Source organism: Solanum pennellii, chromosome 7 (genome assembly GCF_001406875.1).
Source record: "Solanum pennellii chromosome 7, SPENNV200".
In the NCBI taxonomy this organism is placed as follows: Eukaryota; Viridiplantae; Streptophyta; class Magnoliopsida; order Solanales; family Solanaceae; genus Solanum; species Solanum pennellii.
In genome coordinates, this window is record NC_028643.1 from 50,824,694 (window position 1) to 50,896,782 (window position 72,089).

The 72,089-nt window shown below is 35.5% G+C and overlaps 1 long non-coding RNA gene across 1 annotated transcript; it reads right to left on the bottom strand.

The window, feature by feature from the left end:
- Window positions 1–25,134: 25,134 nt before the first annotated feature.
- Window positions 25,135–43,853, bottom strand: LOC114078105. The gene is made up of 5 exons (XR_003579652.1): window positions 43,734–43,853; window positions 35,970–36,038; window positions 35,168–35,236; window positions 26,071–26,131; window positions 25,135–25,494 (listed from the first exon to the last, which is right to left on the bottom strand). It is a non-coding gene; the product is annotated as an uncharacterized LOC114078105 (long non-coding RNA).
- Window positions 43,854–72,089: the final 28,236 nt, after the last annotated feature.

The following is a 72,089-nucleotide window of genomic DNA, read 5'->3' on the forward strand; positions in this document are numbered from 1 at the left end:
CCCCAATTCACATCCCAAGCTATTCAATGGAGTCTTCAAATTTAGAGAGAGAAAGAAGAGAAAAGGAAAAGAGTTTTATTTAATGGATTATGTTTAGACTAATTAGGGTTTGGGTATTTATATGGGGGGGTTAAATTATTTAATTTGACCTTCTAATCCACCAACTAACCACCAAATCTTTTAATTAATTGAATAGAATCATTTTTAAAAACATGGAAGAAAATTCTTCACTCACAGACGAGACATTCACGGTCCGTCTGTGTGTCCACGGTCCGTTGCCCCCTCTGTCGTCATGAACAGTAGATGAGCGAAGGAAGTTTCCCTGAATTTTCTAAGTGTTGGACGACGATAGCCGTCGACTCCCCATCAACCCACCTATGCCCCATCGTCCCTACCGCCACTGCATGCTGATATTTTAGTATGGGCGACAGTGTCCTCGATGCCTTGTCAAGCCACCCCCGCCACATCAACCCATTCGTCGGGGCACATTGCTGGGCAATGCTACAGTAAAAAACGAAGGGTCCTCCTTAAGGGTCCATGGTTGGTCCTTGGGAGTCGTACACAGACGTTTTTACTATGAAACATCCTAAAAACTAGTCTATATACATCTAAAAAAGTTAAAGTAGTGTTTAATCTTTACGAAACCTAGATTAGGCTTTTCAACATGTCTTGAAATTTCAAAATCTTACAAATAACATGCTGAAACTAAATACTAAATATAGTACTAAATTGACAATGCAGAGAGTCTGAATGAACCGTGGGACCTTCTAATAACCGATAATAAAACCAAATTAGCTAAATATGGAATTCGATGTATATGCCCCATCAAGAGAACCCAATATACCCTGCCAAAGGTATAAAGGCATGCTGGCATGATCACAAAACTGATTGGCCACGGAGTGGACTTACAACCTACTTGGCTAGCAGTTTTTGGACTATTGGGTACGGTGAATCCTAGTCCAACACGGTATTATGCTAATCCCAATGAATTATGTAAAATTAACATATAATGACTGAGTTTCAGTAATACTGGATAGCTCAAAACTGCACATGCAAACTGAGAGTGCAACATTTAATCAGAGAATGATGCATTAAAAACTGAAGCATGTATAATTGTATAACTAAAATATCTAACCTAGCCTGTGTAATTCAAGAATCTAAGAAATATAAACCTACAATTCTGAAATTCATGAGATAGGCTGAATAATAACATGGAATCTAACTTAGAACATATATTTAATAAATTCATGAAATTATATCAAAGTTCTAGAAACCCTAGGTTTAATCATGATAAGAGAATCAAGAACAGAATGAAAAACTAGGGACACAATGGGTGAAAGGAACCCATTAGTGAAATCCCACATACTTAGTGATGAGATTCACGGAAAAACCATCAGATTTTTTTGATGGAACTACAAGTAATTTGCTTTGTTCTTGAAATAGGGTTCTTGAGCTTTTTCTCCTTTATTAATTCTAATTTTCTAACTTTTTATTTATGATTTTGACTTAGGTAAGTATTAGTTATGTTTCTAGGTTTAAAATTACTAATATTTTATGATTTAGGGTCAAAACGATGTAACTTAGGGCTTGCTATAAGACCAAATGATGGCAAGGACAGACGGTCCACCGTTTGATCGACCCTCCGTCGTTGGGTCTGTAGCTTGGTCTAGTTCAACAGGCCTTTACTAAAGCGGGCATAACGTTTTACTCACAAGTATGATTTTTAAAAAGGTCGGTGCCTATGTAATGCTAATTAAATTATCTATCTTTTGGTAGGTCACGGGACACCTAATTCATTTTTTGTTAAGACTTATGATAAATTTATGTTGACCTAACTGCATTTCCCCCTTAACTGTCTGCTAATTCCCACATACGATCGTGGGTCCAACTACAGACCGTTCTGGTCATCCGTGTCTCTTGTCAGAGAGTGGATAAAGGGGGTCTAGATTGACGGTCACGTACTACGGACCTTCGTCTGACATACGGACCGTAGGTTCGTCTGTCGATCAAGACATAGCTAATTTTCCCCCGCTAAGTTTTTGGGGAGTTTCTGATCCCATCGATGGTTGTTCGGGACAGTTACATTGGTCAGACTACGGTCTGTCGACGATCACGTCACTTGAAACTGTAGATTTTTTTTTTGAAAAACTAATTTTTTGTCTATTTTGGCTTGAGGTGTTACATTATCTCCCCCTTGGGAACATTTGTCCTCGAATGAAGTCTAAACTAGCTAAAATAGAGGGAGAGAGATACAAACCCAACTATGAAACACTGAGAACTGAGTTTCTGATTTAATAGAGTTCTAGAACATGCAAATACACTGAAAATGCAAGTACAAACTGAGGGAACATAATTCTAAGACTGAATTTGTGCATGAATGACTGAAAAATTGAAGAGGAACTATTACCTCAAGATGGAAAGTAATTGGAAAGAAAGAGGTGAGGATACTTGTCTTTCATGGCTATTTCTGCTTCCCAAGTAGTTCCCTCTACGGACTGACTCCTCCACAAAACCTTGACTTAAAGAGACTTCTTTGTTTGTCAACCTTCTAACATTTTGATCAAGAATCTCAACTGGTAAATCATAACAAGAAAGACTATCTTTCACCGCCACACTCTCTAATGGCACCATAGAGGCTGGATCACCCTCACACTTCTTCAAGAGTGGGATGTGGAAGACCGGATGCAATACTACTAATTCTGCTGGCAACTCTAACTCATATGTCACCTTGTCAACCAGTCTCATGATCTTGTAAGGGCCTACATATGTAGGATTGAGAATCCCTTTCTTGCCAATTCTTATCACCCTTTCTTATTTGAGACTTAAAAAAAAACTAATCAATAACTTGGAACTCTAGCTCCCTTCTTCCTTACATTTGCATAACATTTCTGACGAATCTGGCTGTCTTAAGTCTATCTTTAATGAGTTGCACTTTCTCCACAGCATAAAGGACTGAATGTTGTCCTATCAAAGATGCTTCACCTACTTCAAGCCAACCAGCAGGAGATCTACATCTACACCCATATAGAGCCTCATAAGGCAATCTGAATGCTAGAATGGTAGCTATTGTTGTAAGCGAACTCAATAAGAGGAAGGTGATCATCCCAACTACCTTTGAAATCAATCACACAAGCTCTCAACATATCCTCTAGGGTTTGAATGGTGTGCTCTGCCTGTCCATTACATTGCGGATGAAATGTTGTGCTAACGTTAACTTGAGTACCAAGACCCCAGTGAAATGACATCAAGAAATGAGAGATAAATTGAGGACCTCTATCTGAGATGATAGACAAATAAACCCCATGTAACCTCACAATCTCATTAATGTAAAGTTTGGCATAGTCTTTTGCCAAATCTGTAGTCTTGACCGCCAAAAAGCGAGAAAACTTAGTTATCCTATCAACTATCATCCAAATGGATTCACCATATTGATCACATCCCACTTCCAAGTTGGGATATAGATCTCTTGAGTCATACCCCCTGGGTTATGATGTTCTACCTTGACTTGTTGGAAATTAGGGCACTTACTCACAAAATCTGCTATATCCCTCTTCATGCTATTCCACCAATAGACTTCTCGCAGATTGCGGTACATCTTAGTGGCAACTGGATGAATAGAATATCTGGAGTTATGGGCTTCTGCAATGATATACTTTCTGAACTTACCCACATCTGGAGCACACAATTTACCCTGGTAGCGAAGTACACAATATCCCCTTTGGGAGAAAACCTCCACTCTCTTATTGGGGAATACACCCTTAAGTTTAAGCAAGATTGAATCACTATCTTGATTTTCCTTAGCCTCTACAACCAAAGAAGATTCTGCCCCATCGTTAACTGTTACACCACTATCTGATACGCTCATAAGGCGAACTCCCAAGCGAGCAAACCTATGAACATCTTTCACAAGGTCCTTGCTTTCTTTATGAACATGGGCTACACTACCCATAGATAATATACTAAGAGCATGTGCTACTACATTTGCCTTACCAGGATTGTAATGCACACTCATATTATCATCCATAAGGAACTCAAGACATCTCCTCTTGCAAAGATTTAACTTTTTTTGGGTGAACACATACTGAAGGATCCTATCGTTAGTGAACACATCTACATGAACACCATATATGTAGTGTCTTCATATCTTGAGTGCAAACACCAGTGTTGCAAGCTTGAGGTCATGAGTTGTATAGTTCTTCTCATGTACCTTAATTTTTCAAGAAGCATAAGCTATAACATTATATGTTGCATTAACACACAACCAAGGACAACTCTGGATGCATCGCAATCGATCACATAACAATCTGAACTCTCTAGTAGAGTCAAGACAGGAGTTGTAGTCCATCTAGTTTTCAATTCTGCGAAGCTTTTCACACAATCACATGACTATTGGGACTTTACCATCTTTTGAGTCAACCAAGTCAATGGTGAGGCTATGGATAAAAATCCTTCTACGACAAATTCTGTAATAACCCGCTAGACCTAAGAAATTTCTAATATCTTTAGTAGAGGTAGGTTTGGGACATGGTTCCACTTCTTCTATCTTCTGTGAATCTACTCGAATCCCTTTGATAGCTATAATGTGACCAAGGAAAAAACAGATTGCAACCAAAACTCACACTTGCTAAACCTAGCAAATAACTGGCGATCCTTGAGAGTCTGTAGAACAATTCTCAAAGCACTCGCGTGTTCTTCCTCATTCCTAGAGTAAATGAGGATATCTTTAATGAAGACGATAACAAACAAGTCCAAGTACGGTTTGAATACTCTGTTCATCAAATCCATGAAAGTTGCAGGAGCATTGGTTAGTCAAAATAACATAACTATAAATTAATAATAACCATATCGAGTTTTGAAGGCTGTTTTTGGAAAGTCACTATCTCTGACACTAAGTTATTGATAACCCAATCTGAGGTCTATCTTTGAGAAATGACTAGCACGATGAAGTTGGTCACAAAAGTCATCAATATTGGGGATCGGATACTTATTTTTTATTATGACCTTGTTCAACTGTCTATAGTAAAATTTACATTCTGAAAGAACCATGTTTCTTCTTTATGAACAACACTAGTTCACCCCGTGATGAAATACTAGGTTTGATGAAGCCTTTATCTATAATGTCTTTGAACTGAACTTTCAATCCCTTAAGCTCTGTTGGATCCATTATGTAAGGAAGAATAGAAATAGGTTGGGTATCTGGAAGAAGATCAATTCCAAAGTCGATTTCCCTTTCGGGAGGGACTCCAAGAAGATCTTTTGGAAGCACTTCCCGGAACTCACAAACTACTGGAACTGACTCAAGAGTTGTGGTTTCAGAGCTAGAATCCTTAACCCCAAATAGATGATACAGATAACCCATTGAGATCATCTTTCTGTCCTTAAGGTATGCAATGAATCTATCGATAGGCGCTAAGCTACTACCCTTCCACTCTATGATTGGTTTATCTAGAAACTTAAAACGAACAATCCTAGTTCTACAATAGACTGAGGCTTAAACGGAATGTAGTGAATCCATATCTAGAATGACATCGAAGTCTACCATTTCTTACTCTACTAGATTTGCTGAGGTGACTTTCTGAGAGACAGTTATAGGGCAATTTTTGTATACCTGTCTAGCTATAATAGGGTCACCGACTAGAGTAGAGACCGAGAAAGGTTTTGAGAGTGTTTCTTCACTAACAATGAATTGGAATGCTATGTAAGGAGTTACCAAAGACAGAGTAGCCCCTGGATATAACAATGCATAACCATTAAGATTAAAGACACGTAACGTACTAGTGACTACATCAAGAGAACCCTTCTGATCCTGGCGAGCATGAAGAGCATACAACCTATTTTGACGTTGACCGCCACCTGTACGAGATGAGTTACCCTGATGAGTCAGGAAACTTGTTGGTGCTGCTGATGCCGTAAACGAGATCTACCATTTACACCTCCATGACCCTGTCTAGAAAGACAATCTCTCAACCTATAGCCATACTGACCGCACCAAAAAACTCTTTACTTTCTTGAAAGACACTCACCCTGATGCTTTTTATCACACTTAGGGCTAGTGGGGTTAGTCTTGGTGCCTGAAACACTTCCCTAAGACTAAGAGCCTAGTGCACTACCCCTCTGGTCAAACCTATTCTTAGAGGATGGAACACTAGATGATCAAGGGACTGGGGATGAAAACATCTGCTGGCTCAGCGAACGATTTCCACCACCCGATTTCTGTTGAGAATAGTCATTGTTCCCAGTCCTAGCCTTCTTATTCTCCTTAGCATGTTCCCTAGGCTTATCACCATTAACCTGTTGAGCATGATTCACAAGCCTAGATATGTTCATATCTCCAAGTAACATAGCATTTCTGCACTCAGTTTACACCAAATCTGACACTCCATACAATAAATTATTCATGTCAGCCCTAGAGTCAACAACCGTGTGAAGAGAATACCTAGTGAGTTGGTAAAACTTCAGACCATACTCTTTGAATGTCATGTTACCCTCCTGCAAGTTAATGAATTCCTAAGCCTTTTCCTCTCTCAACTCTATTGGGAAAAATCTGTCGAGAAAAGTCTCACTAAAGCAATACAAAGTGATGGGAGCTGCATTTGCACCACTATTCTCCTTCCACTGAGTGTACCAGATATGAGCAATATCATTCAATTGGTATGATACAAACTCAACCCGATCATTCCCACTGATTTGCATTACCTCAAATATCATCTTGATCTCATCGAAGAAATTCTGGGGACCCTCGTTAGTCTGTGATCCTAAGTGTTGATGCCCAATTTTCACCCTCCCCGATAATGATTAATCCTCGAGTTTCTTCAATTTCAATCAATTCTAAAATAATTCGTCTCACAACTTTTGGAAAATATAGCTTGCATAATATAGTTTTGTTGCTCTTTTATGATTTTCTAACACATGTTTGCTAAACTATACGTTTAATTATGCATTTTTGTATATTTAAAATTGACTAAAAAAAGTAATTATAATAATAATAATGATAAATACTTTGATCTATATGAAACATTTTTTTAACTATTTTAGTTATATAGTAGCTTATATTTTGAACTATTTAATTTTTTATTTACTTAAGTAAATTATTTTATTTTGTCAAAGTTAAGAAGCTCAATGATTAAAAAATTTTTGGGAAATTCGTACTAGTTTTGTTTCGTCCAAATTTTGGGAAATTTTTGTTGATTGAATTCTATTTGGCTACCTTTGAAATTTATTTGGGTTTATTTCGCCCATCTTAAGACCATTCTTTTCCGAGCCCATTTTGTGTTTCCATTAAAATCTCAAGCAAAGTCTGACCATCATTACACAATTTAACCAAACATTCTAACTTTCCAGACCACCGATCATTTCTTTCAGCGCAATTCATCTCGACCCAGCCTATTTTTCTTGACCCGGTCCATCCCACCTTCCTTATTCGCAAAGCGCTACAAAGTATTTCCAGACCTTAAAAACGTCAACAGCAGCGCGTGATAGCAGCAAAGCGAACAACCCTGCACACTCTATCTTCTCCTTGGCGCATGAGAACATGTAGAAACACGTGTAATACGTGACCCCTACGCTCGCGTTTTCTTCCTCCTCTTTCTCGATGGTACTGTACAAATCGGGTTTTTCGGCGAAAAGCACTTGTTGCAGCAGAAAAAGCAGAAGACACCTTCGTCCATGTGGCAAAAGATCAAGCCATGCAAGGGTGCAACGACAATCGATTGATCCGAGCCATCCGCGATTTTCTTTCCGTTCATTGTGAAGTAATCATTTCGAGAATATTCTGTTTTGAGTATAAGTATAAATTAAGGAATTGAAATTTTTCCTGGGCCTGAAAGGAGAATTGGAGCCTTTTTATATTTTTCATACTTGAACCGTAATCCTCCCAATATATTATTTTTTTCTTTTTTTGGGAATCGACGATTTTATGGTGTGGGGATTTTTTTAGAGCTGAAAATTTTGCTGGTTTGGGACTTTCTTGATAAAAGTAGAGGGACTTCTGTAACGGTTTTGTTAAAGAAAGGGGAAAAAAATTAGTTAAAATAGAATCAGAAATTTTTCTCTAGTCAGAAATAGTTTGAACGTAAGAACTTGCGGGAACAATCCCTTTTATAGTCCCAAAAGTTTTAGACAATTTTTTACTAATACTAAGTTGTGAGAAAGCCCTTTATCGAGTCCGGTTTCACACTCTTGGTTAGGTACTTGAAATTGATCACGTGTTTAAGGTTGTGGAAGTTTGCTGACCTCCTGTGCGTCTTGTCCCGTTTGCTGCTCCGAAAAAGGTGAACTCTCTCTTCGCCTTAATTCATTTTAATGTCATTTATTTGTTTCTTTGCGTAACTCGTTTGAAAGAATTTCTGGCCTCGAATGGGTTTAACTTAACTAAAAATGTGTGAATATTTGTGTCTTTTCATATGGGTTTCCAAGTTTGAATGTGGTTAGAACGGGAGTTCTTCCAGTTTGTCTTATGAGCTTTACAAATTACTTTGTTGTGGAGCATGCTTATGGTTATCATATATGCCTAAACTAGATGAAATTTGTTTTCCTGTGGGGTGTTATACATGAATTATTCCGCGTGTTAGCATGTCGTAGCTTTGATGTATCAAGTTGGTTAAAATAATGGTTTGTTTAGTTTCAAGCTCCCTTTAGTACGATAGCTGATGTTTGCTTCATGTCTATTATAGGCACTTTTTTTAGAAAAAATCTTGTCCAACTTTAGTGTATATCATGTTTAATATGGTTTGGTACACGGGTCATCCCGACTTCATATTCAAATTTTCATTTCAAGCGGATATTATTTTAAGGATGCGTGTTAATTAAGCTTTATGTTTTCTTTTATCAAGTTTATTTAGCTAAGAGTTGCCATGTTCTTAACAAAATAAGAAGATATAATTTTAGTATGATATTTTGCTGGCCTATTACTTTTCCAAACCGTGGATTTGTCTTGGTATTCATTTTGACATAAAAGATCATAATCATCAAGTGGCAGAATCTTCACCTCATTTGATGTATTTGATTTATCTTTCTTACAATCATATTAATATCTTTCTATTGGGTTTCACTTATTCGTATAAAAAATTCACAATAAAGATAAAATTTGTTATGTGATATATATTGTAATTGCATGTGTTAAGGTGATGGATTCAATTCTTCTCAATGCAATCTTTATCTGCAAAATTTCATCATTAGAACCATCGACTTACTCATGTTAACTCTTCTTTTTTTCTTTCATGTGATGCTTGGCGAGTCATTTTGGACTCCTCTCTTTGCCCCTTTGCATTTTTGAGTATCGATTTTTCCCTCCAGCAATTAAGAGCGAAATGATATTGACACATAGGTCCTCGAATTGAAACAACTCGTGCAGAACGGAGAATTTGAATATTTTGGGCAGAAAACCCCATATTTTTTTTAGTTTGTATTTATTATGTTGGGCCTAAACCATTGTTGTATTTCCTTTTCTGTATTTTCTATTTTTAATAGTTTTAGAACAGGTTCAACTTGAGCGGGTCAAAAACCCAAAGAAAATGGGTTCAAACACTGGTCCAGGCGGACAGATACCCCGTATTTGGACCCAACTCCCTCTCTCCTTCTCTCTCCTTCTCTTATCTTTTGTTACTTATCTACTTTTATTTGTCACTAGTTTCAAGGTAAAAGAATCCAATTCCCCGTGAAATGCAGTAATGTTTTATCAACTTGAATTTGAATTAAGTTTAAATAAGTTAAAAAATAATTAATTCTACAAGTTAGATTTTTCACTTAGATAAAAAAAATACTAAGAACTCACTTTTAAAAAACTTCTAATAAAGTTTATATTAGAAATTAAGTTAAACGATTTTTAGGCATATTAAATTAGTTGTCATATAACCGCAAGTAAGCGGATGTAGTAGGTGCTTTCAAAACCTTCCTAAGACGTTCATAATAATCTCCGAACTTTTTAAAGTTTTCAAATACTTTTTTTTAAGTCTTTTGAAGACATATTTTTCTTGATTTTTTAAAAAAATTCAGTTGTGACTCGCGAAAAGTCGAAAACCCACAAAAAATAAATATTTTTAAAAACGAATAAATCAGAAATGGCGACTCTGCTGTGGAGTTTTAGGATTCTAACCTTAAAACTAATGTTGTTTGTCTATGTGATATATTTTTTTTGCTTGTTTTCTTTATCTTAATATTAAAAAGGTTGCATTTTCATGGAATACATCCGTCAACGGCATATAGTTTGCATTAGGAAAATGAAAGTTACGTGGCTTTCTAGGGCTTCTTTCTGAAATAGACAAACATTTCATTTCGAAGTATCAAACAAATAGTTGGAATGCAGTCATTCGACGTTGTTTGATAGCTTCACCCTGTTGTTTGTCCGACTCGAGTAGCCGTCATTTTGAAAAAAAATCTACTAAGCCTAAGATAGAGTGAAACCAAAACCAAAATTTAAGCATTAGAATAAAATGGATTAATACCCAAGGCGTATTAAGTCCATTAGTTGAAACCGCCGAAATTGTGTCTCCAATCTCCGACCACACGAGACATCATTTTGCTTGATATTTGAGTGATGTACGTGTTAATACTAATGTGGGGTGGGTAAAACTATTGTTTTTTAGGTATGAATCGATTCCCAAAGTTTGACATGATTGTAGAAGCACCACTTCAACTGAAAATGTGGTATGATGATCTCACAGGGAATATAGATGAACCCTCAAAAAATATATGGGTGCGTTAACCGAGTTAATCAACAAGAATGGTTGGCCTGAACTGATTGAAGTCCTCACAGGGTACTAGCATAATGATAGAATGCTTTTCTGATTCAGAACCGTGAAGATTACCCCGACTATTGAGGAGATTTGAGATTGCATCGACACAGTGGGTACTTCGATAGAAAGAAAAGAACAAAAACAACATGATATTTTCATCCTTAATAAACTCTCCGTAGAAAATATCGCAGACTGAATCGGGTCCAACATATTATTCGGAGAAATCTATGTTAGATTTGGGCATGCAAGCTTCTACGCCACTTATGACCGTGAGTTAAAGGTTTCCTATAGAGAGTGAACGAAATTCTTCCTCTAGCATTTGCTGTGGCATTGTAAGGAACGATGGTCTTCCCACATTGCCCGATTTTGAGCATCAATACTCAAGTTATAACACTCACACACACTCTATATAAAGGGTACAAGAACCAAGGTCAAGTAAAGAACTATCCTATTTTCCTTGTCATATTGTCTGACATGTACCAAGCCCTGGGAAAATGTAAAGAGGGGCATCGATACTTCCAGTGTTGCAACCTAGTCCTTCAATGGTGGATTCTGTGTCACTTGGCAAAGGGAGTTGGGACTCAAGAGTTGCATACTCTCGATAAAAAGAATAACCTTAGAGATTTTAATGACATGTTTTACTTAGCGAATCTGGATAGTCGCAGAACTATTGGGAGATGGGATACTATCTTTTCCAAATTGAGTGAAGACAAATATCAAATGGATCCTCGACTGCTTCATCTAAAAAGAAGTCATCGTAGAGAGTCAAAAAAAACTTCTGCTTCCTCTACCAGGTTTTCCGAAATCCGCCCTTATGCACCCTTTAGACTCTTGTGACAGTTTGGGAGGATGCAAACTACAGCCCTAGAGGCGTACTATGGCACCTATGTATACGATATTGGGGATGACAGAGTACAAGAAGCTTCAGAAATGCTAAGGGAATTGAAAGGATCCAAGCAGAGGGATAAATACACCATTGCCCCAGACAGATTCAACACCGGATATGATGACGGTTACAAAGTTTGGGTGAGAGATAACATACAAAGGATCTCCTCACCAATCCCGCACAATTTTTGCAGCATTAAAGACCAAGAGGCCAAAGCGGTGGTCGAGCTAAGAGAAGTAATAAGGGAAGCCCAAGAATTGTACGTCAAGATTGTTGAGAACCAAGATGCTATGAGAAGGAAACTCGAGATGTGGAAAGAGTAAGACGTGGATATGACAAACTTTATACCTGGTCAAGGAGAAAATTCAGAAGATTCTATATGAAAGTTAGGAAGACAAAGTACGGCTGGGTGAAGATCTTGCTGATACTACAATATATGTTTCACCAATACAAGAATCAGGAAGGCAGCGAAGAAGTAGGACCATTAGGGATAGCATAGTGGATTTCACCACTGTGCGGGTTTTTATTTGTATTTTTGTAATTCTCAGCCTCTGCGTAGGCCTTTATTTATTGAATTTTGTACATTTAAATGGCCCCTGCATGGGTTTGTCTTTTTATTTTGGTCATTTATTTCCCTGTGAACAGTAAGTATTATTTTGTGAAATTTGTTTGAGGGGGTTGACTATCTGTCAAACTCACGTGTACATCATTCAAATGTGCTTTGCCTACCCTTGGCACAAAAGGGTCCCCTTTATGTTTAGCACGCAATATATGTGTGTTTTAACTGTTTATGTATTATATTGTTGTGAATGAGGATATCGTAAACCCACTCCTGCCAGAAATTTCAAGAAATATACCATATTACAAAAATGTCAGACCAAAATTTTCCGAGTCTTGAGTTTCTCACCCTAAAATAAAACACATCTCATACTCCAAGTCCTAAATGTCCACTGTAATGTATCAGCAAAGGCAATATCATTGCCATGGACAAAGGGAAGCGTATCAAGGCTAAGCCAAGTGAAGAAAAGAGGATCGACACAAAAAGAAAGCGTGGAAAGCGCTTGTAGGACTTAATGTTTCCTCCTGGATGCCCTGAGGAAGAAATAAATGAATAGAGTTATGAGGAGGCACTTGCCCGCAAACCTTCTTTTGAAGGACATCTGGCAAATGGAGACAAGAAAATTTCTCTCAAAGCATATCCGCAGGAATGCCGAAAAAGGATAGAGCTCATTTCATCCGCCCTTGTCTTTGAGCATTATCGATTTAGATGTATGCCTGGGCCCGTCGAAAGATAATCTTCCCAAGTGGGATAAGGGGACCTCAACAAGACTTGTGAGTGTTATCTCAACCAGAAAGGGCATACGCTAGAGGACTACATAGAGTTTAAGAACGCAGTCCGTCATTTGTTCAGTATGGACAGTATTCCGAACACTTGGGGTGACAGCGTCCTCCTTGCATGTGATGAACCACGGCAAGACATACCTGTCACAGAGAAGACCATATTCTATTATTGCTCATTCACTCCTTTGAGGAAAATGATAATGGAAATCTACTCAGAATTAGTTCAAAATAGAGTCTTCACCCATTTCTATAGGGGCATGGACATGGTCGTATTCTCTTTAGTACAAAGTTCAGAATCGTTGTCTCTATCACAATGCTACAGACCACAACATTGAAAAGTGTCTTAACTTAGGCCATGACCTCGAATCCCTCGTCAACATTGGAAAGATTCAAGTCGAGTTTGATCCCCTTTTATGAGATTGTTAAAGAAGAAGAATGACTAAGATGTAGTCATCATTTTATCTTTAAAGCTCTGTTGTTTCCTTTTGATTACCTTGTAATCGCAATGAATGAACGAATAAAAAAATATTTCCTTTCGTACTTGAACTATGTTGGGCCTGATTTCTCCTTGTGAGATACGTAGCCAGCATGTGAAGGCTCGGCCCCTATCTTGAAAAAAATTCATTCTACCCCCTTGATATTATAAGAAGATACAAAGATCAGATCATTGGACGTCAAAGGATAGCAGCAAGAAGACCTTAGCTCAACGTCATTTACCTATTCTGAGATAGTGTCAAATTAAAAGAGCAAGCAAACTCCTGCTTGTTAAAATTTTGTTTCCATCCTTAATCGTGTGTTGAAGATATCCTGAAGCGAAGCAACTTAAGTGTTTATCTGCTCTCTATGCCATATTATGCATTTTGTATTCTTAATTTAAATTGACAAATCTGCTTTTTAGTTTGTTTCCATCTCACATACTTTGAAACTGATCCGTGTCAATAAGCTTGCAAGATCATCCCTCTTTCAGCAGATCGAAAAGTCCAGTACATTCCTTCTTTAAACGAGATTCAGACACAGGAAAAACTGTTATGGGAGACAGTAACAAAGAAGTAAGTCATACTGACATTGTGGTGGCTCAACCCACCATAGCGGACAAGAGCGAATTGATTTTGCACATGATGCAACAGATTGCACAGATGAGAGTGGAGATGCAAAGGAGAAAGGATCTGCCTCTACCAGATTTTGCTGCTAACCCTGCCGATGTGAGACCACCAATCTACTTCCCTTCTTCAAATATGGATCCATCTCAGAATTAGCCATCTACACCTCCTTAGAATCCGTCCATTATAGATCTGAATACCCAAAAAACCCAATATGCTTCCGCATCCTACCAATCTCCACCTCCTCCTCAAAACAACCACCCCCAAATGCAACCTCATACTCAAAATACCCAACATCAAACCACTCCACCATGACAAAATGAGAGCCAAAATCCTAATTAAAATAATTTCCATGCTTAAACACCCCACCCCACTCAAACCAAAGTACCAATCCTGAGACTTATCCACAGAATTACCAAAACGCACAAAATGCCCAGAGTCCCTCCGTAGCCTCACCCTTATCGAAAAGAACCACTTTTCTGATTCACGTTGCTGCAGAGCACGACATGCACAGTTCTAAGCTGGACCATTATAATGAACAGAAAAGATAATGGAGAGCAAAAGAAGAGGCAAATGTTGATATAAAAGAAGAGATCAAGAAAGCCATGAAAGAGTTCCAAAGCATCCCCGATGCCGCTGGTCATAAATATGAGTATTTATGCATCCGTCCAAATCTGGACCTTCAAGAAGGGTTCAAGATCCCAAAGTTTGATACTTTGGGAGGAAAGGTAAACCCTATGGCTCATCTGAGAGCCTACTGCAACCAGCTTGTTGGAGATGGTAGGGATGAAGCTCTATTAATGCGGCTATTTAGCCGAAGTCTCTGCGTGGAGGATCTGGAATGGTTAACCTCTAACGAAACCAAGCAATGGCCCAGATAGAATGCCCTGGCCAAATATTTTATTGATCGGTTGACGTACCACGTGGAAATCGTTCCCGAATGATACACTTTGGAAAAGATGAAGCAGAAATTCACTGAGAGCTACAGAGAGTTCGCCTACAGGTGGAAGAAGGAACCAGCTTGGGTATGGTCGCTTATGTCTGAGAAAGAAATAGTGAAAGTGTTTGTGTGGGTGCAAGAGCCAAATATAATGATAGAATCCTATTGCTTGTTGCAGAAAAATTTGCTGAGATAGTCAAGATTGGTAAGACTATCGAAGATGTTTTGAAAACAGGGAATATAACCCGCTTAGTCGTGTCACACGGATCATCGGGATTATTAAAGAAGAAAAGAGAAGATATTGCTGGTGTCACTTATGAGGGGAAGAAGACCCCTAGAAGACCCTCGTCCTCCAGAGGTCATCCTCGAACATCCTATAACTCTTGCCAAGCTTGCTACAGGCAGGCTAGTCATCCAAATAATCCTCCTCCAATCTACAACTACCTCCACTTACCAAATTTCCCCCCATCCAAATTACCATAATCCACCTCTCGTATATAAAAATCCTTCTCTACATTACAAAATTCCACCCCCTCACTACTAAAATGTTCCTTCTAACTGTGCTAATGTGCAGTCGAGCTACAGAGCACCCCTTTGTTTTTATCAAGTCCAAGCTCCACTATACAATAATCCCCTCTGAATTACCAAGATTCATCGCCAAACTACAAAACAAAATCTATATCCAAGAAATCAAGCTCCCCGTCCCACTAACAGAAGTTATCAACAAATGCCTTCTTCATAAGGAAGTTATGACCCACCTTGACCAGGATTCGAGAAGAAGCCTCCCAGGAACTTTATTGCGCTCGCCAAAAGCCGAACAAAGTTGTACGAGCGACTAGCTGCGAGCGGATATATCCACCCAGTGGGCCACAAACCAGTGGATACGTGTTCTAAATTCTACAAATCTTATCAAAGGTGTGCATAACATTCAAACATCATTGGGAATGGTAACAAGGACTGTATCAACCTCATGCCCAAGATTCAAGATTTGAACGACCAAGAGGTTGTCTCTTTTCAAGCAGCCGCGCTTAATGCAAACACAAAACCTTTGCCGAATCACGGAGGTGTTAATATCAACATAATAGAGAAGGACGATGATTGGTGTGTGACTAAGGTGATAACTCCAGTTATTCACAACAGGTTAGAAACGGTTGTGGCCTTATTGAGCATCAAAGAGAAAACATAGTTCGTGAACCTGACACCCCCAAAGGTTGTTTCCTTGGTGTCGTCAGATACTCTTATCAGGCAAAAATTTGTGATTGAAACTACTTCCGCAAGATATGTCCCTTTCTAGGATGTTTTATACTATTGAAGAGTTGTCTCGTAGAAGACAGAAGAAGGATCAGAGTAAAAGGCCGATAAGCGAAGGCAGAGCGGAGGAATTCTAGAGAAAGATGCACCCAAAGGATTATTCTATTGTAAAGCATTTGGAGAATACTCTAGCCTAGATTTCCGTGTTGTCCATGATGAAGAGCTCTCAATTGCATAGATAGGCCTTGGTGAATGCTCTTGATGATACCTATGTGACCATAGGCACATGCAGTGACAATATGGCCTCCATGATTAACAAATGCATCCAAGGGAATCAGATTAACTTTTGCTATGACGAGTTACCTTTTGAGGGGAGGTCAAACAACAAGGCGTTGCACATCACTATCGTATGCCGCGAGAAGGGCGCGTCCTGTTTTACGATGGATCCGGTCTGAACATTTGTCCATTATCGACATTGATGCAGTTACGGTTTGATTTTGGGAAGTTTGAACAAAACAAAGTCAATGTAAGAGCCTTGGATGGGGTTCAGAGAGATACATTCGGAACGGTGAATCTAATCATATAAATGGGTCAGGAAGAGTTCAACTCACAGTTTCAAGTCTTAGACATTGACACCATTTATAACCTTCTTTTGAGAAGGCCTTTCATCCATATGTCTAGAGAAGTTACTTCTACTCTGCATCAGATGTTGAAACTGGTTTAGAAGGATGAAGAGTTGGTTATTCATGGCGAAGGGAGTTACTCCGGCAGATAGGCGTCAATTATTGATGAGGTATCGCGAGAAACAGATTTCTACACAGTGGAACTGGTAAATGCCACGGTAAGAACATGGCCTCACTGAATCCTATGCCTGTCGTGTACAAGATGATAGTCACCGTGATTCTGCAGAATGGTTTTGAACAAGGGTTCAGATTGGGAAGAAATTCCCAAGGAAATATTGAGCATATTATGGTCCCCATCTAAAGAGATAGATATGGTTTGGGATACATCCCCACATAAGATGATATGAAGACAAAAAAGAAGAATGGTCAAGCATTGGCTAAGCTAATCCCTCATGTGTATCAATCGTTCCTGGTCCAGTAGTATGCTGAGCATGACAACCTTAGGGAAGGAATCTGCGGCCTTTTTGAAGATATCGACGTTTTTATTGAGGAAGAGGTCAAACTAGTTGGTATCCGTGATGCTGAGCCTGGGGAGATGATGCAGCATTGGACCTCCACCCCGAGTCTGATTCCCCGAACTCCTTGATGAAAGGGCATCATTTATGCATATTTAAATCGGTGGCGGTCCAGATGAGGCCTAAGACTCATCACCATTTTGCATTTTCTTAATTTGTTGAATTTTAAAGTTTGCCCGTGATGTTTGAAAAAGGCAACATGGACCTTTTCCACAGACAAAGTTTGCATTATTTCCTAATTTGAATGAAAGCCTCTTCTATTGAAATTTTTTTATTTACTCATCTGCTATACTTTGTTTTTGTAACTTTGTTTGTTTATAGTTTCAGTAATATAAGTATTAAACCTGCCAATGTCATGTCATGTCACGAGCTGAATGAACAAAATAAGGCAGGTTATGACGAGGTTGATAAATACGAAGAGGAAAATCAGGCATCAGAATATGTTGCTGAAGAGTTTTTGCAGTTTTAAAATAAGCATAAGCCGAATTTAGAGGAAAATGAAACTGTATATCTGGGAGATCAAGAGTGTGTCAAAGAGGTCAAGATCAGCATTCACATGGATAAAGCTCAAACTCCGGTCCTGATTCATTTACTTACCAAGTATATTGATGTGTTCGTTTGTGAAGTCAGCGACATGCTAAGGTTAAGTACCAATAGTGTTTCTCACAAATTACCGATTAATCAATTGTAGAGTCTGGTGAAGCAAAAGGCTCGGAAGTTCATGCCTGAATCGAGTTTAAAGATCAAAAAAGAAATTAACAAGCATATCGAGTCGCTATTGGTGAAAGTGACACAATACCCGACTTTGTAAGCCAATGTTGTTCCGGTCGCCAAAAAAAAAATTGAGTTGACTACACGGATCTCAACAAAGCCAGACCAAAGGATAATTTTCATTTGCCAAACATCCATATTATGACTGATAACTTTGCTAAGCATTAAATGCAGTCATTTGTGGATTGTTATGTAGGTTATCATTAAGTTCTAATGGACGAAGAAGATGCAGAAAAGACTGTTCTTAGTACACCTTGCGGTGTATATCATTACTGGGTGATGCAATTTAGCCTCAAGAATGCCGGTGTTTCCTATATGAGGGCTATGACGGCCATATTTAATGATATGATTTATAAGGAGATCGAGGTGTATGTGGATGACATCATAATCAAGTCCCGCGAGAGTTCGGACCACTTGACGCACTTGAAGAAATTTTTCGACCATTTATGGCGTTACAACTTGAAAATGAATTCTGCTAAATGTTCTTTTGGAGTGCCATCCGGGATGTTGTGGGTATTTATAGTTACAAAAAGAGGTATTGAGCTCTATCCTTCAAAGATTAAGTCAATTCAAGTGTTACCTCCTCCAAAGACTAAGAAGGAGATGATGAGTATCTTAGGGAGGTTGAACTACATCCGTCGCTTCATAGTTCAATCAATTGAGGTGTGTCAGAGTATCTTCAAGTTGTTAAAGAAAGACACTTCGACAAAGTAGACTGAAGAGTGTGAAACTACTTTTTATGCTATCAAGAACTATTTGTCAAATACACCGGTATTGGTTCCACCACGAGAAGGGAGTCCTTTGATGTTGTATTTGTCCGTCTCAGATAGTGCATTCGGATGCGTACTTGGTCAACACGATGAGACAGGAAAGAAGGAAAGAGTTATCTATTACATAAGCAAGAAATTTACTCCATACGAGTTCGTTACACTTTTTTTGGGAGAACGTGTTGGGTTAACCCAAAGGTTATACCTTACGTGCAATATGAACAGATGTTGTGCAAAAGATTTCGTAAGATCAAATTCAGACATACTCCATAATATAAAATGAGTTGGCCGATGCTCTTGCCACCATTACTTTAATTATTAAACATCGAGATATTGATTATATTGATCCTCTAGATATAGAGCCGAAAGAAGATCTAGTCCATTGTAGACACGTCAAAGCAGAACAAGACGGTTTTCCATGGTATTTTGATATAAATAAGTATTTGGACGTTCGATTTATCTTGAAGAGTCTACATCAAACCAGAAGAAGTCGATACGCCGCATGACTCTAAATCGTTTATGAGTTGAGAAGTGCTTTATAGGAGGACTCCAGATTTGTATCTTATCAGATGTGTCGATGCTGTCAAACTTATTGAACAGATACACACTGGAGTTTGTGCTACGCATATCAATGGGCTCACTTTGTCAAGAAAGATCCTTCGAGTTGGTTAATTCTTGATTACTATGGAGAATTATTGCTGCAAGTTTGTGCAGAAGTGTCATAAATATCAAGTGCACGGTGATTTGATCTGAGTACCGCCTCAGGAACTCAATGCTATGAGTTCACCTTGGCCATTTATGGCTTCCAGTATGGATGTCATCGGTATGATAGAGTCATCCACTTCTAATGGACACATTTTTGTTTGGGTTGCCATTGACTAGTCCACCATGTTGGTGGAAGCAGTTTCTTACAAGTTGGTAACCAAGAAAGTTATAGTTGATTTTGTTCGCAATAATCTGATATGCAGGTTCAGAGTACCATAATCTATCATCACTGATAGTGGTGCAAATCTCAACAGTCACTTGATGAGAGATATATTTGAGCAGCTTAAGATTACTCACTAAAACTCAACCGCTTATCGTGCACATATGAATGCATATGTAGAGGCCACCCATAAGGACATCATTAAGATTCTAAGGAAACTAATTTACAATCACTAAGGTTTGCACGAGATGTTTCCATATGCTTTGTTGGGTTATCGAATGATTGTTAAAACATCGATTCGGGCTACTCCGTATTTGATAGTATACGGAACAGAGGCAGTAATACCTGTTGAAGTTGAGATACTGTCCTTGAGAATCATCCAAGAAGCAGAATTGAGTAATGCTGAGTAGGTCAGCAAGCGGATTGATCAGTTCACTTTGATTGCCAAGAAGAGTATGATTGTAATTTTTCATGGTCAACTATATCGACAGAGAATGAATCGAGCGTTCCACAAGAGAGTCAGAGCTAGAACATTCAAAATTGGTCAGTTGGTCCTTAAACACATTTTTCCTCATCAGGATGAGTATATAGGAAAATACGCACCAAATTGGCAAGGAATCTACATGGTTCGCTAGGTACTATATGGAGGCTCTTTGGTCCTGTCGAGAAGGATGGCACTGCATAGCCGAAACCGATCAACTCAGATTCTGTCAAGAGATACTACGTGTGAAGCTTCGGTTTGCATTTCTGTTATGTACTTGTAATCATTCTGTTTGCTTGTATTTGTTTTGATTTAAATTTTATCCATCTTCTAATGAACTACGTCTGACCTGAATTCTAAAAAATGAGATATTTAGGCGGCCTATGTTGGCTTCGGTCACTCCTTTTATTCCATTTAATATTTATTTGTATTTGAACTACGTTTGACGTGAATTCTCAAGAATGAGATACGTAGGCAGCCTAAGTTGGCCTCGATCATTTTTTTAAAAATTTCTTATCTTTGTTAATCTGTGGGGGGAACTACGTTTGAACTGATTCCTACCTCAACAGGATACGTAGGATTCACAAGGTTTTCGTCATATTTCCTGTAGGATTTCTATTTCTCTTTACAAGAGAAACTGGGAAAGAATTTTTGAGAGGGACTCAAAATTTCTCGAGAAGAAGATTTCTCCTCAACAAGACGAGACCGAAAAAATTTCGAGATTTGCAACTAGGATAGAAATTTTGAGAGGATCTCAAAAATTCCGCGATTTATTTAGCGACAGTTAAAAGAGAAGCCAATAGAGTTAACTGGGACAGAAATTTTGAGGACGGCCTCAAAATTTCAACACGGGTTTGTCGACAGTTAGGAATAACTTGGAATTCTTCCCAGCGAATAAACCCCCGAGCACCAAACTCAAAGACATTCGCTCAGCCTGACGTGACATGACACTTGAAAGTGACCTTTTTTCAAAATATTACTTCTCCAAAATTTATTTCTTTATGATTTTGCTTTTATGTTTCATTTGTTTTGGCATAAAATATTTTTTCTTATCTATCTAAAGTTGGGAGATAAGGAAGATCAACCGGAGATAGCAGAACAAGGAGCAAACAACTGAAGAATCGACACAGATCAGTCTGTTTTAAAACTAATGATTTTTTGTGGATGCATATTTCTAGAATTGCTCAGAAATTATCAAATTTCTCCGTTTGACGAATATGGAATGTCAAATGGGGAGAAAGCTCTCCCAAAACTAACGGTGTTCATGTAGACGTAGGAATTATTTTATGTTGCTTTTACCAGAGACATGGGAATATGAATGGTTTATTTCACTCAATTTCCAAAAACATGAAGCCTATAAAGCACGTCCAGCTAGATTCAATGATGAATCAAGTGAAAACCACAAGGAGGAGTTTACGATTTCTGTAAAGGACGTCATCTACATCATATTATAAGATATGATATTGTTACTACCCGGAGGCGTCATTTATTTTATTGTCGATAAAGACAGTACGCTACCCCGGAGGGGTCATTTATTTTATGGTCAATCAAGACAATACACTACCTGGGGGGGCATTTATTAGTATTGATGACTGAGATGAAACACTACCTAAAGGATCAGTTTATTTTATTGTAAATTGAGACAATATCATTATCCACAAGGCACCCAAAAGATAATTATGTTGCTCGATTGAAGCACTATCTTCATTTTGTACCATGGATGACATCATGGGGAAGATATTTATGCCCCACAGAAGATCATGCATCGTGAGTCAATCTGCACACATCGCAGATTCATGCGTCGCGGAGGATCATGCATCGCGAGTCAATATTCATGCATCACGAAATAACATGCATCGCGAGTTAATAATCATGCATCACGTAAGACCATGCATCGCGAGTTAATAATCATGCACCGCGAGAAGATATTCATGCCTCGCGGAAAGTTATGATTCGCGAAAAGATATTCATGTCTCGTAGAAAGTTATGCATCGTGAGAAAACATTTGTGTCTCGCACAAATTTATGCAACTCGGGAAGATAGTTATGCCCCGTGGAGATCTTGCATCGTAAGTCAGTATTCACTCCCCACATAAGACCATGCATCTCTAGTCAATATTCATACATCGCATAAGATCATGCATCGCGAGTCAATATTCATGCATCACGAAATATCATATATCGCGAGTCAATATTCATGCATCGCAAAAGATCATGCATCGCGAGTTAATACTCATGCATCGCCGAAGATCATGCATCGCGACTCAATATGTATTAATGACGAGAAGATATTCATGCCTCGCAAAAATTATGCATCACGAGAAGATATTCATGCCTCACAGAAATTTATGCATCGTGGGAGGTATACACACCCAGCAAGAAATCATGCATCACGAGAAGATATTTATGCCCGCAAAAAATAATGCACTGGAGAAATATTAACACTACATCAATTTTATTTATTTTAACATCAAATGAAGAGTATACTGAAGATTACATCGCAAACATAAGACATAAGCTTTATTTTCTATTTGTCAAATCGATCGAGTCGACATAAAATAAATAGTTCATTGAAGGCGATATTGAAACCATAATACATAATCTACATTTAATTTATGTTAAACCGATCGAGTTGATATCAAATTATGAAGCAGAACAACTAAGTGTCAGCATGGTAAAAGACACTATCTCCCATTTGAATTGCATTTTTATGCTAATGACCTGTATCTCAGCCTTTTTCGAGAGCAATGAAAAGGTTGAATTCTCCAAAAAAACAAAACAAAATAACAAGTACGGACGACATCAAAAAAGGATGCAGTACAACGTGGAACTTTTTATTAGCAGCTAACTGGAAATAATCCAAAGAGGATTGTAAAACTCATATCACGCGAGAAGAGGAGCGACTTCCACCACAATCAAACGAAACCCCTATCATAAGGCATGTGGGTTTTTCTTAGGCGCTTGTCAGTGTCAGTTTCGGATCCGAATTTTCGTTCTACGAGAAGCAAGTTTCTAATCAGAGTGTCAATACACCAAGAGCTTTGGAAATTATGTCCATGTAAATTCTTAATTATGGGTGACAAGTGCACCACATTCATGACTAAAAGGTTGCAAGCCTCTTTTTCTTACTCGACTTAATTTGTCACTCATCTAGCCCAAAGTCATCTGGCATAAGAGATCTCCCTTTCAACCGACCGAGTTGAACTACAGTCAGCCTGATTCCTAAGATTTAAGGATATGTAGGCGAGCTCGATGTAGGACACTCAGTTGTATTCAATCATTCTCTCTTAAATCTTATTCTGTAGCGTCTTGGTACATTCATAATCCGGTATCGAGATGGCTTTTGATTTCTTTCAAAATCATGTGTTAAATCAAGCGTTTCGAACTACAAGTGGCCTGATTTTTTTATAAAGCCAGGGATATATAGGAAACCCATTTCTAGGGTTAGGCCATAAATCCTAAAGTCCATACCAAAATCTTTGTCTGAAAGATGAATGGGGTCAGCCAAAATTGTCTTAGTCAATTTCATTTTTCTCAAATTTCTTGCATCAATCCAAGTAAAACGAGGGACAGTTGCTGACGCTCAATTTTGAACCTCTTCGGTATGGATGAATCCTCAAGTTTCTTCAATTTCAAGCAATTCTAAAATAATTAGTCTCGCAAAAATTTCGGAAAATATAGCTTGCAAACTATATTTTTGTTGCTCTTTTATGATTTTCTAAACGCAAGTTTAGCACAATTATGCATTTAATAATCGCATTTTCGGATATTCAAAATCGACTAAAAAAGTTATAATAATAATAATAATAATAATAATAATAATAATAATAATAATAATATTAATAATGATAAATACTTTGTTCTATAAAAAACATTTTGTTAACTATTTTAGTTATATAGTAGCTTATATTTCAAACAATTTACTTTTTTATTTACTTAAGTTAATTATTTTATTTTGTCAAAGTGAAGAAGATCGTTAATTAAGAAGATACTTTTATAATTGATTTATCTTTTTACAAGCATATTAACATATTTCTATTGGGTTTCACTTATTCGTAAAAAAAATTAAAATAAAGATAAAAGGAGCGTCTTGTTCCAGTAGTTGCTAAATTAATTCCTATCTTCGTATGTGTTATGTGATCTGTATTGTGATTGCATGTGTTAAGGTGATGGATTCAATTCTTCCCAATGCCATCTTTATCTGCAAAATTACTTCATGACAATCATCGACTTACTCATGTTAACTCTTCTTTTTTCCTTCATATGAGTCTTCACCGAGTCATTTTGGACTCCTCTCTTTTCCCCTTTGCATTTTTGAGTATCGATTTTGCCCTCCAGCGCTTATGATCGAAATGAAATTGACACATAGGTACAAGTTGAGTGGGTCAAAAACCCAAAGAAAATGGATCCAAATACCGGTCCTGGCGGATAGATAACCCGGATTTTGACCCAACTCCCTCTTTCCTTCTCTCTCTCTCCCTCTCTTAATTTGTGTTTACTTATCTGCCTTTATTTGTCGCTAGTCTTAATGTTAAATAATTCAATTTCCTGTGAAACGACGTAATGTTTTATCAACTTGAATTTGAATTAAGTTTAAAAAATTTAAAAAATAATAAATTCTACAAGTTTGATATTTCACTTAGAAAAACACTAAGAACTCACTTCAAAACAATTTCGAATAAACTTTATATCAAAAATTAATTTAAACGATTTTTAGACAAATTAAATTAGTTGTCGGATAACCGCAAGTAAGCGGACATCTTTTGATAACATAGTTTTCTTTACTTTTTCTAAAATATTAAGTGGCGACTCTCGAAAATTCGAAAACCCGAAAAAAATAATTTTTTTCCGAAAATGAATAACACACTAATAACTCAGGCGGATTCATCCAAACAAAGTCACAGACCCTTGCTGCTGCTGATCCACCATTTTTATTCACAGGAGCATGAAACCCAATTGTTCTGATTGGTAATACTCTAAGCCAACATCTGTATGGCATTCCTGAACTCAGCATTGGAGACTTTTTGATCTTGGACAGGAGGAGCTGCATTTTCAATCCTTGCATTCGCATTCCTAGCGTTATCTCTACGAGGAGGCATGATCTGAAACGTACAACGTCAAGTTAGAATGGAATAAGATCATACCTTACGCACGATAAGAGTAATAAGAAAGTTATGTTTTTCTAAAACACTTTATAGCCTCCCTCTAATTAGATGTGGTGAACTTCACACCCATGAAAAGGACGCTACGTAGTGCGGCTTTTCATACAACCTAGGACTCTTTAACCTAGTGCTCTGATACAAAGTTTTGTCACACCCCGAGCTACCCCCCAGATGTGGACATGGAACCTAGTGCCACAAGTGATCCCAAAATAACCCTGCTGGCATAATCATGAGCATACTAAAGATGATAAACAAATTTCGAAAGCTAAATCATAAATTATACTGAAAAGATGGGGTATACCCATATTCTATAACTGAGATAAACGAAATATTGATGAGTTTAATACAAAGAAGTTATTAAATCAATACTAAGCTGAAACTAATTGTCTGAAATAAGCCTCTGACTGACTAGAAATACTGGGACAAGCCGCAACTAAATCTAGCAAAAACTGAAACTAAATGACTATAGACTAAAATGAAACTCATCATGGTTGTCATCAGAGAATGAGGACTCACCAATGAATCTGCAAATCTGGAGATCGATAATCAATATCTGCGTGATATGGATGCTGAGAACCTAAACCAACATCACGAGAAGTTATAACGCACGTATGTGTCAGTACCTGAAAGGTACTAAGCATATAGGATAGAGTAAAGCTGAAATAAGACATAACTTAACAAGCACAAAAGCAAGTATAATAATATGAACATGATATATATATTTCTGAGCTAACTGGATGCAATTACCAATTTATAACATGGTGAAACGTAGTACTTAATATAATGATAAATGGTCAATGAAGAGAGTCTGACTAAACTGTGGGAGTTACTAATAACCTATAATAAAACCACATGAGCTCAATGTGGAGTCCGATATGTACTCCTATCGAGAGGACCCAATATATGCTGCCAAAGGTATAAAGGCATGCTGACATGATCACCAAACTGATTGCCCACAGAGGGGACTTACAACCTACTTGGCTAGTAGTTATGGGAATATTGGGTTCATTTAACCCTAGTCCAACTCGGTATTATGTTACTTCCAATGAATTATGTAAATTAACTAATTATGACTGAGTTTCTGTAAATACTGGATAGCTCAAAACTGAACATGCAAACTGAGAATGCAACATTTCATCTGACGTAGATTCATTAAAAGCTGAAGCATGTATAATTATCTATCTAACCTAGAATGTGTTATTCAAGAACCAAAGAAATACAAAGCTAGGGTTCTAAAATTCATGCGATAAACAAAATAATCACATGGAAATCTGATTTGGATATTTAATAAATTCATGAAATTCTATCAGAGTTCTAGAAACCCTAGGTTTAATTATGACAAGAGAATGAAGAACTAACTTATTCTAGGGACTCATTGGGTAAAAGGAACCAATACTTATATTTCACATACCTTGTGCTGAAATTCAATGAGAAACACTTAGATTTCTTGGTTGGAACTGCTGGAAACATGTCTCGTTCTTTGACAAGGATTCTTGAGCTTTTTTTCCTTTCTTGCTTCTAATTTTCTAACTTTTTTTAGGGATTTTGGCTTGGGTAAGTTTTAAATATGTTTTTAGGTTTGAACGGACTAAAATATGATGATTTAGGGTCAAAACGACGTAACTTAGGGTTTAAACAAAGTTGGAAAAGACTAAAAGACCCCTTTATACGCTGCTGTTGGACCAAACGACGGCTAGGACAGACGGTCTGTCATTTTATCAATGCTTCGTTGTCAGGTCCATGGTTGGGCCTGTCGATAGGCCTTTACTAAAATGGCATAACTTTTTACTGAGAGGTCTGATTTTAGCATGGTCGGTGGCTATGGAAAGTTAGTTTAACGATCTATCTGTGTGTATGTCATGGGACACCTCATTAATTTTCTACTAAGAGTAATGATCAACTGAAGTTGACCCAACTTCATTTCCCCCTTAAATGTCTGCTAATTCCAACCTACGGTCAGACCTACGGATCGTGGGTCCACCTACGTACCGTGATGGTCATCCGTGTCTCTTGTAAGAGAGTGGGTGAAGGGGCTCTCGATCAACGGTGATTAACTATAGAGCGTCGTCTGATCTACGGACCGTCGATCCGTCCGTCGATATGATTTAGCTAATTTTCCCTGGTAGAGTTTTTGGGGATTTTCTGATCCCATCGACCGTTGTTCAGGATGGAACGTGGGTAAGGGTATGGTCCGTCGATCGTTACATCACTTGCACCTGTAGATATTTCTCAAAAACTGATTTTCGGTCTATTTTGGCTACGGGGTGTTACATAAGTATCATTCGAGGAAGAATGTTCCCAAGTGGGGGATATTGTAAGAACCAAAAATGAGTTAGGGTGACTAGAGCCTCACATATTTCTATAATCTTTTTAACATCTTATAAAGTGTTTTAAAGTATGCATGAGTGCTTTGAAGACATTTTGAAGTTAAATGTCAAGAAACGAACAATACGTTCGACGACTAGTCACCAAGAGGCCTTAGATGTTTTTATGTCCTTAAATGTATATAATTAGATTATGAAGTCCTTATATGATTAATAATGATTTTTATAAGCACTATCTTAATTTTCATGAATTTTAGAGGTCCAACGTTTAAGAAGGTCCAAGACGCTCGAAAGTTAACCTTCATACGTTCATATGCGACATGAGTGTGCCTAGAATGTTTGGACATGTTGCGAGTATTTGTTTTGGGTTTAACTTATGTGGAAGGTCCTTTAATTTTTATGGTTTATACTTGCAGTGGAAACCTATGTGTACGACACCCCAAGGGCCCCGCAAGGGGCCATGAAAGAGAATTTATAGGCTGTCAAGACACTGCCTAGGCAGTGTCAATTGACGCCCCGTGTATCAATGGACGCCCCATTGATGGGAGGCGTAACTAAACACTAGGAAATGTGAGATAAGCCATCAACGAAGGACTTGCAGTGGCAAATGATATAGCAGCAGGATGGCTAGTTGACCAGACCACCCCGTCCACTGCTCTCGTCGATGTTGCGTGCAACAATTGTCGTGCACACTGTTTAATTAAAGGGGTGATGGGAAATTCTACCCATGTGCTAAACTGACCCTAGTTTCTTGATTTCGTTATTTTGAGTCTATTCAGTGGGTTAAAAATGTGACAACCCCATTCCCAATCCATGAATTCAAGTTGGACTTCTCTCTCACAAAATATCCTCCCTAGAATCCTCTATTGGAGATAAAGCACAAGAACAACTTGGAGCTTTGATCCCCATGGGTTCTTATTAAATTTTCAATGGTTTTATTCTACAATGAGGAATAGTAATCCTTCATGACTAGTTAATCTTCCATCTAGATTGTTCTTCAATGCTTACAAAGAGAAAATATGATCAAACTTTTCTTTATTCAATCTGGCCATGTGTTCTTTATCAAAACATTTTCAAAGGTGTCATCATGATTTGATGTTAATATTATGATTGCGACGTGAATTTCAATCGAATTGTTTGATGAACACCTGCTCTCTTCAAACTCTCGTTATAGCGATTTATGGGCTTTGTGATTTTGATCTTATGAAAATTTAATTGTGTTTAAATGATGTTAATATGCTTATATATACTGCCTAATATGTGTATTGATTGCGAGTTGTTGATGAGTGATCCATCAGGACGAAGGTTTGATGGTTTAAATAAGGCTAGTCTATATTGTAGCATCTTGTGATCTTTATTCTAGCTTGATTGTTACGTGATTCAATTATTTTAAATTAATGGTTAGATACTGCCTATGATATCATGCGATGATGAATTATGTATTGTTAGTCAAATATGGTTTGAGGATTGAAGAATTTATCTCTACTTCCTATTGATTGTTAAAGCATGATATTTACTTTAATTTCGTCTATATAATCCATGAATATAGGAATTGGTTTATGTAAAGATACTTGTAGATACTGCCTCATATTGATATTATTGATGAACTACGTGTATAAATCATGGATAATCAAAGAAAGGGAGTTTACGGAAGGATGATCTACATTGCTCTAATTCTATAGATTGGTGATGTAGTATACTTGATATAATATTGATCTTGTAATGGTTAATGCATGGTTTCGATTATGTTAGAGTACCTTTAGCTACTGCCCTCGATATGAATTGTTGATTAAATATAGGTATCGATCAATAAGGATCAAAGGTGGATGAATTGATAAGAATGGCTCTTCCTTTCTACTTTTATATAGAATTGTTAGTTGATGAGGCCTTGTATGACATTGTGTGGTATGGTCCACTTATTGTGACTATGTTTACTTTATTGTCCATATATATGTAATGTGTTCATGGCCTGGAAGGAAATTATATTACGAATGTGCGTTGGTGATGATCACCCAATAGGAAGCATCATGCCTAGTCTTATAATCTAGTAATTATTCATGTTGTATGATTATTGTACAAACATATAAATGACTATGTTGGGGTTTGATTTGTTAATGTGTTAATGAGCATAAAAGGTTAATGATCCCTACCTATATACCCCTATTTAAATTTGTGAATAGCTAAGGTTACGAGTCTTAAGTGTAATATTAGGTTAGCTTGTCTTCTATGCTTAATTGTGTTTTGTGGTCTATGCATGAATGTGCATAGTGGTCCTAAGAGGGTGGAAGCCTCAATAGGTTTTTGATATCCATTATTTGATCATGTTAACCAATATACACACACTCACATTTATGCATGCTTACAAGTAGTATAGGTTCATGGTGTCTAATTAATGATAATTCTCAGATGCATTTATGTCTACTACTATGCATGTAATATATATGTCTATGAAGCATGTTATGTATCATGTACTAGGATTACATGATAGGTGTACTAGTATGGACAAGGGTATAGGACCTTGTCTATGCAATGCACATGTGTGCTTTGATTGGATTGTTCCTAGGCTTAGCTTACTATTTTCTTGAATATGAATGCATGGTTATGTTATGAATGTGCATACTGTCTTAATGTGATTAGATGAAAGGATTTATCATAAATACAATTATGCATTAATGTATGAACATGTGTGTCTATAATGTGTTATGTGAAAGGTTTGCTCACATATAATTATACACACACACATATATGATGATATAATCAATGGAGGGGCGTTCAAAAGTGTGTCAAATGTACCCTAAACTAGATGGTGCTAGACATATGCTATGCCCGTGTGATAGGGTTTCTCACATGATTCAGGTTGATGAAATATCATCAATGACCTATGAGCTAAGCATTTGAGGAGTCATCTCCTAAAGCTTATTCTTTTATAAAGTAATGTTAATAAAGGTTTTTTAATAAAATGGAACTTAGCTAAGCACCGAGAGAACTTGAAGATTAGGGGTTTTCCTTCCCACTGTAGGAAGATCGGTTCATCATAGTCCTCATGAGGTGGTTAGCCTCACAGCCAAAGGGCATAGAGTTATATTTCCATGTATGCCCCAATGATCCATAAACTATCCTAGCCACATAGGATCTAGGAAGTGATATCACTTAGTATGCTAGCATGTGTACTTTTCTACCTTAGTAGGTGGATCACCTTCCATTGGAGGCTCTCCAACACTAAATTCCACGTAGAACCCATGATCTTTGTATCGATTTAGGCTATTGTTTTCATAAACTAAAATGGACAATGGAAGCAAATGACCAAGATCCTAACTAGTATAACCTAAGGGTAGTTGCTTAGTAGAGGTAGGGGTATGGGACTTCACCTATGCATTGCACAAGTGGCTCTTGAGTTAAGTCTCGCGAAGGTGTTCTAATGTATCGGACTATGTTTATGTTCCTTGTGCATTACATTGTAGTGATGAAATGCATGGTTTGATTCTATATGATGCGGTCTTATCCTAATGTGCATAAAGTTGGTCTTAATGACAATATTATGAAGGTCTTTCTTGGCGTGAATAAAGTTGTCTACGATTGACATGTTAATGTATGAAGTATAGGTTATGATTTTATGGTCTTATGATAGTTTTACTAAGTGTGTCAGGTTATGGGGATTCACACGCAAATTGCACTTAAATTAGGATTGTGAGCAAAGTCTTATGTTAAGTCTAATTTGTAGTATGTGCCTTGTTATATGAAATTGTCCTATTGTTATATGTGTTGAGTTGAAAGGTTGTATGTGCGGTTTCCTTGTGGCCTGATGGTGATGCTTGAGTGTGGATAGTATTATGGACATTATCTATACATTGCACCAAGTGTTACTACATGGTTACTTGGGAAAGTCAAGAAGTTAGAATATGAAGAAGTTCATTGTAAAGAGAAAAAAAGCTCACGATAATGTGAAAGTGCTTACTGTGAAATGTGTCAAAAGGGGAATTAAATGTTACGTATGATTTTATATGATATTAAGATCATGATATATGCCTAAATGAATTATGTAAGTTATATGATGGTTTACATATCAAGTTTTATGAAGTTTTCACAAAAAGAAATGATGCATGGATTCAAGTAAAACTGTACCTTTTAAATGCACGTTTTTGCATGGTTGTCATAATTAGTGCATTATTGTACTAACTCCATTCTTCTCTACTTTTTACACAAAATTTAGGTTATGGGTTCTTTAAAGAGGTCTCTAAGGTGAAGGGCTTGATTTGTCATTCCCAAGATCAATGAAAGGGATCCTTAATTTCAAGGATTTCCTATGTTAAGTTTCTATAAATTCTTGTAATAGTTTAGTTTATGAATTTATTGAAAAGAGTTATGTCCCTATTATATTCTATCTTGTTGAGTCTAAGATGACCAAAGAGACTTAGAGTCTAACAATGTACTATGACTTGTATTTTATACATATGCGAAGTGATGTTTCTAGCATAGGATATGCTATGAAATTTTTTAAATTTTCCACTAATTTTACAATGATAATGCGATTAATTATAACTATGAGCCTGTATAAGACCTCCGAGATGTCAAGTACGTCATGTTACTTCTAGGGAGTGATCCCCTGTTGTGACAATAACATAAATAATTAATCACATTGCCTTTTATTACCCCTTTATCATCATTAGAATTATCAATATGGACAAGTAAACCAATAAAAAATTCTCATTACACCCTAACACATACCATAAGAAGATACACGATTTTATGCATTTAACAAGGAATTAGAAATCCACTTGCCTCAAACAATCAAATAATTACTTTGAGAGTTGAATCTTCCCCTTTTATAAAGTCTCAAATTTCATCCAATCTATCAAATATATAGTCTTCATAAGAATACTAATCTAATGACATCCATATATTAATATTTAGTTTCGAATCGAAAATCTTGTAAAAAATTCATTCCAGGCAAGAAAATTTGATTATGAAGTGTTCTTTCATATTATATTTATCCATGATAAAGTAAACTCACATGCAAAATTTTAGCTAAAATGGATCGTTATTCCAAACTCAACTCAATATTTTGTTGTAAGAATCCTATACCTATATTTCCTTAATTAACATAAATTATACACGCTTGTAACCTAATAATCTGCTCATAACTACACCAAAAATTAATGGAAAGGATTAGAAGCATTGCCTAAACTCTTTCGGATGAAAATCTAAATTTTTCTCCTCCCTTTCCCCCTCTTTTACTCCTTTTCTTTTCTTTTTTCCATCTGCGTAATTTTCCTATTTTCCTTTAGTTCTTTTCAATTTTTTAATCAGCTGCAGTGACTTTCAAAATTTAGGGCATTTTGTTATATCTTTTATCAGAATTTTTATTTATTTATTTATTTTTCCTTTTCTTTTTTACCCATTATAATTAGCAACAAAATAATCCTTTAATAAATCTCAAGATCATGTCTTTCATTCTTATAAGTCATAAAATATTTATAAAAGCTATTAAAATGTTAATATAAAAATAATGGTAAAAAAATTCATCACACAACTAAGAGGATCGTTACAAGCCCATAGAAGCTTCAATGATATGATACCAATAAAACATTTCAGTCAAAAAAAACTATTTTCTTCCTTTTCCATGTTTTGAGGTGTTACAATATATCCCCTTGGGAACATTAATCCTCGAATAGGACTCAAGGTAACGTAAGAAAGGTAGGGAAGATAAATAATAACCTAAAAAGAACACAAATTCATCAACAACACATTACAAAGGAAAAACATCAACTTCAGGCTTAAACATATTAAAAACATCATTTCGTAAGGCATACATGCAAATCATTCTCAACTTCACATAATAATGAAGAAATCAAAGTGAATAAATATTTTAAACTTAAGTTTTCATGAGCATGCATGTCAAAAGATGAGACTAACTACAGCATGAGGATGGACCATGAGAAACTAAATACCTAAATCTAGATTTAGGGTTAGAGGGAAAGAGATTGGGAAAACGGGATATCATATCAGTCTCGGCCTGACAACCAGCACCCTAAACTCTTTTATTTCTCTGTAAGACTTTCACGGATGCAATTTTCTTATTTATAAACTTCTTAACTAGCCGGTCTAAAATCTCAACCGGAACTTATTCAAAAGAAAGACTTCCCTTTATAAACCATGACTCTCCATTGACATAATAGATGTTGGATCATCAAACTCATTTCATGAACAAATAAATTAGGAAAATCGGATGTTCCGATGCCTAGTAACTAGGAAAATAAATTTCCTAATCAACTTTACTAATAAGACTCAAAATCTGTTATGGGCCTACTAATGGGGACTAAGTTTCCCATTCTTTCTAAACCTCATTACACCCTCTATGGGTGAAATTTTAAAGTCGAACAAATTATTTACTTCAAACTCAAGTTATCTCCTTCTAACACCACCATATGACTTTTGTCGACTTTGAACTATTTTCAACCTTTCTCTAATAAGTCAAACCTTCTCCATTGCCTCATTTACCAACTCGGGATATATCAAGGAAATCTCACCAACTTAAACAAACCCATATGAGATCTACACCTCCTATAATAAAGAGCTTCAATGGAGACATATTAATGTTTGAATCATACCTATAATTGTAAAACTCAATCAAAGGCAAAAGATCATCCTAACTTGAGTTGAAGTCAATCACACAATCTATCCACATATCTTCAAAAATTTGAATATTATGCTCTGCTTGCCCATCATTTTTAGGATGAAAGACCATAATAAGATTAGCACGATCTCCAAGGCTCTTTTGGAAAGATTTCTAAAACAGAGAAGTCAATTGAGTCTCAAGATCAAAGAAAATTGATAACGGAATTCCACTAGATGTAACTGGCGTCGTCGTCCTCTTTGAGGACTAAGACTAGTCTCTTATCTAACATCATTAAATTCATATGTTAAAAATGCGGAAAATTTTAAAAACTTTTCATTACTTCTACATTGAGGTTCAGATATATCTCTACATATAGATAATAGTTAAAACGAGTATAAGATAGACCCTTCGTAAAACAAGATTACATAGTCTTCGAATTTTGTTGGACAACGATATCTAAATTATAACATATTGTTAAATGGGTGTGTCATCTCTTAACCATCTAACATGAGTATATAAAATTGGGCCTAGCTCATACATCAATAAAGTAAGGAGTCATATAGGTTGTATAATGTTTAGTAATCAAATGAATGAGGAAAGAACATAACAGTCTTACTCTAAAACAACTTCATAAGCCTTATAGTGTCTTTTCCCTAGAAAAGTGAGGACCTACCTATCATGGATGATTAAGAATTCCAAGTCTTCTTTACAGTCATCTAAAAAGCCCTTCAATGATCGGAACCTAAAATGTTGGGGAAAAAGGGATAAATGGGGTTAGTAAACCACTTGTACTAAGTATGACACCATATGCACATACATTATAAATTTATGTTAAGAAAAGGGACAATTCATAAGGGTATGCAATTTACTTTAAAAAGCTTTATGCACATTAAATAAGATCATACAAATAAATAACACATATTCAATAAATCCAAAGCATGCACATCACAAGACCAACAATAAATGTCTAGTCAACTAAACATGCATATCACATAATTGGACACATGATCAAGGCAACTCTATATTCAAGTTATAAAAGCAACAAGCATGGATAAAAGTACATTTCAATCATAAACAAAGTAAGACCATTAACTATGACACTCTGTAAGTCCACTTGTGCAATGACTATGCAAAGCCCCATAACCTTACTTAATCAAGTAACCTAAGCAATAACCATAAGAAACGCCCTAATTCACATAACGTTACGTTAAGAGTACATATTATCATACTTTAGCAATAGAGACCAAGTACATGTTCATAAGAGTAATAAACATCACAAAGTGTCATTAACATGTATGGTAAGCATATGCATATCCTTTACATCTGTAAGTATATACATACATAAGAACATCCTCCTAAGACTTCACTTAAGTCTATCTAGTGCAATGTATAGGTAGAGTGTCATACCCCTACCTGGACTAAGATTAACTCCTTAGGTCATCTTAGTTAGAGTTCAATCCTTTAGTTCATTTTACCTTTTGGGAACATCTTGACTCATACGGCAAAGAGCACATGAGCTATGTGGAATCCGGTTACATGAAACCCTACACCGAAAGAAGGCAAACTACTTGTCAAGATAGTAACAAAACATGAACATAGTACCTACATGGATCCACTAGCTAGTATTCCTATTGGGGCAATATAGTTTAATAAGTAGGAGATATAGTTGGGACCCTTCTTATCCTACATGCATCGAAGTGTTCAATCTCAAAAGTACATTAATGATCCTACCTTCCAAATGTGGGAAGGGATACTCCTCACACTAGTTCACTAGATGCTAAGCTAGAGTCCCTTTTGTAATGTCTTTAATACGTTTATTAATCATCATAGCTTAATTGAGGTCATAGGGTCTATCCCTAGTATAAAAATCATCATCATATCTCAACAAAAATTTTATGACTATTTTACTTTCATTACAATCCATATAAGTGAGTTTACCACATTAATATATTCACATCATGATAAGGAACATTGGTAAGTTATCACCATCCTTAAAACATTACATCTAAGCCAACACCTCACAAACAAGATTAAAGATATTTCAATTCAACATCATACAAACTCTATCAATCCTAATACAAGGCATACTTCAATATAACATCATCACTTAACCTCAAGTAACAATAATTGAAGTTAAGAATAGGGATCACAAGACTTACCAAATCTCCTTCATAATCCATCATCAAAGTCTTACCATCAACCCTTAATTATATCCAATAATGGTGTAATATCATCACAAAACAATAACTAACATGATAACAAGGCTAATTGAATCACTACATCACAATCCATCACTAGTTCATAGCTTAAGATAAGAGACATAGGTCAAAGTCATAATCTAGATCAATTAATCAAGAACTAGCATGATAAAACTATAATTCATCCTAGTCTATTAATAATTAATACAATATCATCATCTAGTAATAATTCAACCAGTATATAATTCAATTGAACGAACATTACATAATTCATATTAAGATTATAACCTAGGGTTAAGGAAATTAGGTCATCTTCTACAAACTAGATGAATACATCAAGAAGCAACATAATTGAGTTAAAATACATGTTAATATATTAATAATATCAAAAATAAATTATAAAAAAAAACAATTCACATGAACAATTATGAGATTTTAAAAGACCAACATGAAAACTGAACTTTTGAAATCAATTTGATGGAACCCTTTGAGGAAAATCGTCTCAAAGGTGAAAGAAGTCTCATACATAAATGTTTGATGAAGATTGATGGAGAAACTTGACACTTTTCAGCCCTTAAACCCACCTCCATCTTGTTCGTCGATGGAGTTCTTCGACTAGAGAGAGAAAGAAGAGAAAAACAAGAGAGTTTTGGGTTTGAGAATTATGAGTTCTTAGGGTAGTATAATTAGCTTAGAGTCTTTATATGTTGTTAATTAACTTAACTAGACCTCACATATCCCATATTTAACCTCCTAACTAATCCAACAAATTAAATGAGTTAATTTAATGTGCAGCAAAACAATGACTTCCACAAACAAGACCACGATCGACGGATCGTGTATCCATCGACAGGCATTGTTCAATTCTATGTTGCACATCAATCAATGAGTTGAGAGATTGTCCATTTGCAGGCTTCCAATATTTTGCCTAAGTGATCATCGAAGGAGGCATCGACGCGCCGTCAATTCACAAACGGCCCATTAGTCACATTCGTTGGTGACAATGTCTATTAGCAGCTTTTTGTCACTTTTGCAAGAGTCCTCCTGAGAGCTTTTAGTTCATACTTGAGTCGTGCCTAGATACTTCACCTACTAACTATACGTGTTAGACACCCTCCCACATATTTTTGTCATTTTTTGGCTCCTATAACTTAGTAAAATAGGTTAAGGCACGCTACAACCTCATTGAACTAGTTTCGAGACGTCATGAAAGTTCTTTGACGTTTTGACTTCTAAACATTCGAAATGACTTATATTCATTAACATTGACCTTAAAACAACGTTTAAACCGTTTGAAAATCATGTTAGGATCTAGAACACGTCCTAGATTTTTGAAGTGTTACATATCTAGAGGCATAATATATAACTTTTTCATTTTGCATTAACACACAATCCAAACTAACTCTAGACGCGTCATGATAAAGAAATAAACCTTGTGTACCTTTTGGTGAGGTCAATACCTAAAGTAGTCAACCTCCTTTTCAATTTATGAAGCTTTTTGTCAAAAGCTTCAGACAATTGAAACTTTATTATTTTCTATGTTAACTTGGTTAAAGGCAATGAAATTGATGTGATCCCCTCTAAGAACCTTCTATAGTAACCAACCAAACCCAAAAAACTCCAAAATTAGTGAGATATTTGGGTTTACGTTCAATTCTGCACTGCCTCTATTTTCTGAATTTCAAATTTTATTCCTTCTTAAGACACAATGTGACCTAAGAATTCCAAGACTCAAGTCAAAACTAACACTTAGAGAACTTGACATACAACTCTCTATCCTTTAGAGTTTAGAGGAACATTCTGAGATAAGTAGAATAATCTTCTTCATTCCTGGAATAGATTAGAATGTTATCAATAAATACGATAACAAACATATCTATATAAGGTTTGAATACTCTATTTGTTAGGTCAATGAATGATGCACATGCTTTGGTTAAACTAAAGGAAAAAATTAGGAACTCATAATGATAATAATAGGTCGCGAATAATGTCTTTGGAATATAATATTCCTTGTATCTCAACTAATAGTAGCCTTATCTAAGTTCTATCTTAGAGAAACAAGTATCACATTGAAGCTAAACGAAAATATCATCAATTCTCAGAAGATGATACTTTTTCTTGATGGTAACCTTGTTCAACTGGCGATAATCTATACACATTCTAAGAGAACCATCATTCTAAAATATAAGATCGGAGCACTCCAAGGTGAGACAGTTGGTCAGATAAATCCCTTTTCAAGGACATCTTTCAATTGTTCTTTATGCTCTTTCAACTCAACTGCATCATTCTATATGGCGAAATAGATATAGGACGAGTATTTGCAAGGACATTTATACCGAAGTCTATTTCTATCATAGGAGGAATTCCACAAAGAAAATCTTGAAAGGCATCTGGAAACTCTTTTACTACTCTATCTAAGTGAATAAGAGGTATCTCAACACTAGAGTCATTAAATCGGACAAAGTGATGTTTGTCACATCTCCAGCCTACACCATTGGCCGGAGTGACACTCCAAAACCATTGTTGTCCCAAAGCGAATAATTGGCCTAGCTTACTTACTTACTCAATCAAAGACTTAACTTAAAAAGATAAATTATATAACTCAATAATGTAACAAGAAAAATCATTCAACTACCCTATAAGGGAAATTGAAGTAGTTAAACAATATCTGAACTGAATAAGACTAAAGAACTATTATAATCCATCTATGAAGCCTCTATACACTAAGGATTATCGAAACAAGACCCACAATCATCCTAAAAATTGAAATACTGAAAAGCAATGTAAAAGGAGTCCTCTAAAAAGCAAGGAGGCTCACCAACTAACTCTTAGTGCTCAACTAGATTATGTTATACAATTGGCATTTTTTCATCTTATTATTATTTTTACTGTTTTTTACTCATTTCAATATAGTGCCTCCTATTTTCTAGCTAGACTTAGTAAATTTAGTTGCTCTACTTTCTGAAGTTAGTTTCCCTATTATGGCTGTTAGTGGCCCCCTTTTATGGTAGTTAGTGGCACATGTTCTTATTTTAGTTTCAATGTTTATGTTTTTTCTTTGTATCAATTCAGAATTTCTGCAGATTAATATATACAAGGTATTTCATAAGTTCACTCTATTTTTATTTTTTCAAATCGTATTCTTTAGTATTTTTGTTTTAATAGTGGCATCAGAGCCTCTAGTTGATCTTACAGGAAAAAAAAAGTTTTAACCTACAACACAAATGACATCCAACAACCTACCTTTAAATCCACTATTCACTTTCACTGGTGAAAATTACCAAATCTAGTCTGTGAAGATGTAAGTTTTTTTGGAAGCCTATGAACTTCTGGAAAACGTGATGGAAGATAAACAACTTGATGCTCTACCAGCAAATCCTACCTTGGCTCAGATCAAATCCAACAACGAAGAGAAGGCAAAGAAATCTAAAGCCATGTCGCTTATGAAGAATGTTGTGGCAGCTACTTTGTTTTACAAAATCATGGCTTGCAAAACTGCAAAAGAGGCTTGGGATAGGTTGAAAGAAGAATATCAAGGCAGCGATTAAACACGTCAAATGCATGTGTTGAACCTAAAAAGAGAGTTTGAGTCCTTTAATATGCAGGAGGATCCTTTAATATGCAGGAGGATGAAACTATAAGTAAGTATGCTGATCGAATATCCTTAATCGTTAATAATATTAGACTTCTTGGTTAAGAATTTACAGATAAACGAGTTGTGGAGAAAGTTCTTGTGATTCTTCCAGAGAGATTTGAATCTAAGTTTTCCTGCCTTGAAGAATCCAAGGACTTGAGCAAACTTTCAATAGGTGAAATAATGAGTGCTCTTCAAGCACAAGAGAAAAGGAAGACTATGAGACGGGAAAAGTTCGTTGAAGGAGCTTTCTCTGTACAAAAGATAAAAGGAAAGCAACAATTCCACCAATAGAATAAGGGAAATTATGATGGAGGAAACAGTAGTGGAGATGTGAAGCAGAAGTTCCATCCTTGCAAACATTGTAAAAGAAATACACTTCTGGAGAAGTATTGTTGGTGGAGAGTCGATGCTATATGTGGCAACTGTAAGCATACGGGTCACGTATCCAAGGTTTGCAAATCAAGAGCAAAGGCCTCTGGTGCTTTGCAAGCACAAGTAGCAAAAGCTGACTATGCACATGAAGAGAAACTATTTGTAGTTTCATACTTTTCAATCAATGAATACTTTGATTCATGGCTTCTTGCCAGTGGTTCCACACATCACTTGTGCAATAATGTTGAACTGTTCAAATTCCTAGATGATACTTACAAATCAAAAATAAAAGTGGGAAACAGTGAGGCAATAGAAGTCAAAGGCAGAGGTACAGTGTCTATCTCAACAATATCAGGTATCAAAACTATTTTTGATATTCTGTACTTACCTGATATGAGTCAAAATTTGTTAAGTGTTGGACGAATGCTTGAAAATAATTATTCTCTGCATTTTAAGAATCGTGAATGTGTTGTTTCTGACCCTTCTTGAGTAGAGTTATTTTATGTCAAGATGAGCAACAGAATGTTTTCAGTTGATTGGGAGAAAATAACTGAGCAGGCTTACACTATTACTTCACAAACATGTACAAACCTATGGAACAAAAGGTTTGGTCACTTAAATCTGAGAAGCATCGCCGAGATAAAAAAAAAGGACCTAGTGGAAAATATGCTTGAATTTCTTTCTAATGCTCAAGTTTGTGAAACTTGCCAACAAGGAAAGCAAACAAAATTTCCATTTCAAGCAAATAAATACGAAGACTAAACAGAAACTTCAGCTCATTTATATGGATGTTTGCGGCCCAATGAAAACAGATTAGCTGAGTGGTAACCGATACTTTCTCTTCTTTATTGATGACTACACCATAATGTGTTGGGTTTATTTCATAAGACTGAAGAGTGAAGTCTTTGATGTTTTGAAATAATTTAAAGCTTTATTAGAAAGTCAATGTAATCTTAGTATTAAGGCTTTAAGGTCTGACAATAGAGGAGAATACACTTCTTCTCAATTTGTGGAGTTTTTTAATAGCACAGGTATTGAACGCCAATTGACATTACCATACACTCCACAACAAAATGGCGTGTCTGAAAGGAAGAACAGGACAGTAATGGGGATGGCCAAATGTCTTTTGCTCGAAAGAAAGATCCCAAATCAGTTTTGGGCTAAGGCAGTCAATAACTCTGTATATTTGCTGAACAGATTGCATACTAAGGCCTTGCAGGACATGACTCCATATGAAGCTTGGTGTGGGAACAAACCATCAATACACCATCTCAGAATATTTGGGTGTATATGTTATTATCGAGTTTCAGAAACAAAAAGGAGTAAGTTGGATAACAAGGCTCCTAAAGGTATATTTATAGCCTATAGTTCATCAAAAGGTTACAGGTTTTTTTGTTTGAAATCAGAAAACTAATTCTCAGCCTAGAAGTGAAATTTGATGAAGCAGTTGGTTGGGATTGGAAAAATCAGAAGACCTCTTACTTCTGATCCATTTTCAATAGAGCAGCCTCAACTTTCAGAATATGAACTAGTGGATGATGTACCAATAAGGGGAACTCGATCCTTAAAAGATGTCTATCAACGGTGTAACTTGGTTAGCTCTGAACCAACAAGCTATTCTGAAGCACAAGACTCTCAGGCATGGAGGAGATCTATGCAAGAAAAACTAGACATGATCGATAAGAATAGAACCTGGCAGCTTGTAGACAGACCTGTAAATCGCAAGGTAATTAGTGTAAAATGAATTTTCAAGACAAAACTCAATACTGATGGAACAATTTGCAAACATAAGGCTAGATTGGTAGTGAAGGAATACGCACAACAATATGGTTTAGATTACCAGGAAACATTTGCTCTTGTAGCAAGGTATGACACAATCAAGCTTATTCTTGCATTTGCATCTCATAGTTCTTGGCAGATTCATAAACTTGATTACAAATCGGCTTTCGTGAATGGTTTGCTTGCTGAAGAGATCTATGTAGAGCAACCTGATGGTCTCTCAACTCTTGGAAAAGAGGATAAAGTTTATCTCTTAACAAAGGCCTTGTATGGCCTAAAACAAGCCCCAAGGGCATGGTATGAGAGGATGGACAATCATCTCATCCAACTTTGCTTTAGTAGAAGTCAAAGTGAAGCTACTTTGTATGTGAAAGTCAATGTTGCAGGTGAGTCCTTAGTTGTCTCAATTTATGTGGATGACATGCTTGTGACAGGAAGCAAAATTTAACTAATCCAAAGTTTCAAGGATGAAATGGAGAAAATCTTTGAAATGACTGATCTTGGAGTCGTGAAGTACTTTCTCGGCATGGAAGTGTTGCAGTCCAGTGATGGAATTTTCATATGACAGCAGAAATACATTTTGGATATTTTAAACAGGTTCAAAGTGCAAGACTGCAAACCTGTGAGTACTGCAATATCTACTGGTGTGAACCTTGGCAAGGATGAGGATTTCAAAAAAGTAGGTGATAGTATGTATAGAAGCTTAATTGGCAGTCTTCTATATCTAACCGCAAGTAGGCCCGACATTCTATTTGTTTTTAGTTTGCTCTCTAGGTTCATGCATTCGCCTAGAGATACACACCTCATAGCTGCTAAAAGAGTGTTAAGGTATATTAAAGGAACTAGAAAGTTTGGAATTTTTTTCCCAACATCTGCCGAAGTAACTAAGAACCTGATCGGGTACTTTGATAGTGATTAGGGTAGTGGAGTTGATGATTCCAGAAGCATATCTAGATATCTCATCTGTTTGGGGACAAGTTGTTTAAGTTGGAGCTCTAGAAAACAAGAAACTACAGCTCAATCAACAGCAGTAGTTGAGTACATAGTTGTTGCATCTGCTGTCAATCAAGTTATCTTGCTAAGGAAGACGATGAAGGACTTAGGCCATGAACAAACAGAAGCTACCAAGATCATGTGTGACAACAGTTGAGCAGTTTCAATCTAAAAAAATCCAGTGTTTCATGGTTGAACTAAATATATCAAGATCAAGTTTCATTTTATTAGAGAAGTCCAACAATCTAATGAAGTATTACTTGTTCATTGTTCATTTGAGAACCAGCTAGCTGACATTTTCACCAAGTCATTGCTAAAGGAAATGTTTGAAGATCTGAGGCAAAGAATTGGTGTTCGCCACAAAAATGCCAAAGAGGAGTGTTAGACAATTGGCATTTTTTTTAGCTTATTATTATTTTTACTTCTTTCAATTAAGTGCTTCCTATTTTCTAGCTAGACTTAGTAAATTTAGTTGCTCAATTTTCTCAAGTTAGTGGCCCCATTATGGCAGTTAGTGGCCCCCTTTTATGGTAGTTAGTGGCACATGTTCTTATTTTAGTTTTAATGTTTATGTTTTTTCTTTGTATAATTTCAGACTTTCTACAGATTAATATACACAAGGAATTTCATTTCACTCTATTTTTATTTTTTCAAATCAGTTTCTTTACTATTTTTGTTCTAACAGATTAAAGAGGCGTTTGATATTGATTATGGTTAACTATGTCGGCATCATAAAACAATGCAAGCAAAATGACATGACTACATTGAATGTACGAGTATGCGGCGGGAATAATAAACATAACATAACATTGAATGGAATTTTAAAGAAACACTTACCTTTACTTTACTCAACTCAGGAATAACAACTTTAATGCATAGTACACAATAATAATAAAGTGCAGTTATACAAAACACTTAAAACAATAGGAAACAATTAAATTTGTTAAAACTGCATAGAAAACTCAACTTTCTTATACTATAATAAATATAATTTATGTGGGAGTTTCTCTAACCGTCAACCACCACTATGAGCCTAAGTGGTGATTTAAAGTTTAGCCCACACTGTTAGAATCGTCTGATACTTTGTCTTCATATAGGATGTTTTGACTAACTGGATCCACTAGACTATGCTGAAAATCAATTGAATCATCTAAAATGTATGATTATTTTTCTACCCATTATGGCTACATGGATTATGAAGACATGAGTTATTATGAATTTACATTTTCATATCGGTGCTTAATACAACTCCCAGATTTACTTAGATAAAATGTCATTCTTTTGTTTCAAAGAATTACTTGAAACTTACCTTAAAAGCTCTCTTGGAAATCAGTCTTTCCTTTCTTTCTCAAATGTTAAAACATTGTAACTCTTGGGAATACTTGCTCCAATTTTTCCTTCTTGGTTTCTAACCCCAATTTGCCTAAATCAATTTTTTTTCTTCATCCCTTTTTATATTTAAATATCCCATGTAAACAAGAATGTAAGTCAAAAAAACCATTAAATCGACACGATTTCATCAAGAACTCCACAATTCCATCAAATCTAAAAAACTAGAGCAAACATCAAGAACTACATACTTTCAACATTCTATAAATTAATTTCCTAAAAACATATTTGGCGCTTGGGTAAACGATCGCAAAGCTATGAATGTCTCAGATATAATGTAGGATTGAATCTTGGTGAAACCACATTCAAACTCGCAAGAACTTGATCAATCTTGAACTTCTCTTGTCCTTCTCCTATATTTTCTTCTCTCAAACCCTTAGCGTATTTTTTTTAATTGCGTAAACTGAACTAACTCGGTTTAGACCCCACATGACTTGCTAAAAGATTGAACAATTTAATTGGGTAGGAAAAATACCAAACTACCCTTTAAAATTCGTAATAGACTTTCCTTATTCGAACAATCCAACTTCATAAGGGCATATATCAGTCATACAGACTCTAAACCGCGCAAATTTGGTTTTGTTGGAAAGATAATTACAAGATATTTCTAATTATATCTAGAAGCACTCGTAACTCATTTTGAGCTAGGAGTTAAGGTCATGTGAAATTCACCAAGAATTAATAATTCAACAAAATTTCAGATTTTTTATTCTTTCCTAAAATGACTATTTCTAATTCTAACTTATTTCTAATAATTTGTTCGAATAGAGATATGTTAAATCTTCTCACTTCCAAGTAGGTATACTAATATCTTGGGAAAAACCTCTCTTCTTTTGATGTTCAACATTCACTTTTTGATAACTATGACATTAGCCACAAAATTTCACATATGATACAAAAAAAAATTTATAAATTATTATGAACCATAATACCACCGTCAATTTAATCAACTAAATGAACAGCCAATCGGGCCAATATATGAACGACACAAACACACTTATTTTCACCTTTCTCGTCCTGAGCAACACTATCCATTAATAATAAACTAAGAGCATCCACAACCACATTCGCCCTACCAGGTGATAGATAATAATCATGTTGTAGTCTTTTAGTTTTCAATTCACCTTCTTCAACGAGGATTTTGATACACTTTCTTGAATGCATATTGCAAACTCTCTTGGTTGGTCAAGATATCATCATGAAGACCATATAAGTAACGGCTAAGATACTTATTTTCATGATTTTTAAGTTGTCGTGAAGAATAATCAATAACCTTCCAATTTTTTATAAGGAGGCACCTTAGTCCAATCTTTGAAGCATTATAATAAACAACAAACCCATCAAAACCTTAGAGTATAGTAAACATATGATTGGAGGTAATTGTATCTTACAACTCTTGAACACTCTTCTGACACGCATCCCATCAATGGAGTGAAATAGAAGAAAACCCTTCAAAAAACCTTATATAATAACTAATAATACCGAATAAACATAATATCAAATGGGGATAGAGGTTTAGATCGACTCTTAACTGTGTTTGTCTTCATGGGATCTACCACATTACATTACCGGAAGCAACATGACAAAGAAAAGACACATATCCTAACCAAAAGTCACATGTACTATACTTTAAAAAGAATTGTTTTTCCTTGAGGATTTTCAAAAAAAATCCCCAAATTATCAATGTGCTCATCATCAATCCTTGAATAAATAAAGATGTCATAGATATACAATCACAAACATATATAAAGGTACTTTCTATATAACATATATATCAAATCCATAAATATGTCTAGAGATTTAGTAAAAGAAAACAACTAAAACAAAAACATATAATGAACATATTGATTCAGGAAAGGCGTCATCACAATGTCATCTTCCTTCACCCTCAATTGCTGATAACCAAACCAAAGGTCGATTTTAGAGAAGTTAATTGCTCTTTTGAGTTCATAAAAATAAATAACCTATCGTTGGAAGAGTATACTTATTCTTAATGGTAACCTTATTCAATTTTACTTAGTCAATACACATGCGAAGCGAACCATTCTTTTTTATAGACATGAAAAACTAGAGCACCACATGAAAAGATACTCGGTCGAATTAATCTTGTATCCCACAAACCCTTTAATTGGTATTTCAATTCCTTAAATTCTATTGAATCCATGAGGTAAGAAGGCATAGAGATGAGTTGCATATCAAAGAGAAGGTGAATACCAAAGTCTATCACATTCGGAAGAAAGCGGGTAAATATCAGGAAATTCTTTTGGGAACTCATTTATAATTGTGACCTACTCAAGAAAAGGGGTTTTGGAATTTGCATCTATAACCCTAACAAAATTACATATGCAACCCTTATAATACGTCTTTCTATCTTTAAGAAAAGAAACAAACAAAAAATTCAGGCATTGAATTTCCCCATTTCCACTCTAGGAAGCGTTCATTTAGAAACTGAAACTTTACAAATCGGGTTCTACACAAATATATACATACCAAGAATAACATCTTAATCTAACATATCAATCTCTATGAGATCAACATGAGTAACTCGATGAGATAAGGAGATGGAGTGATTTGTATACAGTTTCTTAGACATAAAATATTCACCAACATGTGTATAGATAAAAAAGAGGGTCTAACAACACATGCAGAAGAACATCAAACCTAATAGAGACGTATGACATTTGAAAATTTAAGGTAGCACTGTGATTGAGAAAAAGATAAACATCAACATGAAATACTTTCAACATATTGGTAACAACATAGAGTAGCTACTGTAAACTACCCCATTTGAGCCTCCACCTCAAAAACCCTGTCAGTGCTTACTCTAAATAATTACAAAATAGTTAAAATCCAAATATCATTTGAACATAAGAAAGGTAAATATCAATACCAATCAACAATTTTGAGATCAAAACATAGAATAGGTCCTTAAAAAGAAATAAACATAGATGAGCAAACTTTTTACCAATGTGAATATATTTGTGTGAAATACCATAGACAATAATGATCATTATAATAAGAGAGAAGTACATTCATATTAGAATTTCTAGTTTCCTTTTAAAGCATCCGTAAATCATTTATAACTTCATAAAACATGCAAATCTTCATTGATTCATCACTCATAAGTCGAGTTTAGCGGAAATTTAAAACATTTTATTACTTCTACTTGAAGGTTTACATAGACCTCTACATACATATAATATATATATCGAGTATACATAGACCCTTCGTATAGGAAGGTTACTTAGCCTTCTACTTCTGTTGCATATATATATATAACATAGTCTTAAAGATTGCCTTATCTCATACAATCTAAACCATCATAGCAATTTGTGCATAGCCCTATATCAATGTAAAGAAGCTACATATAGGCTTATACAAATCGTACACAAATGAAAAAAAGAATGAATATACGAGTCTTAGAAAACAAGGCAACTCCATAAGCTAGATATTGGCATCTCCCTCGGAAAGTGAGGACCTACAACTTGGATAGTACAGAATATCCAAGTCTATTCAAGTCGTCTTGAATGAGCCTTCAAGGACCGGAACCTTAAACGTTGGGAAAAAAAGGAAGAAATGGGGTTAGTACGCCACTTGTACTAAGTATGAGATCATATGCACATATAAGATCAAACCATGTTAAAAAGGAACATTTCAATAAGTATGAATTTTTCATTTAAAATCTTCATGCATATACAAAAAGACCATACCAATCAATATTTCACATTTATTAAGTCATAGGCATGTTCATCACAATACTACAACATCAAGTCTAGTCAAGTAGACCATTCATATCATTTAAGTAGATACGCATCCAACAAACTCCATCATCAAATCATATTTAACAATAAGCATGAATAAGAGTACATTTCATTTTAACAAAGTAAATCAATTACCCATGAACCCCTATCAAGTCAACAAGTGCAATGACTAAGCAAAGCCCCATAACATTACTCAATAAAGTAACCAAACAAGAATCATGACTAACATCCTACTTCACAAAACATGGAATTTAGATGTACATTTCATCTTACTTTAACAATATAAACCAACAAATGCTCGTAAATGAACTAATCAACAAATAGTATCAAGAATGTGAAAGTTCATCATATACATAACATATATCATTATAAGCATAAACCTACATAAGAACATCCTCCTAAGACTCCCCTCAATGCTAACTAGTGCAATGCTTAGGTAGAGACTCATACCCCTATATAGACTAAGCTAGACCCCTTAGGTTATCCTAGTTAGAGTTCAATCTTTTAATTCCTTTTACCATTTTTTTGGGAATATGTTGCTCTAACCTACATAGACCACATGAGCTAGTGTGGAATCTTGTGTGATAAAATCCTATACCGAAGGAAGGTGGACTACTTGCAAAGGTAGTATAAAAGATAAAACACAGCAACTATGTGGATCCACTAGTTAGTATTCCTATGGGGGCAACATAGTTGAAGAACTAGGACATATAGTTGGGACCCTGTTTATGCTACATGCATTGTACTGTCCAATCTCAAGAGTACTTTAGTGCTCTTACTTTCCCTATGTGGGAAGGGTCACTTCTAACTGTAATTCACTCGGTGATAAGCTAGATTCCCTTTTTTAAATGTCTATAAGGTTTTAATTATCATAGCTTAGTTTAGGCATAGGGTCTAACCTTGTATAATTATCATCATCACAAGATCAATATGAATTACATGAGTATAAATCCTTTTATTAAAATTCATATAAGTGAGGGTAGCACATTAGCACTTCATATCATAATAAGGTACATTGATAGTCATCACCATCTTTATAAAACATACACCTTAAACAACCTCACAACATAAGGAAGACATTTATATTAAATATCATACAACCCTATAAACCCTTATACAAGGCTTTCTCCAATATAACATCATGACTTAATCATAATTGACCACAATTGGAAGTAATGGATAGAGATCATAAGACTTACCATGTCTTCTTCATAGCTCATCATCAAGTTCTTACCATAAACCCTCAATTCAATCTAGTTTAGGTCTGCAACATCATAATTCAATAATCAACAAGATAACAAGGCTAGAAGAATCACTAAATCACTATTCATTACTAGATCATAGCTTTAGATAAGACACTTAGGTTAATTTACTTCCTAACCTAGATCATCATCTCAACAACTAGCATGAAAGGATACAATTAACTATAATTTGTTCATGATTAATGTAACAACATCAATTAATAGCAATTGAACCAATAGCTATGTTTAATTGAACAAATTTCAACCCAATTAATGTTAATATCAAACCTAGGGTTAAGGGTTAAGGATCATCATCTACAAACTATACTAAATCATAAAGATTTACCGTAATTAAGTTAGAATACATGTTAATCTATTCATATTATCCAATAGAAAATATAAAAGAATCAATCCATAACCTAATTATTGATATTGAGAAGAGACCACATGAAAACCCAACTTTTTAAAATATTTAGAAGGAACACTTTGAGGAAAGAGGTCTCAAAGGTGAATTATATCCCATATCTCAACGTTTGATTAAGATTTGATGGTGAAATCGTCCGTTTAAAGCCCCCAAATCCTTCGCATAGCTAGTCTTCAACAGTGCCTTTCAATAGAGAGGAATTAAATTAGTTAATTGGTCTTCCTTTTACCCCTATTTAACCTCTAAACCCCTTAATTAATTAGTTTGTACTTAACTTAAAATTGCGGGAAAATAAACCCCGCAGATGGAACCCTGTCGGTGCCTGTGGCTCAATCGATGGACCAACCCCCCTTCCGTGCTGCACGCCCGTCGTTAAGTTTAGAGAGTGTACAAACGAGCCCCTCCTGATAAATAGACAATCTTTTGTTGAAGATTTGCATCGACGCCCGTTGATCAACACGCGCCCCGTTATTTAGGTTTAGTTAGTGCACACTGCCCATGTAGGGTTGCCTCCTACGTGCTAGGGTCCTCCTCAAAGGCCCTTGGTTGGTCCTTTAGGAGTTGTAGCCAGACGTTTCAAACACGAATAATCATAAAAACATGTTAGACACCCTTCCACAAAATTTCATGAATTTCCCACTCATAAGATCTAGTCAAATAGGCTTAGACACGTTAGTACCTCCTAGAATAGTTTTCGGACGTCATGGACGATTTGGTTCCTAAACTTTCTAAATGACCTATATTCGTTATAATTGGTCTTATATAGTGTTTAGGACTCATAGAACCTATGATAAGCTTTAATACTCGTCTTGAGTTTTTTAAGTGTTACATATGAACTCGTGTCCCTGTATCGATGCTCAATACTAATACAAAATATACTTGAACCGTTTGTTTCTAAAAAAGATTCTCTAGTTTGAGATTATTGCTAAAAATTAGCTTAAAAACTCTTTTGGAATCAATTTTCCCTTTTCTCGAAATCTCAGTTTCCTTTAATCTTAAATGTGAAAACATTTATTCTTGGAAATACTTAGTTCCCATATATCATTTTAAAGAAAATTATATTTACTCTTACTCTTTACTCAACTTTAAAGCTTTTCTTAAAATAAAGTTAGAACTTCTATGAGAGACTTTTGAAAAAACATTTAAGATTGCATCTTTACTTCACTCTTAACTACTCTTGACTTGAATAGTAACAAATCCTTTAATTGAATTATGGAACCAAGGATTATGATTTGTGTTCGGAATGATCTAATGTTGTTTATAAATGATTTTATAGAGCTGAACATTAAAAAAAAACAAACAATCAAAAATTGAGGGTCGGTCCAGGACATGGAGTAGCATTTAATTTTTGTTTTCGAAAATTCTTTTTAGGCAGAACAACTTGTGTCAGCTATGCGAAGAGAAGTAGAATTTTCAAAAACTAGAACTAGGAGTGCAACACGCAACCACATATGAAACTTCTTCATTTTCCAACCCTAATTCACCCCTAACCCGATTCTTTTTCTTAAATTACTTTTAGATTCAAATACACATAAAATGCACCTAACAACCTAACTTGAAAAGCCTTTATAATACGACGTAGTGATCTCAGAAACTTCGCCAACTCCGTCCAATTCAAGAACAATGTAGAATCAAGAACGCGCATCAAAATCATCAATGTTCAAACACTTTTAGGATAAATCCATAATGAAATAAATATGTTTGACATGTGGGAGAACGATCCCAACATTATTAAAGTCTCAAATACCTTGTAGGAATAAATCCTTGGCAAAAACCACAACTCTATTAGTTGATCTTGATGATTCTTGCCCTTTCTTCTTGTGTCTCCTCTTTTCTCCTTTCTCCAAGCACTACCCTAAATTCCAAATTTCTAAAATTGATAAGTTCTGATTTTGAGCCATATTAAATTAATAAAAATAGATTAAATTAATAGGTCAATGAAAAGACTAAAATACCCTTTAAAATCCGCATTGCACATTACTTTATTCCAACAACCCAACTTCTAAAGGGTATATCTCCCTCATACCAACTCGAAATTGAATAAAATTGGCATCGTTTGAAAGACCAAACCAAGAGATTTCAAACCATATATGGAAATACATCTAACACATCTTGAATAAGGAGTTATAGCCGTTTGAAGTTGACCAAATACTCATTTTTCCTAACTTAATTAATTTTCCAGATTTGTCGTTATTTCCAAAAATGATTATTTCTAGTTATAAGCTTCTTCCTAGATATTTCAAATTGCGATATGTTACATAGTGCACACTCAGCTCTACTCTTCTTCCATTGATCCTACCACACTCTACAAACACCCTTCATTAAGTATGCGGCTAGTTTCACTCACTCAACATCAACAACAAAGCATGCAAAACCTCAAAAAAAATTTACTACCCTTCCGCAAAGTTTCTCGAATCCTCAACGACGCTTGAATAGGTGATGTCTAGAGTATTCATCACTCGAACTCGCAGATAGTTGAAGTATCAGCCACCTTATGCCTATTTCCTCTATATTGACCAGCATTGTTTGTCACCAATTGACTCAACCTCTATATAGTCTCTTAGAACTCAAAATTAGTGACGTCTTAATGGTGCTACATTTCTGGTCCCTTAGGGACCCCTTGATACGAGGATGAACATTCCTCCTAGAAAGATGACCTCAAATATCTCTTTGTGGAGGCATTATCCGATAGATACGCGCAAACACAAATTAAAAAGAAATTTTATAGAATTAAGCTCCATCACTCGGAAAAAGTATGAAAGAAGTGACATAGTTCCTAATTTTTGCAGCCTGCTATTTATTGATGCGGTAAACTTCACATTAATAACTAGTAATCTACATACACGACTTATAGACCCCATGGAACTCTTGAATTCTCTGCACTTATACTATGTTTGTGATGTTTTGAGCCTAAACCTTGGACGTGGCCAGCACTCGAGAACCATTATTTGCCCCAAGTGAACCCTTGGACTGGCTCAATCTATGCGGAAGACCTAATCCACATAAGTTGAACTTTACAGTAAACTTTACTCAACTGTTTTACAAGGTAAATCAGAATTTAGAAATAAAACACCCAAATTGACCTCAAGGGCAAGTCAAGTCTATAACATGACAACTAAAAATAAAAAAGTCATGAACTACTATATATCTATCTATGAAGCCTCTACTCTCATAGATGGGAATTGGGACAAGACCAAGACATCATAATAACAAAACTAAAAGAAGAAAATATAAATGTGGGATCCTCGAGAAGCAATGAGGCTCACTAAAAAACTCTTGAACTGCAATATGGTCAATTACACATCAGTTGATGATCTTGGTTACCTGTATTTGCATCACAAGAAATGCAGACCATAAGGTATCAATACATGGCATGTACGAGCACGCAAGGTTAAATCTAAAACATGACATATTATTGAATTGGAGATGAAGAAAAAACTTACCTAATCTCAATTCAACTCAACCCCAAATCAACCGCATGTCATTTCAATGGAAAAGAAATAACAATAATGTGATATAAATATAATCTTTTAAAGAACTAGATAAGAACTACATGTACTCGAAAATAAAATATAATTCAGCTTGAAGGTAACAATACAAAATCTACGATGTTTGGAATATTTCTAAATATTACAATCACGATGAGCTTTGTGATGATACAACCTCTCGCCCACGTTGCCAGAGCTCTCTTATACCTTGACGGGATATAGAACTCGTCAATTAAGTCGATCAACTAATCTATGTTTAAAACACGATCATAAATCATTTAAAAAGTATGGACCTTCTACCAACATTGGCTACATGTTTTTACGGGGATGTGAGTGTTTTGAACTCTCCCCCATATCTGTCCTCAATACTACTCCCAAATTATAACTTAGATGATATGTTTTAAGAAAAACATTTTCTCATTCTCAACTTTGATATTTTTACTCAAAGGGTTTCTCTTAAAAGATATATATGCTAAACTCCTCACGAACTTTTTTGGAAATTGGTGTTTCCTCTCTTGTTAACTATAAAACCATTTCCTCTTTGGGATGCTTAGTCCCCATATATTAATTTTAAATTTCCGCTTAGATAATCCTCAAATTAAAGTACTCAAGTTTTAAAACAAGTTTAAAAGATTGTAAAATCATTTTAAAAAGATTTGAAATAAGTCTCAAGAATTTACTATTACCTCTTCCTTGAATTTGAATTATGAACACAAGGTTTGTGATTCATCTTATTAATGATCTCTTGATATTTATATGTATTTTTGAGTAGCTAGATATGATAGGAAGTAAAGGTACCTTTAAAAGGAGTAAGACAAAGAAAATAAAGGGAAAAGGGTGGGAGCAGGCGACCTTGGCGCATTGCTGGCGTGGGGCGCCAACCCTCAAATTCGAGAGACTGGTTTCTGTCTCATTGTTGTCGCATCCTACACCTTCTAGCACATCAGGGACGTGCCGCCCCAGAAATTTTGTCACACCTGTGGCGCGGCGCCCCAGATCATGCACATCTAGGGCGTGCCACCCCTACCTCTCCGCAGAACATCTTGAAAAAAATTCTTCTTGTTTTGTAACCCAAATTCATCTAGATTTAATTTCTTTTCTCATGTTTTCCTTAGATTCAATTATTCAATATAAGTACATGAGAATCTACTAAAAATAAGCCTCAAACTTATACGTTTATCTCAAAAACACATCAAACCCATTATCATTCAAGAATGAAAGTAGTACATCATGAATAGTTATTAAGAACTTAAATTCATCAATATTTATGGGCAAATTCTAATATGTAAATCATGTTTGGCGTGTGAGTGGACAAACCCAAAATTATAAAAACTTGCATACCTCGGTTTGTCAAAAGAAATCCTCGATTCGCAAGAAACCTTGATCATTTTGGCTTTTCTCCTCTTTCCCTCTTCTTGAACACATGTCATAACCCTAAGCGTAAATTAGTGTTTTAAAACTAAACCAGATAAGATTATACCACAAAATATTTATTAAATTAGTTTTAATACTATACTGTATGGAAAAGACCAAAATAACCCTCACTAATTCATGTAACTTTCCTGAACTTGACATACTTACTTCAAACGGGCATATCTCCCTTATACAAGCTCAATATTTGGCAGACTCGGTGGCATTGAAAAAAGGATTCAAATAACTATAATTCTTTATCTTATGGGACACCTAAATCATTATGTACCTAAATTTATGGTCCTTTTAAGTTGACGCAAAAATCACAACTTAAGCATAACTTGTAAAATTTCAGACTTAGCTTTTTCCAAATTAGTTCTTTCTTATTTTAGCTCTTTCAAATACTGTGGTATTATTGTTTCAATGATTTAATTTAATTAATTATGTGAATAATTTAAATCCAAAGAAGAAGCCAAATCGAGTAAGCGACAACGACGACAACACAAGTGGCTCCCATTCTCCGACCCTTTGATTAACTAGTATAAGTGTTTCTCTATTTAAACTCTTTAACTTTTCTTTCCATCAGTGAGGGTGAAATTTTTTATCTTACCGAAGCATAAAAGAATTTTTCCAATTCCTCTTTCCATATTCCCTTCATGTTCTATTAATTCTTACTATGTACCCCCAAATCCCACACGAATAGGGAATAGTTATAACATAAAGGAATGCATGAACGAGTATGTACTTCAAACAAGGATTAGTTAAATCTGCATAAATACGTTTCAATTTAACTTTCCTTAGTGAACATATGTCAGATATACTCAGTCAATTAGTAGATGTCATATCTTTGAACCATCGAGATTTAGTGTATACCTAGGAAACCATATGTCACACAATCAACCCTTTACTATTAATGTTTCTTACGGTTGTGTTCAATGTTATCTCCTGTATACAAATTAGCAACACAGAAGAAACAAAAGATGAAAAGAAAAACACAAAGAACTATCCAAGTCCATAGAATGCCCTGTGTGTACTTAAGAAATTTAATCCACTCAAGTACCCAAAAATGGATTAACTATCAAAGAAGCAGCGTTACCACAAACTTCAATAATTTCAACAAACTCAAAATGACAGCAATAAATCACACGTACAGACACGATCGATCGATTATGTTTTGTAAGAAATACATGCAAAAGAATGGAAGAATTCAATATTGAAAAATGAGAGACAACCTCACTATCTATAGCCAACAAAGGTTTAAGGTCACTACTCTTAGGAAAGAATAATACCTTCTATAAAGGTCACAACACTTTGAAAAGGCACAACCTCTCAAACTGTCGTAGCCCTTTAGAGAGGATAGAACCTTTTTGTAACACCCCGTGGCCAAAACAGATCAACAATAAGTTTTTTAGAAAAATCTGCAGGTGTGACAGACGAGACCATCGTTCGATCGTATCCTGACCCACGGTCCGTCCTGCACAAGCATCGATAGGATCAGAAACTCTAAAAGTTTTTAGCACAGTAAAGTTGGTTAATTGTTCATCGACTGATGAACTTACAGTACATTAGGTTAGACTACGATCCATAGTTCATGACCGTCTATCAAGACACCATACAACCACTCTCTCACAAGAATCAGGGATGAACAACATGGTCTGTAGGTGGACCTACGGTCCGTAGGTCTCGCTGTAGGTTGAAATTAGCAGATACTTAAGGGGAAATGCATTTGGGTCAACTTCAAATGGTCATAACTCTTAGAAAAAAATAAGTGTCCCATGACCTACCCACAAATATAGAATTGAATTATCTTTCCATAGACACCGACTTTGCTAAAATCAAACCTCCGAGTAAAACATTATGCCCATTTTAGTAAAAGGATGTGGGACAGGCCAACAGACGGGGCGTCGGTCAATCAACGAACCGTCAGTCCTGGCCGTCGATTGGACTGACAGTAACTTTCCAAGGGGTCTTTTGGACCTTTCCCACTCCGTTTAAACCATAATATACGTTGTTTTAACCCTAAAAATCATATCTTAGTCCGTTTAAGACTAGAAACATAACTAAAACATATCTAAGTCAAATCATTAAATAAAACCATAGAAAATTAGAAGCAAGAGGGGAGAAAAATCTTAAGAACCCTAGTTCAATAACGCCACAGGCTCCAGCAATTCCAGCTTTGAAACATAAGTATTGATCCATGGATTTCATCACCAATTATGTGGGATTTTACTAATGGGTTTCTTTCACCCATTGGATCCCTAGATTTCAGTTATTTTTTAATTCTTTTATAATGATTAAACCTAGGGTTTCTAGAACATTGATATAACTTCATGAATTTATAAAATATATGTTCGAAATAAGATTATCATGTTATTACTCAGATTATCGCATGGATTTTAGAACCCTAACTTTGTATTTCTTTATTTTTTGAATTACACATGCTACGTAAGATATTTCAGACACTTCAAATATACATCCCTCAGTTATAAATGAATAATTACAAGATTAATTGTTGCATCCTCAGTTTTCATGTTTAGTTTCAAGCTATCCAATATTTACAGAAACTCAGACATAATTAGTTAATTTACAGAACTCATTGGGAATAGCATAATACCAAGTCGGACTAGGGTTTAGTACCCAATAGTCCCAGAACTACTAGCCAAGTAGGTTGTAACTCCCTTATGTGTGAAATAAGTTAACTGATCACGCGAGGATGCCCTTATAACTCTGGTACGGTATATTGGGTCCTCTCGATGGGGCGTATACATCAGACTCCACAGTTAGCTCATTTGGTTTTATTATCGGTTATTAGTAGCTCCCATAGATCAGTCAACTCTCTGCATTGACCATTTATCAGTATATTCAGTATTAATTTTAAGCATGTTATAAATTGGTCATTATATCCAGTTAGCTTAGAATTTAGTATATCATAATCAAATTATTATACTAGCTTTTATGCTTGTTCAGTTATGTTTTATTTCAGATTTACTCTATCCTACATGCTCACTACCTTCCAAGAAATGTCACATACATGCGCTACATCTTCTTGTGATGTAGGTTCAGGTTCTAAGCTTCGAGATCATGCATAGATCATTTTGGATCTTTAGTTTAGCAGATTCAGTAGTGAGTTCTCATTCTTCGAGGAAAATATTCATGAGTTTCTTTTCAGTATTTAGTGTTTTAGTTTTGTTTTTTCTAGATTTAGCTGGGGCTTGTCCGAGTATTTCTAGTCACTCAGAGGCTTATTTCAGACATAGTTAGATTCAGCTTAGTATTGAATTAATATTTCATATGTATTAAACTCATTGTGTTCAAATATCTTAGTCATAGAATATGAGTATTCCCCGTATTTTCAAATTAAATTATGATTTGGCTTCCACATCAGTTTATATTCTTTAATATGCTTATGATTATGCCAGCATGGTTAGCTTGGCATCACTTGTAGTTCTAAGTTCCGTGTTTGCGTCTCGGGGGTAGCTAGGGACGTTACAAAACATGGTTTCAGAGAACTAGGTTCAAGAGTCCTAGGATGTCAGAAAAAGCCGCACTAAGTAGAGTCATTTTCATGTGTTTGCAGTGAACCACATCTAATGAGAGGGAGGCTATAAAGTGTTTTAGGAAAACTTCACTTTTTGTTACTCTTATCGTGCGTAACGTATCATCTTATTCAATTATAACTTGACGTTCAACGTTTCATATCATGCCTCCTCGTAGAGCTAACAGTAGGACTGCGAAATCCAAGAATGCAAAAGCAGCTCCTCCAATCCCAGATCAAAAAGTCTCCAACGCTAAGTTTAGGAATGATATATAGATGTTGGCTCAGAGTATTACAAACAATCAGGTTCATGCTCCTGTGAATTAAAATGGTGGATAAGCAGTAGCAAGAGTCCATGACTTTGTAAGGATGAATCTGCATGAATTCTTAGGTCACAAACTAATGAGGATCCTCAGAGTTTCTTGGATGAGATAAAGAAGATCTTTGAGGTTATGCAAGTCACTTGGAATGATTGGGTTGAGTTAGCATCACACTAGTTGAAGGATGTTTCTCATATCAAGTACACTCAGTGGAAGGAAAAATGGGGTGCAAATGGAGCTCCTGTCACTTGGGATTGCCTTAGTGAGACTTTTCTCGATAGGTTTTTCCAAATAGAGTTGAGAGAGGCAAAGGCTCAGGAATTCATGAACTTGAGGCAGGGTAACATTACAATACAAGAGTATGGACTGAAGTTTAACAAACTCTCTAGGTATGCTCCTCACATGGTTGCTGACTCCAGGCTCAGATGAACAAGTTCTTGTATGGAGTGTCGATTTGGTTAAAACTGAGTGTAGAAATGCTATGTTACTTGGAGATATGAACATCTCTACACTTATGAATCATGCTCAACAGGTTGAGAGTGATAAGCTTACGGAACATGCTAATGAGAATAAGAAGGCTAGGACAGGGTACTATGACTATTCTCAGCAGAAAAAGGGTGGTGAAATCGCTCGCAGAGTCAGTTGAACTTTTCATCCCCAATCCCTTCATCAACTAGTGTTGCATCCTTTAAGAATAGGTTTGACTATATGGTTATAGCATCAGGACCTAAGTCTCAAAAAAGTGTTTCAGGCACCAAGAGTTACCCCGCTTTCCCTAATGCTGGTCAGAACCATTCGGGAGAGTGTCTCGCGGGAAAAGTAGGATGTTTTTGGTAAGTTAAGTCTTGTCACTGGTTGAGAGATTGTGTTTCTAGATAGGGTCAAGAAGGTGGTAATGGTAGAGATCAGTCTACAAATTGAGCATCACCAACAACTCTCCCAACTCAGTAAAGTAACTCATCTGGTAGAGGTGGTGGTCAGCACAAGAACAGGTTGTATACTCTTTATGCTCGACAGGAAGATCAGAAAGGTTCTCCTGATGTAGTCACTGGTACATTACGTGTCTTTGACCTTGATTTTATGCATTGTTAGATCCTGGGGTTACTTTTTCTTTTATAACTACTTACATAGCAGTCCAATTCAGTGTCAGTCCTGAAACTCTCTCAGAACCCTTCTCAGTCTCTACTCTAGTTGGTGACCCAGTTATAGCTAGATGGGTATACATAAATTGCCCTATCACAGTCTCTGAGAAAGTCACCTCAGCATTTCTAGTAGAGTTAGAACTGGTAGACATTGATGTCATTCTATGCATGGATTGGTTACACTCATGTTATGCCTCAGTCTATTAGAGAATTAGGATTGTTCGTTTTCAGTTTCCAGATGAACAAATCTTAGAATGGAAGGGTAGTAGCTTAGCGCCTATATGTCGATTTATTCAGTTCCAGTAGTTTGTGAGTTCCCAGAAGTCTTTCAAAAAGATCTTCCCGGAGACCCTTCGGAAAGGGAAATCGACTTTGGAATTGATCTCCTTCAAGATACCGAGCCTATTTCTATTCCTCCTTACATAATGGTTCCAATGGAGCTTAAGGATTGAAAGAGCATTTGAAAGACCTTATAGATATGGGCTTCATCAGACCTAGTATTTTACCATGGGTTGCACCAGTGTTGTTCGTAAAGAATAAAGATGGTTCTCTCACAATGTGCATTGATTATAGACAGTTGAACAAGGTCATAATCAAGAATAGGTATCCCATCCCCAGGATTGATAACATGTCTTACCAAATTCAGGGTGCAATCCATTTCTAAATGATAGACCTCAGACCGAATTATCATAAGCTTAGATTAAAAAATAGTGACATTCCAAAAAACAAGCCTTCATAACTCGGTTTGGTCATTATGAATTTGTAGTTATGTCGTTTGGACTAACCAATGCTCCTGTAGCTTTCATGGTTTTGATGAACAGAGTGTTCAAAAAGTACTTGGACTTGTTCGTTATTGTCTTCATTGATGATATCCTCATTTAATCTAGTAATGATAAAGAACACACGAGTCATTTGAAAATTGTTCTATAGACTCTCAAGGATTGCCAGTTATTCGCTAAGTTTAGCAAATGTGAGTTTTGGTTGCTTTCCTTGGTCACATTGTATCTAGCAAAGGGATCCGAGTAGATTCACAAAAGATAGAAGCAGTGAAACAATGGCCTAGACCTACCTCTGCTACAAATATTAGAAGTTTCTTAGGTCTAGCGAGTTATTAGAGAAGGTTCGTGGATGTTTTTTCATCCAGAGCCTCACCTTTGACTAGGTTGACTTAGAATATGGTCAAGTTCCAATAGTCAGATGATTCTAAGAAAAGCTTCACAGAATTGAAAACTAGATTGACTACACCTGCTGTCTTGACTCTACCAGAGGGTTCAGATGGTTATGTGAGCTATTGCGATGCATCCAGAGTTGGCCTTGGTTGTGTGTTGATGTAACGAGATAAGGTCATAGCTTATTCTTCTAGACAACTTAAGGTGTATGAGAAGAACAATCCAACTCATGACCTCAAAGCTTGCAGCAGTGGTGTTTGCACTCAAGATATGGAGAGAATACTTGTATGGTGTTCATGTAGATGTGTTCAGCGATTATAAGAGCCTTCAGTGTGTGTTTACCTAGAAAGAGTTGAATCTTCGACATAGGAGATGGCTTGAGTTCCTTAAGGATTATGATATGAGTGTGCATTATCATCCTGGTAAGGCGAATGTAGTAGCAGATGCTCTTAGTAGATTATCCATGGGTAGCGTAGCCCATGCTTAAGAAGAAAGAGAGGACCTGTGAAGGATGTTCACAGGATTGCTCGTTTGGGAGTTCGCCATATGAACATATCGAACAGTGGTGTAATAGTTCAAAATAGGGCAAAATTGTTTTTAGTAGTGGAGGTTAAGGAAAAGTAAGACAGTGACCTAATATTCCTTGAACTTAAGGGTGCAGTTCACAATCAGAGATTGGAGATTTTCTCCCAAAGGGAGATGGTGTACTTCCCTACTAGGGTAGATTGTGTGTTCGTGATGTGGACGAGTTGAGACAAAATATTCTTGCAGATTCCCATAACTCTCGGTATTCTATTCATCTATGTGACACTAAGATGTACCGCGATATGTGTGAAGTCTACTGGTGGAATGGCATGAAGAGGAATTTAACAAACTTTGTGAGTAAGTGCCCTAATTGCAAGAAAATCAGGTAGAACATTATAAACTAGGGGATATGACTCAAGAGATCGATATTCCTACTTAGAATTGGGATGTGATCAATATGGACTTCATCACAGGTTAACTCATACTCGTAGAATGCATGACTCCATTTGGGTGATAGTTGATAGGATGACTAAGTCTTCCCTCTTTTTGGCGGTCAAGACTACATATTTAGTAGAGGACTATGTCAAGATTTACATTACTGAGATTTTGAGGTTACATGGGGTTCCTTTTTCTATCATCTCAGATAGAGTTCCTCAGTTTACCTCCCATTTCTGGAAGTCATTTAAAAAGGGTCTTGGTAAGCAAGTGAACCTTAGAACATCATTTCATCCGCAGACGAATGGACAGACAGAGCGTACTATTTATACCCTAGATAATATGTTGAGATATGGTGTGATCGATTTCAAGGGTAGTTGGGATGATCACCTTCCTCTTATTGAGTTTGCCTACAATAATAGCTACCATTCCAGCATTCAGATGGCCCCTTATGAGACTTTGTATGGGCGTATATGTAGATCTCTTGTTAGTTGGTTCGAAGTAGGTGAAACAACCTTGATAGGGAAAGATTCAATCCTTTATGATATGGAGAAAGTGAAACTCACTAGAGATAGACTTAAGACAGCCCAAAATCGTCAGAAATCTTATGCATATGTAAGGAAAAAGGAACTAGAATTCCAAGATGATGATTAGGTTTTTCTGAAAGTCGTACCTATGATAGGGGGTGATGATATTTGGAAATAAAGAGAAGCTCAGTTGTAGATAAGTAGGCCCTTACAATATCTTGAAAAGGGTTGGCAAAGTTGCATATGAGTTAAAGTTGCCAGCAGAATTAGCAGTAGTGCATCTAGTCTTCTACATCCCACTCTTTAAGAAGTGTGTGGGTGACCCAGCCTCTATAGTGATATTAGAAAGTGTGGCGGTAAAAGATATTCTTTCTTATGAGGATGTACCAGTTGAGATTCTTGACAGTCAGGTTAGAAGGTTCAGAAACAAAGAAGTCTCTTCAGTCAAGGTTTTGTGGAGGAGTCTGTCCGTAGAGGGACCTGCTTGGAAAGCAGAAGCAGCAATAAAAGCAAAGTATCCTTACCTCTTTCCTTCTGATTCAAATCCATCTTGAGATAATAGTTCCTCTTGAATTTTACAGTCATTCATGCTTAAATTAATTCTTAGAATCATATTCCCTCAGTTTGTACTTGCATTTTCAACGTATTTGCATGTACTCGACACTCAATTCAGTCAGAAACTCATTTTTTAGTGTTTAGTAGTAGGGTTTGCAACTTTCTCCCTCTATTTCAGTTAGTTTAGTCTTCATTCGAGGACGAATGTTCCCAAGGGGGAGATAATGTAGCAACTCGTAGCCAAAACAGATCAAAAAATATTTTTTCCACAAAAATCTGCAGGTGCAACAGACGAGACCATCAACGGATCGTATGATTACCCACGGTGAATCCTACACAACCCTCAATGGGATCAAAAACTCCAAAAAAACTCAGCCTAGGAAAATTGGTTAAGTGTTCGTCGACGGACAGATTTACGGTCCATAGTCCATGACCGTTGATCAAGACCCCCTACACCCACTCTTTGACTAGAGCCACAGATGACCAGTATGGTCCTTAGGTCTGACCGTAGGTGGGAAATTAGCAGTCATTTAAAGGGACATATAGTTGGGTAAAATTAAAATGACCATAACTCTTAGCACAAAATGAATTATGTGTCTCATGACCTATCCACAGATAAATAATTGAAGAATTATCTTTCCATAGTCGCCGACCTTGCTAAATTCATACCTAAGAGTAAAATGTTATGCCCATTTTAGTAGAGGCCGGTCGAATAGGACCAACCGACGGCGCAATGGTCAATCAACGGACCGTCAGTCTTCGCCATTGATTGGTCCGACATCACCTTTCCCAAGGGTCTTTTGGACCTTTCTTACTCTGTTTAAACCCTAATATACGTCGTTTTGACCCTAAATCATCAGATTTTAGTCGGTTTGATCCTAGAAACATAATTAAAACATATCTAAGTTAAATTACTAAATCAAAACTTAAAAAATTAGAAGCAAGAGCGTAGAAAAATATCAAGAACCCTAGTTCAAGAACTCCATAAGGTCCAGCAGTTCCAGCCACGAAACTTAAGTATTTTACCGTGAATTTCATCACCAAGTATGTGGGATTTCATAGTGGGTTCCTTTCACCCATTAGATCCCTAGTTTTAAGTCAAATCTTGATTATTTTAAATCATAATTAAACCTAGGGTTTCTAGAACCATGAAATAAATTCATGAATTTATTGAATATATGTTCCAAATTAGATTATCAAGTTATTACTCAAATTATGGCATGAATTTCCAGACCCTTACTTTGGATTTCTTTATTTCTTGTATTAACATGCTAGGTTAGATATTTTAGATACTTCAAATAAATGCATAATTACCAAATTAATTAATGCATTCTCAGTTTACATGTTCAGATTTGACCTATGTACTATATACAGAAACTCAGATATAATCAGTTAATTTACAGAATTCATTGGGAGTAGCATAATACAAATTTACACTATGGTTTTGCGTACACATAAGTCCCTGAACTACTAGCCAAGTAGGTTGTAATCCCCTCTGTGGGCAATAGGTTTAGTAATCACGCCAACAAGCCTTTATACATCTGGTAGGGTATATTGGGTCCTCTTGATGAGGCGTATACATCAGACTCAATATTTAGCTCATTTGGTTTTATTATAGGTTATTAGTAGCTCCGACAGATCAATCAGACTCTCCGCATTGACCATTTATCAGTACATTCAGTATTCAGTTTCAGCATGTTATAAATTGGACATTGCATCAAGTTAGCTTAGAATTCAGTATATCATAATCAAATTATTATACTTGCTTTTATGCTTGTTAAGTTATGTTTTATTTATGCTTTACTCTATCCCACATGCTCAGTACCTTTCAAGTACTGACGCATACGTGCGCTACATCTTCTTGTGATGTAGGTTGAGGTTCTCAGCATCCAGATCACGCATAGATCGATTTTTTATCTTAAGTTCAGCAGATTCAGTGGTGAGTCCTCATTCTCCGAGGACAATAGTCATGAGTTTCTTTTCAGTATTTAGTATTTTATTTCAATTTCGCTAGATTTAGCTGGTGCTTGTCCCAGTATTTCTAGTCAGTCAGAAGCTTATTTCACACATAGTTAGATTCAGCTTAGTATTGAGTTAATATTTCTTTTGTATTAAACTCAAAAAAAAATTCAAATATCTCAGTTATAAAATATGGGTATTCCCCATCTTTTCAGGATAAATTATGATTTAGCTTCTTCATCACTTTATATTCTTTAGTATGATTATGATTATGCCAGCATGGTTAGCTTGGGATCACTTGTGGTTCTAGGTTCCATGTACGCATCTCCGGGGTAGCTCGGGGCATGACACTTTCATAAAGGTCACAACCTTCCGGCAAAGTTACAACCCTTCAAGAGAGTCACAACTCTTCATTTCCTGTTCATACCTTTAAAACCCAACAATCCCCCACATGAATAGGGAATGACTATTTTTTAAGAAAATTATGCATGAAAGACTGTGTGACTCGTAAGTAAAGGTTAATTGCATCTGGATAAGTAGGTTTTCCTTTAAACTTTCCGTAGTGAACATATATAGGATATACTCAGTCAATCTGTAGATTAAATATCTTTGAATCGGCGAGATTTAGTGTATACCTAGACAACATAGGTCGCACAATCAAGCCTTGAACTGTTTTTCGTTCTCATTGTTTTGTTCGTTCTTATCATGAACACACCTCGGTTATAAGTGCTTAGAGAACTCGCCTTACCGTATTCTCCTTGAAGCGGCTTATAATTCACTCTGTATCAAACTTCGAAATCATTAAAAAGTACTAATGTCTTTATCCTTGTTACTGAATATTGCTTATCATGCGAATGGACCATAAAACAAATATTTTGACAATGTTAAATCGTCATTAATGACTTTGTTTGGTCTCCGTGAACCTAGATCTTGGGATCTCCAGTATTCTAGGTAGAGTTACCGCCACAATGACTTGTTCTCGTCCATAGTCTCATTCCCTTTGATACTCTATCAACTTCCTCTAGTTAGGCCTTTTATAAGTGGATCCGACACATTATCCTTTGACTTTACATATTGAATTATAATAATTCCACTTGAGAGTAGTTCTCTAACGATATTATGCCCATGTCATATATTACGAGAACTTCCGTTATACATCATACTTCATGCCCAACCTAGTGTATGCATACAGTAGCTAAAGGTTTGGGACAAAAATCATTCAAGAAATTTATGAGTCATTCAATTTCTTCATATGTCTTATGCAGCGTGATAAACTCAGATTTCATAGTAGAGTGAGCGATACATTTCTCTTTGGAACATTTCCAAGAGACTGCTCCTTCACCAAGAGTAAATGCATATCCACTCGTGAATTTTATTTCTTTTACCTGGTGATTCAGTTTGCATCATTATATTCGTCCAATACTATTGAATACTAGTTATAATGGAAATCAATAGTTTGTTAAGTATGTTTTAAAAATAAAAATACTCAAAAATCTTTTCATTGTCAGCCAATGGGTTTATTGAGATTCCTAGTGCACTTACTCAGTTTACTAAAAGCACATGCTAATCTTATCGCATACACATCATGATATATATCATATTTCCAATAATCTAGAATAATCCAATTGTGAGTTACATTTTCCTTCATTATTTTGAAGTACGAAACACTCATTTATTGGATTCTAGTCAATCTTTAAATCAAACTACTTTAACTTTTCATGTACCTTTTCAATCACATCAGTAACTTTAATTTCTTTCATATTGAAGTTACTTTCTAGCATATACTAAGCAACATTTATGTCATATGTGTGTCTTTTGATGATCAACATTTCATCAATATAAAAACAAATAATGACATTGTGATTTTTGAATGTCTTTAATGTAAAACATTTATCACATTTATTAATCTAGAATTCATTTGTCAATGTAGTTTGGTCAAACTTCGCATGCCATTATTGGGCTCTTGTTTTTAATCCATAAAATGACTTAACAAGTTTACACATTGTTTTCTTACCAGGAACCATTAAGCCCTCATATTGTTCCATGTAAATTTCTTCCTCCAAAAAAAGTATTTGACATCTATTTTGATAAATTCGCAACTAGCGCAATTAATATTTGAATTGATGTAATCCTAGTTAGATAAAGTCTATGCAACAAATCTTGCTTTGTATTTGTCAATAGTTTCATCAATTTTTTTCAGATCCTCTTTGAACCCAAAAGTTTATTCCATGAAGGAAGATCAACCAAATCCAAAGTCTGGTTACTCAAGATTGAATCTATCTTACAGTTAACAGACTCTTTTTAAAAAAAAGAATGATTCCACAAAATACATATTTTTTCGACTATATGGACTCATTTTCAAAAAGAATTATTACAAAATAAAGTCCTGAGGAAGTAATTTGCCCATTGACATTTACTCCGCCTCTGAATATCCCTATTAAGTACATTCTCCTTTGGTTCTTTCCAAGGTCGTTTAGACACTTTACATGACTATCCGGTGGTTCGGACTTATTAACCATAAATCAACATGATTTACTATTTGTAGCATATTCAATGAACATACAATCCAAAGTCTTAGGTCCTATTTTTACCATTTTGGAAATAGTTCCCTCATCTCCATTTCTCATATGTAATAAAATATATTGAAAATTGTTATATTACTACCTTTCAAGAGTTATTATTTGTATATACTCTAAGGAACGACAAACAATTTTCTATTCGGATACAAAAGAGTCTTATAAAACTTTTTGTTGTTCCTTTCTTCACAAACAAATGTTTTCCATTTGTTGCTCCATTTATTTATAAATAGGACATTCAACATTTCTTTCAAAGTTAATTTTCTCCAGTCGAAAATTTTATTAGATTGAGGTGAGAATATGCAGTAATGACTGTATTTTCTGCAAAAGAAGATTCATATTCTTCACGTCTACCACTTCTAATAATAAAATATTCAACTGACTTTCAACTTCAGTTTTATATTGTCTATATGTTTCTACTGCTTCATCCTTACCATTTAGCAAATAAACATAACAATATCTAGTGCAACTGGCAATAAAATTTATGAAATAGTTTTTTACACCACGAGATGGTGTTGACTTCATATCACAAATGTCAGTGTAAATCAATTCAAAGGTATGTCAATTCATTTAAACAACCCATACTTGACATTGATTTATTGCACTAGAAGTTAGGCAAAACATCTAAGTTGATCAGGTTTTGCAAAGTTTTTAATTGACATGTTTGAAGCATTTATGTCATATACAATTTGAGTCAAACATGTAAGAACAAACAAAAACGCTAAAATTTGAAAAAGATCTTGTTTGGGGTAACATTTTCCCACAAATATTTTGTTCTTTACTTTTTATAATTTTTCTCCAATACGGACATTATTTTACAATCAACACCATGTCATATGTCCTTTTAAGAAGGACATTTCAATAATATTCAATTAGTTATAGAAGTATGCATGAACATTGTCTCATTGGTCCAATAAGGGCAATATCACCCAAATGTTTGTTTTACTATACAAACATAACATGTCTCTTTTCACCAATGTTCATATTCATAACAAAAATTTAATAAACATATATTTTCATGAAAAATCCCAATATTTTAAGAGAAATTTATTCATAAAAAAATACAATTATTTTGAACGAGTAATATAATTTTGTGGTTCTATACTAGTCATTTAATATAATAGTAAAGTGAAACTCAATGACCACAATATCCAATATACTCCTAGAATTTTGTGGGCCTCAAATGATACAATAATGTCATCAAATTTCAAATCTTGTACTTTTGAATTAAAATTATTTTCCATATATTCTTTCAAATTGTATAACATCAAAATACACATTGGCAACACAAAATGTTCTTTTGGAGATTTAATACACAGAACACCCATTACAGGCACAAAAATCACTAATTTTAAGTTACTGCTGTTTTTTTTCTTTCTGTCATAACTAGACAGAGCACTTAGTATTTAGAATACTAACAATAAAGATTCAATCTTATACAACTTGTTTCTAGTTCAACAGTTAAGTTTTTATATTCTACTAATCGTGAGAATGAACGTCAAATAATGATGAAGTTTTACATATTCTTCTAAACAGTTTCATATTCAGACAGAGTAGTAAACCAAAAAGGTTTTAATATCCAGAAACCTCAAATACAACATTGTTTCTATCTAACAAAAAAACAAATCTTTTTTGAATCCTTTAGTCTTAATATTCTTGACAATGCTTTTGTACTCTTCAAGTCAAAATATTCATTGAAACAGAGTGTCGAACCATTGGTGAAATTTCTCTAAACATTAAACCGATACACAATTTGATTTGTTTGTGAAGTTCTTATATTCTTCAAACCAAAGGAGTACAAAAAAATCAGAAGATTCAGTCTCCAAATGTCAAACACAATCAAAGGTTTTTTTCCCTGTAAACATAATGCATATAGTAATAATTATTACATAATGACTATCTATCCTAAAATTTATGAAATAAATATAATAACTTATAAAGGATATGGAGGAAAAATAAAATAATCAAGTGAAATAAAAATAGAACTTGATTTTTACTTTCATTGAATCATATTTTATCTGCCAACAATCATTTCATGCAAGTCACTTACCTGACAATTTTTTTTCCTTTACTCAATTTCCATCATATTCTTATTTTTTACAAGAAGACATTTAATGCCAACAAGAAACTAAAATCAGTTTCAAATATTTGAACATTTTCTTCTTCTCATATAGTTATGTAAAACCAAGAATATAAAAAAAATATTATGTGAATATCATAACCTTTATGCAGAAAAAAACTTTTCTTATTGAAAAGAAAACTAAAGGGGTGCAATGCTTGAATGCACTTGAAAAGAAAATAAGATTCATTGTACCCATGAAAGAAAAACTTACTACATATTATATACTCGGACATATTAAAGTAGTAATAATTCATCTCAAATCTCTTTTATCACACAATAAAATAATTTCTTATTCTTCTTCTTCTTTCAAACAAAGAGAACACATAAATTTGAAGTAATTTCTTACCATAGAAAATACAAACAATTTAAATTTCATAAGCTTGTCATCTCATTTATTCAAATTAGCAAACCAGAAGAAATAAAATATGAAAAGAAATACACAACAACAATCCGAGTCCACAGAATTCACGGTGTGTCGTTAAGAAATTTAATCCCTTCAAGTACCCGAGGTTACATATTAATTCCTCCCAAGATAAAACGGATTAAACATTAAAGAAGTAGCAGTGCCTTAAACTTCAATAATTTCAACGAACTCAAAATGACAGCAACAAATCACACATACAGACATGATCGATCGATTTTATTTTGTAAGAAACGTATGCAAAAGAATGGAAGAACTCAATGTTGAAAAATGAGAGACAACCTCTTTATAAAGCCAACTAAGGGTAAAGGTCACAACTCTTAGGAAAGAAGACTACCTTCTAGAAAGGTCACAACACATGGAAAAGGCACAACCTTTCAAATGGTCATATCCCTTTAGAAAGGACACAACCTTTCATAAAGGTCACAACCTTCCAGCAAAGTGACAACCCTACAAGAGAGTCACAACCCTTCATTTCTTGTTCATACCTTTATAACCCAACATTCATTTCATCCGTGAACACCTATTGATTTAAATAGTATAAAAACAGGGTTTGTACACTCACATAGGTGATTTCAAACGTTGCCACCGCGTAGATACACTATTTGGTCAAACCAATTAAACTAAGGAAATAATTTAAAAATTTAAGAGTAATTAAATCGTTAACACGCCATAATGTTTAAATCTTTTTCTTAAAAATTTACTTCATCATGAGAGTAGATTTACTAGTTGATTGAAAACGTCGAACCGTCAGTCACAATTTTGTTTTCTCCGTGAATCTGCTCTTGGGATATTCGATCTACTTGGTAGTATTACCGCCATGAAAAATTTTCCCAAGTGATAAATCTATTCCCTTAGATGATCTTTCAAATGATTGTCTCACTAGGGAGCAGTTGTCTCGTGATATCTTTTCTCGATCATATATGATGAGATCTCCCATGTACTTGACGCTCCTTGAACTACCTATTGTTTTGTGTATATCACAATGTAAGCACATAGGTCCCAGTAGTTTGGGCCAATATTGAATGTACTTTTAGAAGTTCCGTAATCATTGAACTTCTTCACCTGCCTTATCTAAGACAATAAATTTAGATTTCATTGTAGAGAAACTGATAAATTTCTGTCTAGATAATTTCTGCAAGATTTCTCCAATTGTGAATTTTACTTAATTTGACCCGATTATCCAATTTGTATTACTATATCGTTCAATCATGGCAAGATATTTATTATAATACAATGCATAGTATTGTGTATGTTTTAGATACACTAGCACACATTTCATTGTCATCCACTGAGTTTGATTACGGTTACTAGTTAACTAACTCGGGTTGTTATTAGCACATGTTATATCTGATTGCATATAATTAATAATATACATCAAACTTTCCAACATACTAGCATAGTCTAATTGAGAGTCAGTTTAACCTTCATTCTTTTGAAATGTAAAGCTTCTATCAACTGGAGTTTTGACATCGTTGAAATTCAAGTAATTGAGCTTGTCCAATACTCATCCATTATCATGGATATAATGAATGTCCTTGAGGAGTTTGTGAATTCTTATCTTTAAGAAAGACTGCAATTCTCATGTCTTTCATAGTGAACTTTTGGACAACCTGC